We start from the raw sequence: 60,948 nt of genomic DNA on the forward strand, positions 1-60,948 counted from the left end.
GAATATAAGGCTGGAAAATAATTTTCCAAGCAAATGGTCCCAAGAAACAGGCTGGAGTAGCCATTCTAATATTGAGTAAAATCAACTTTCAATCAAAACTTATCAAAAGAGATAAGAAAGAACACTTCATATTCATCAAAAGAAAAACTTACAAAGCCTCAACATATAGAAAAAGATTGAAATAATCCCATGCATCCTATCAGATCAGGCTGATCTTTAATAACAACAAAAACAACAGAAAGCCCACATACACATGGAAGCTGAAAAATACTCTACTCAATGATAACTTGGGCAAGGAAGAAATAAAGAAAGAAATTAAAGACTTTTTAGAATTTAATGACAATGAAGAAACAACATACCCAAACTTATGGGATACAATGAAAGGAGTAATAAAAGGAAAACTCAAAGCTCAAGTGCCTCTAAAAAGGAACTGAAGAGAGCATACACTAACAGTATGACAACAAATCTTAAAGCTCTAGAACAAAAAGAAGCAAATATATGCAAAGAAAGTGGACAGCAGAAAATAATAAAACTCAGGATTGAAATCAACCTAGTAAAAACAAGAACTATACAAAGAATCAACAAAGCCAGGACTGGTTCTTTGAGAAAATCCACAAGATAGATAAACCCTTAGCCAGACTAACTAGAGAACACAGAGACAGAATTTAAATTAGCAAAATCAGAAATGAAAAGGAAGATATAACAACAGATACCAGATACCAAAGTTAAATCAGAATCAGATAAACCATCTAAACAGTCCCATAATCCCTAAAGAAATAGAACCAGTCATCAAAAGTCTCCCAAACAAAATAAGCCCAGAAATAGATGGGTTTAGCACAGAATTCTATCAGACCTTCAAAGAAGACCTAATACCAATACTCTTCAAACTATTCCACAAAATAGAAACTGAAGGAACACTACCTAATTTGTTTTATGAAGCCACAATTATACTTACACCTAAACCACATGAAGGCCCAAAAAACAAAGAGAATTTCAGAACAATTTCTCTCATGAACAGCTATGAAAAAATACTCAATAAAATTCTTGCGGTGCCCCGCTGCAGACAAGGAGGCCATGAGGTTTCTTGCTTTTCTTCTCAGGCATGCTTTGGAAACTGGACATTAAAAACGAAGACAATGTTAAGACTTTTTCTCGAGTGATGGTCCATGTTTTCAAAAATGGCATAACAAACTGGGGAAGGATTGTGACTCTTATTTCTTTTGGTGCATTTGTGACCAAACACTTAAAGAATATAAACCAAGAAAGCTGCATCAAACCATTAGCAGAAAGTATCACAGATGTTCTTGTAAGGACGAAACAGGACTGGCTTGTGAAACAAAGAGGCTGGGATGGGTTTGTGGAATTCTTTCATGTACAGGACCTAGAAGGCAACATCAGAAATGTGCTGCTGGCTTTTGTGGGTGTTGCTGGAGTGGGGGCTGGTCTGACACATATAATAAGGTAGCTTGTGAGTGCAATAGGTAACTCTTAAACCTCCAGCCACCAACTACATGCTTCTGTGAGGACAAATGTGCTTTTGAAGGTGCACTTGACGCTGCCCAGGATTTTAACAGTCCACTTCAACTGTAGCATCACAGCAGAAAGAAAGTGGCTACAGGACTGTGGCTAACGAGAATAAATACATGGGAAAAGTGCTCCCTCTGGAAGAGTCACTGTCTGAATGAAGCAAAGTTCACTCTCAGCAAACTTTGGGAGGCCATGGAGGGGGACTTCTAGAATGAATGAAAAGGGTGAATGGAAAGATTTAATTTCCTTGTCTGGAGACGGAACAGTGGCCAGTCATCAGGCTAGTCATAGAGTTCAATAAATATGCAGAATCCATTACTCTACTCCTCGTGTTGAGAGAGAAGCCTAACAATGTCGGTGACTTGTGTTAAATGGATTTTTAACCTACAAGTAACCAAACTGACTAGAAGCTGCAATGCTGTACTAGAATGTGAAGGAAGGCGCTCTCTGAGCAGGCCCAGGTGTGCATCTCAGCAAAGTCCAAGTGTACAGGACTTCTAGACCTGTCTACTTGGCTTGAATGATTCTTAAGTTTATTAGCTTAATGATGGCTAAAAAGTACTTAAGATTCACTAATTAGTTATAAAACTGAACAGCCTCAATTTTTAAGAAAACTTATGAAATGTATTTGTCTGTAAAAATTGTATATATTTTTACAGAAAGTCTATTTCTTTGAACATAAGAAGGAATTCTTGGATTTAGTTTTTTTCCATACCCTTTTGAAATTTGCATCTAGTTAGAAATGTATTTCTTACAGCTTTTTAAAACTTTGTCATGATCAGTTGTAGTGTATATGCAGGGCTGGTTGTGTGTGTGGACTGGTTGTAGAACAAGTCGGATTTATAACTATGCAGGGTTAATTATCCAATCTGTTTTTGTATTTAAGGATCACAGGTAGATGTAAAACATTTGCTCCTCTGTTCACTTACTAAGTTGTAAAATGGTTTGGGAAGGCAGGATAGAATCAACACAAGTTTAAGCCTGGTCTCAATAAAACAAATATGTATTTCTTTTCTACTAAAAAAAATTCTTGCAAGCCAAATCCAAGAACACATCAAAGTGATCATTCATCTTGATCAAGTAGGCTTCATCCCAGGGATGCAGGAATAGTTCAATATAAGGAAATTCATCAACATAATCCACTATATAAACAAACTCAAAGGGAAAAAAAAACACATGATCATCTCATTAGATTCTGAGAAAGTATTTGACAAAATTCAACACCCCTTCATGATAAAAGTCTTGGAAAGATCAGGAATTCAAGGTACATACATAAAAATAGTAAAAGCAATATACATCAAACCAATAGCCAACATCAAACTAAATGGAGAGAAACTTGAAACAATCCCACTAAAATCAGGGACTAGACAAGGATAGTCCCTACCTAATACTCAAAGTCCTAGTCAGAGCAATTAGACAACAAAAGAAAATCAAAGGGATACAATTAGAAAGGAAAAAGTCAAAATATCACTATTTACAGATTATAATATACTTAAGTGACCATAAAAATTTCACCAGAGAACTCATCAACCTGATAAACTTCAGCAAAGTGGCTGGATATAAAATTAACTCAAACAAATCAGTAGCCTTCCTCTACTCAAAAGATAAACATGCTGAGAAAGAAATGACACCCTTTAAGATAGTTCCAAATAATATAAAATACCTTGGTGTGACTCTAACCAAGCAAGTGAACGGTCTGTATGTCAAGAACTTCAAGTCTCTGAAGAAAGAAATTTGAAGAAAATCTCAGAAGGAAAGATCTCCCATGCTCATGGATTGGCAAGATTAATATAGTAAAAATGGCCATCTTGTTGAAAGCAATCTACAGATTCAATGCAATCCACATCTAAATTCCAACTTAGTTCTTCATAGAGTTAGAAAGAACAATTTGCAAAATTACTTGAGAAAAAAACCAGAATAGCAAAAACTATTCTCACCAATAAAAGAACTTCTAGGGGAATCATCATTTCTGACCTCAAGCTGTATTACAAAGCAATCATGATTAAAAGCTGTATGGTATTGGTACAGAGACAGGCAGGTAGATTAATGGAATAGAACTGAAGACCCAGAAATGAACCCACATATTTATGATCACTTGATCTTTGAGAAAGGAGCCATAACAATAAGGTGGAAAAAAAACCCAAAGCATTTTCAATAAATGGTGCTGGTTCAATTGGAGGTCAGCATGTAGAGGAATGCAAATCGATCCATTCTTATCTCCTTGTGCAAAACTTAAGTTGAACTGGATCAAGGACCTCCACATATAACAAGATACACTAAAAATTATAGAAGAGAAAGTAAGGAAGAGCCTCAAACACATGGACACAAGCTAAAATTTCCTGAACAGAACACCAATGGCTTATGCTCTAAGATCAAGATTAGACAAACGGGACCTCATAAAATTGCAAACCTTCTGTAAGGCAAAGGATTGTCATTAGGACAAAACAGCAACCAACAGAATGGAAAAATATCATTACCAATCCTACACCTGATAGAAGGCTAATATCTAATATATCCCAGAGAACCTAATAACCCTATTTTAAAAATAGGGTACAGAGCTAAGTAACAAATTCTGAACTGAGAAATAATGAATGACTGAGAAGCACCTAATGTTCATCATCCATAGTCATCAGGGAAATGCAAATCAAAACAACCCAGAGATTCTACCTCATACCAGTCAGAATGGCTGAAATCAAAAACTCAGGTGATAGCATATGCTGGCAAGGATGTGGAGAAACAGGAACACCCCTGCATTGTCAGTGGAATTGCAAACTGGTACAACCACTCTGGAAATTAGTCTGGCAGTTCCTGAGAAAATTAGACATAGTGCTACCTGAGGACACAGCTATACTACTTCTGGGCATATACCCAAAAGAAGCTCCAACATATAACAAGGACACATGCTCCACTGAGTTCATAGCAGCCTTAGTTATAATAGCCAGAAGCTAGAAAGAACCCACATGCCCCTCAGCAGAGGAATGGGTACAGAAATTGTGGTACATTTACACAATGGAGTACTACTCGGATGTTAAAAACAATGACTTCATGAAATTCTTAGGCAAATGGATGGAACCAGAAGCTATCATCCTGAGTGAGATAACCGAGTAACAAAAGAACACACATGGTATGCACTCACTGATAAGTGGATATTAGCCCAAAATCTCTGAATACCCAGGATACAATTCACAGACCTCATGAAGCTCAAGAAGAAGGAAGACCAATGTGCAGAGGCTTCAGTCCTTCTTAGAAAAGAGATCAAAAATATTTTTGGGAGAAAATACAAGGACAAAGACTGAAGTAGAGGCTGAAGGAATAGCCATCTAGAGATTGCCCCACCTGGGAATCCATACTATATGCAGCCACCAAACCCAGCCTTGCTGATGCCAAGAAGTACTTGTTGACAGGAGTCTAATATGGATGTCTTCTGAGAGGCTCTTTCAGAGCCTTATTGATGCATAGGCAGATGTTCAAAGCCAACCATTGGACTGAGAGCATGGGGACCCCAATGAAAGAGTTAGGGGAAAGACTGAAGGAGCTGTAGGAGTTTGCAACCCCATAATAGGAAGAACAACAATATCAATCAACCAGACCACCCAGAGCTCCCAGGAACTAAACCAAAGAGTACCTATGGTGTGAATGTTTGCATATGCTTGGCTCTGGAAGTGGCACTATTAGAAGGTGTAACCTTGTTTGAGGAAGTGTGTTACTCTAGGGGTGGGATTGGAGACCCTCCTCCTAGCTGCCTAAGAATGCTCAGTCTGTTCCTGGCTTCCTCCAGATGAAGATGTAGAACTCTCAGTTCCTCCTTCATCAAGCTTGCATAGACATTGCCATGCTCTCACCTTGGTGATAATGGAATGAACTTCTGAACCTGTAAGACAACCCCCATGTTGTCATTTATAAGACTTGGCTTGGTCATGGTATCTGTTCACAGCAATAAAACCCCAACTAAAACACATGGAGGGACCCATGGCTCCAGCTGCATATGTAGCAGAGAATGACATTGCCTGGCATCAATAGGAGGAGAAGCCCTTGGTACTGTGAAGGCTCATTTCCACAGTAGAGGAGAATGCCAGGGCAGTGAGGTGGAAGTGGGTGGGTGGGTGAGCATCTTCATGGAAGCAGAAGAGGGGTATGGGAGAGGGGGAACCTGGAAAGGGGATAACATTTGAAATGTAAATACATAGAATATCCAATAAAAATGCAACAAATAAAGGTTCCAAGGAGGGAACATATATACACACACACACAACTATATGCACTGCACCTATTTTAAGTAAATAGCCAATAGTATGAGTTCATGACTTTTTCATACATCCTTATTATTACTTTACCCTCCTTCTTCTGTACCTACCTCACTCCCAGTCTTAGGATTTTACTGCTGTAAACAGACACCATGACCAAAACAACTCTTACAAGGACAACATTTAATTAGGGCTGGCTTACAGGTTCATAGGTTCAGTCCGTTATCATCAAGGCAGGAACATTGCAAGAACCCGACAGGCATGGTGCAGGAGGAGCTGAGAGTTCTATACCTTTATCTGATTGTCACTTGTAAGACTGGCTCCCACATAGTTAGGAGGATCTCAGTTCCCACCCACAGTGATCTCAGTGAAACACTTTCTCCAACAAGGCCACACCACTTGTTAATAATGCCACCATCTGGGCACTATTAGGAATTAAAACCACCACATTTCACTTTCTGGCCCCCATAGACTTGTTCTAACACATGAGTCTATGGGGGCCATACATTGCCATACATTTAGTTCAACTTCCAAAGGCCTCATAGTCTATAGCAGTCTCAACAATGTTAAGAACCCAAAGTTCAAGGTCCTTCTGAGATTCGACCAATCACTTAACTGTAATGCCCAAAGCAAGACAGGAAACCAGCTGGGCAAATTCAAAACTCTGTATCTCCATGTCTCGTATGAAAGTGGTCTTCAGATCTCCAACTCCTTTCTGCTTTGTTAACTGCAACAATTTTCTCCCTCCACAGCTGTTTCTACTCCTTGTTAGTATCTTTCTCAGATATTCCACTTCTCTGGCATCTCAAACATCTTGGGGTCTCCAAGGCAACTTCAACGATACAGATTCTTGTTCCAATGTCTGGGATCCACACATGAACTTCTGGGCTCCTACAAAGAAAGGGTCACTCCTCCAGCTCTGCTCTCTGTAGCACTCTATGCTCTGGTTTACTCCACTCCATTGCTCATGCTGTTCTTGATGATCATCCTATGGCACTGGCATCTCCAATACTCTGGGGTCTTCTGCTGCAGCTAGGCTTCATCAATATCCTCTCATAGGCTCTCTTTATGGTACCAAGCCTCAACTTCTTTGCATGACCCCTTCAGTCCTTGGCCCTCAACTGCAACTGAGGCTGCAACCTGACCAATGGCCTTTCCTAGCAGTATCAATCCTCAGCTACTCTTCATGAATCCTTCATAACTATAAAACCAACACCACCTGGATGATTCTTACGCATTACCAAGTCCAGCTGCAGCACAATTTACAATCTTGGCTATTTCTGGAACACAGCTTCTTTGTGCTCTCAGAAAACACTTCCCAGATTTCACCTCAGTGATGCAGGTCTCTTCTTAGTCACCACTAATTTCTTATCTACAGCTAACCGGCATCAATTGCCTTAGTCATTCCTTCTATTCTTGACTTGAAGCCAGGGCCACATGACCTTAGTTGCCAAGTTCTGCTCCTTGCTGGAGCTGGAACATGGCCCCCTTGTTCAATTACATTATCACCAGCTTTCTGTTTTTTACCTCCTTCACTGCTAAGGTTGGCTGTCCTATCTTGTTCTAAACTCAGAGATCTGCAAGGTTCTGTCCCCTGAATACTGGGATCAAAGTGTGTACTGCCATGCCAGGGCTTTGTTGCCTGCTTGTCTCCCACAGGCTGTTACAAAATCCTGACTTCACAAGTGTCACTGACAATTTCCTAATAAAGTTTTGGAATACAAAATTATTTACCTGAGACTAAAACAGAAGTTTGCAGTCAAATAAAATCTATAGAGATTGTGAGATTCTTGATTTTCTAGGTTTTGTATCAATGGTTTTGACCATGGCTAGGAAATGTCTAGCTTTTTATCTTGATAAGATTGTCATGGGATTTCTTAAACAGGCATCCTGCACAACACATAAAACTTGTTCTAGAAAGTCTTATCAATAGTGTGAGTTGGCATAATGCTGCTCATATTGTAATGCTAATTTGGGGCCCCCCAAGACTGCTTGACCCAGATACGAGAGAGTCCACACATAGGACACTAAGTGACCATGCCCTCTAGTCATTTCTATTTGGTAAATAAAGATGCCAGCAGCTAATAGTTGAGAAGAAGAGACATAGGTGTGGGTTAGGTTTTGAGGGCTTGAGAAAGAGAAGGATGAGAAAGAGAAGAACTGCAGGAGAAGAAAAAAGAGAAGCCACCATGGGTTAAGTGTCAGGAGAGTGTTGCCCTGAGAACTTCCCAATTGGAGTTAGGAGCAGCCCAGATGAAACATAGTAAATAGTAAATAATAACTTGGGGTTGCTATAAGAAAATAGATTCTAACAGCATGGAGGGTAGGCAACTGACCAGTCTTGTGTTGTTTAAGGCTTATTGCAAATATAAAGTCTGTAAGTGTTTTTTATGCAAGAACTCAATAACCAAAGGCTGGGGTAGAAACCCCAGGCTGGGAATTAAAGTAATTTCTATAACAGTGGGATAATGATTCTTTCTTCTTGCACATACACAGAAGGACATCTCTGCACTCAGAGGAGCAAGAAATGGCTTTGGAGGGAAGAGGACATTTCTGCACTTTAGGTCCTATGGATTCTTGTACTGGTTTTTAGAATTAGCTTTCTTTGTTTTCCTTTCTCCTTTACTTTATTTTGTAGCTAGACTCATCAAAACAGCTGCAACTCGGTATAATTATTTTAATTGTATGACTGCTATAAAGCCATTAAGGCAATTTTAATTTTTACCAGTAAATAGGTTTTATTACTAAGGTATATTGCTGCTTATAGCTATCCAATGTAATGGGTACTTAGAAAAGTATTCCAGTCTAGATTATTATGCCTCCTTTTTCTACTGTATGCCCAGCCAAGTGTAAAAAATTTTGCCCACAGGATAGCAAGAACATGCTAATAGGAGCAATTAAAGATATGAATAATATCGACATCTTTTTATTATCTTCCAGGTGCCATTGGAACTGCCCGGAAAATTAAATGGTAATGATGCAGTTACAGTCATTTGCTAATTGAAGTGTTTCCTGATCTTAAAGGCTTTTGTACTCCATTACTCGGTGTGAAAAATAAAGCAGGCATCTACAGAATATTCCAAATGGTGATAATACCAAGGTCCTGAAAGCATTCAGCACACACACACACACACACACACACACACACACACACCAATTTTTATCCAAATCAGGCGTGGCTTCCAAAACAGTTTCACAAAGTCAAGCTGTCACAGTTGTTTTTAGTTTTTGTTTTTCTGGGTTTTTTTTTTTTTTCCTCTGTTAGTCCTCTTGATGTCTTTGTTTTTATCTTGTGGTTCTGTGTTCTCTCTGCACACTTTCATAGATTCTCCACAAGTGAGATGCTGCCAAAGAGAATTTGACCCACCCACTGCTCAAAAATCTTCGTGTTTTTTTTTTTTTGTTTGTTTGTTTGTTTTGGTTTTTGGTTTTTTTCTTTTTCTTTTTTTCCTTTTTTTTTTTTTTTTTTTTTTTTGCTCTTTAATCACCTCCTGTCTTGATGTTAATCTCTTCCTTGTAGTGATAGTTTTTCCCACGTGCAATTCCTTTGAGGTCTGAAATACATAGGGCGAAATATTGTGTTTGCCTTTCCTTAACTTTCCCTCTTTTTTTTTTTTTTTTTTTTTTTTTTAGAAAAACAAACCTGTCCGGATACTTTTTTTTATTTTGTGTCTCAATTCCACCTTTAAAAAAATGTAAAAACATAGGTCAATGAAAATGAAGAAAAATGAAAGTTTAGACTCTGTTTGACTTCAAAATGGTGAGAGCCTACTATTCTTGGTCAGGGATTGGCAGCCAAAAATCCTATGAGGCAGTATCTGAGCCTTCGGAGAGAACTTGCCACATAGCATCTATAATCAACTTCCACCAATCAGAATAGGGAGGGTGGATAGCCAGGCCAAAAGAAACCGCAGGGTAGGAGATGCCAGACTGGTTTCTGGGGTTTTATTTGTTTGTTTGTTTGTTTGTTTCTGTAACCTCCAGGTCCAGGGGATATGGTAGAAATCAGCTGCTTTCTGAGATTCTATGAATGAAGGGTTTTTTGTTGCCTTGGGCTTGTTTTACAGTCCTAGTTTGAGGTAAGGGATTTCCTTTATTCCAAATTCTTCATATATAAACATAAAAGGAGGTGTTCTTTTCTGTCAGGCTACTTCCTGCTGGCTGGGGGAGGGGGGTTGCTTGGAAGATTGTGGTGTGAGTGATTCTAAGGGAAGTGTTGCTTTTGCTTCATCTTAATGTGGTGAGAACCAAGAGGTGGTGATGATTCATTCTAGAAATCACTTCTACACAAATGTTAAAGACGGGGTAAAAATGAGGATAAGAAAAAGGAAAGGGATGAGTGGGAAAAGGAGCCAGGATAGGAGGGAATCAAGAGCCCATCAAAAGAGGAGGCTGAATTCTTCAGGTCTGGCCTCTGAATCATTGGGTTCCACCTCAAAACAGTTTGAGTTTGTGATCATTGTTCCTGGAGGAAGGCACAAATCCTGGCTTTGGTATTTGTCAGAAGGACTCTGATTTTAGAGTATCATGGGGGCCACAGAATCCAGTTGATCCTACAGCATGTCAAGCTTATCTGAAATTTCCTTAAGGTTTTCTGAAAAGTAGAGAGACAGAGGGATAAATTAATTTTTTAAAAAACCGCTGAGTTGTTTTTGTTTGGAGTCCTAAAAGAAAGCCCAGAATAGTAAAAAAAAAAAAAAAAGAGCGATGAGTCAAATAGCCCATCAGCTAGACAAAAGGCATTTGTATCAAGGAAAAAACTAGTAAGATGTGGAGGGAAAGTTAGAGTTGAAAGTTGGCAGCAGAATTGGGTATGAATAAGGAGGGATGACCGAGTATTTGCCTATAGCAAGGAAGATGGGTCCCAAGAAATACTGAGAATCAGAAGTTAAAAGTAGAAAGGCTGGTGGCAGCTGGTGGGTAATGCCAGCGGGGAGCTGTCTAGTCTGGGGACTAAGGTAGTGATGGTGAGGTTGAGTAAATATGGTTGAATGGTTCCAGTGGAATCAGGAGGTGGAAGTCTATGAAGCTGTGCAGGCCCCATGTCGAGTGGGCTTATACTTGCCTGGTATGATCCCTTGAACAGAGAGGGTGGCAGGAGCAAGCTTTACAAGATCAAGGAATCTTTCTAACGACTACTCCATCACTTCTTCCTCTCAGAGGTCACCCTAACAGCTGTTAGGGGTTTAGAGGCACAGACTACTCTGCTTCCTGGTTGGCAAAAAGGGTTATGCAGAAGAGAAAGCAATTAGGAAACCTCAAAAGAGAGTCAGTCTAAGGGGCCATGATAAACTTAACAGATGTCAAAGATTCAGAACTCTAAGACAGCCATATAACAGTATGCATCTTCGGAACATAGTATGAAAGTTAGGTAGCATCTATAATATACAAAAAAATAAAGTTGTCAGTACTATTATTATCTTCATTGAGAGTTTAGTTTTAAAAAAAAAAAAATTGTTGGGGCAGTATTGTCCTCATTAAAGGACGATGACAACCAAGAAAACTAAAGAACCCTAGCAGGTTTTGCCATAGATGTTAGCAAGACAGAGGATTTGTGTGTGTGCCAGGGTTCTAAAACAAATAAGAGAACTGCAGTGACCTGTCTAATGAACAAATATCTATACGCTTTGTGAAAGAAATCAACTAATTCAATCTATAGTACACATGAAATCCCACTGGATTCTTTTTTCACATAGAATTGTCCATCGATGTTCCAAAAACACCACTGAGGTGTTCCGAATAATTTACCATGACTGTATTGACATTTAAGAAGATGGACTTTGCATTATAACAAACCTCTAGGCTTCTGCCAGAACCTGTGCTGCCTGGTGCTGAACCACATGCTTCTCCCAAACCACATCCAGCCTCTTCATCCAGCCAGATGTGCACATCCTATTCCAGGGACTAGCCAGATAATTCTGCCTGGCCCTCCCCTTCATGCACTCTCCATAACCACTAGATATAGTCTAGGTTAACATCACTGTCCTGCCGTGGTTTGCCCAAATTTGAAAGCATCATGAAACTAAAACCTGAGCTTTCACCAGAACCTGCCTTGCCCATCCCCTGACTTATCTACCACACCAAAACTTTTCTCCCAGCCAGATTCTTCCCATCCTTCGCTGGGGTCTAGATTTGTAACTGTCTAATTCTACACACCATCTCTAGCCCCCAGATCTACTTGCACAAGCTAGGCTTAGAACAAGATGCACAACTGCTCACCAACCCAGTCCTCCTGTCCAACTGAGTTCACTTCATCCATGTCTCTTTCAACCTATGGACCTGTGGTGTTTTAATTAAAAAATGATCCCTATAAGTTCATAAGGAGTGGTACTAATAGGAAATGGACTTATTGGAGGAAGTGTGTCACTGTGGAGGTAGGCTTTGAGGTCATTTATGCTCAAGTTATACCCAGTGTGGTATATAGTCTCAGTCTCCTACCACCTGAAGATCAAGAGGCAGAACTCTCCATGCCTTCTCTAGCAACATGTCTGCCTGGATGCTGTCATGCTTCCCATTGTGAAAATAATAAGTTAAATCTCTGAAACTGTAAGCCAGACCCTATTAAATGTTTTCTTTTCTATGAGTTGCTGTGGTCATGGTGTCTCTTCACAGCAATAAAAAACTAAGACAAGATCCAACTCACCCATACATCCCCTTTTTTGCTCCAATCTGCTCTGTTCAAATCAGACAGAAACAAAAGAAGTCTGCATTGGCTAGATATCATTACAAAAAATGCAAACAGCATAAAAGTTCAAACCAGTATCTCCCTTTGAACCTCTTAGTCCTGAAAAAAAAAATTGGGGACTAGATAAGTATCAGGTTACAGAATTTTTTTTAATTCATAAATTACATCAAAGAATTCAAGGAGACAGAAGACAGAAAGAAACAGCTCAATAACTTTAAGGAGGAAGACCACTAAGGAAAATCCAAGCCTGAGTGATGCCCAAGAAAACATGAAGACAATCCAGGTCCTAAGAACAGAATTCAATAAAGAGAAACAATGAAGAATGTTTAAAATGAAATAAAGACAGAATTTTTAAACCCAGTAATAGGAAAACTAGAAAACTCAAAGAAAAGCCTGACTAGTAGAATTAATTGAGCAGAACATAGACTATCGGGACTTGAAGATAAATAAAGACACAGACCAAGTAAACAAGAAACATGAAAAAATTCAAACATAGCAAAAAAACATACAAAATATGTGGAACACCATGAAAAGGCCAAATTTGCTAACTGTAGGGATAAATAAGGGAGAAGAGTTTCAAGTCAATGACATAGACCCAATCTTCAACATGATCATAGAAGAAAACTTCCCCCAAAGTAAGGAAATTTATACCCAAACAGCCACAAAAAAAATACATAGAGCACCAAATAGACAAGTCCAGAAATGAAAGGCCCTATGGTACATCATAAAGAGCTATGAATAAAGAATTTGAAAAAATGTACTTAAAGCTTCAAGAGTAAAATCACAAATCACATATAAGGATAATCGGAGCAGAAATTATTGAAATAGAAGCAAATAAATCAATACAAAGAACCAACAAATCTCGGAGCTTATGGTTTAAGAGAATGCAAACAAAACTGATGACCATTGGCCCAACTAAACGGAAGAAAAAGAAACCCCAAGTTAACATAATCAGATATGGAAATATAGACATTACAACAGATAGAAAAGAAATTCAGAATGTAAGGGAATATTTTACAAATCAGTATTCTATTAAGATGGAAAACCTAAAAGAAATGACTTTCTAGATTCAGCCAAACCAACAGACTGTCAACAATATAAAGAGATATTGAAATAGTAATAAAAAAGCCTCCCAGCTTAAAAAAAAAAAAAGTCCAAGTCCAGATGGTATCACAGCAGGACTCCCTCAGACTTTCAAAGAAGATATACAGCCAATCCTTCTTAAACTACTCAAAAAACAGCAACAGAAGGGGCACTCCCAAACTCCTCCTATTGCCAGGACAGCAGCCGCATTGCAATTCAGGGTAGTAATGAGAGATTCGGTTCATAAATAAACACCTTCTCCTTTGTTCTGCTGTTGTTCGTATATCACTCATCTGACTACTAAAGACAGCTCTGTAAGCAGAGTGTGAGCAGTGCAATACCGCCTCAGTTCCCTCTTCCACACTTCCACGTCATTGTGGTCTTGTTTTTCCTGAAGGACATTCACCCATTCATTATCTCCCACCTGCCTTTGTCCTCAGTCACATAGCCCCATCTGTGTCAGGGCTTGCACTTGAGAAACAAACTGTAGATGATCAGAACCAATCACCTCCTCTCTTCTGACTGTGTCATGGTGATGTAAACCAGTCTTTATGGAGAATCAGCCCTTTCAGGATTCTTGAGGTGAAGAAGCACCCTGTTAGAAGTAATAAAAGACTAATAATAGCTAATGTTAAATTTATCAGGATTTTAGTAGCTTAACATAGTAAAGTATTAAAGGGATTGTGACGCTGTAAGGTACTTTCAAATTCATCTATAAACTGCTGGCTAGAAACTATTGACAAATGAGAACGTTCTAATAAATGTGTTCCTTCATATAATTGGCTAAGGTCAATAATACTGTTGTATTCCGTCTATACTTCCATCTGAATAGGTTTTTAAGCAAGTCACGTGGGTATTTATATTTATTATGAGATAAATCAGAAATACAAACATAATTGTGATCATATGTCAGTTTTATCAATATTTAATAGCCTGCTCTTGTTACCTAATCCAGTGTCATCAATGAAAGCACCCAAGCTTTTACAAAGGTTTATGCCTACTTTTCTCTTGTGCTCTTTTTATATTTGAAACAGTTTTAACCAGTTCATTGGCAAACTGAACTGTTTATATTTCATGTTTGAGAGCCAACGCTCCCACCATAGTAGCAGTTATAACTCTAAGAAGTGTTAGGATGCCAACAATTAACAATCCTAAAAAAAATACATTTTACGCCTAGTTTCCGGTACTATTAATAATTTCCCCAATAGAACATTTGTATTTCCTGAAAAACATTCTTCTTTTAGTTCTTATAGAAGCCAATATGAGATGGTTGTTTGATATCTTAAATGTAGAGTTGAAGACATTATTAATATATACAATAATATGACAAGAACTATTACAGAATGTGGCACAAACTGTCAGTGTAACAGAAAAAAGTTTGGTGATGGGGATAAGAATTAGAAGTTACACGCAGTTTACATGTAGTTGAAATTCAGGAAAGTTGTTTCTGAGCAGTTAATCTTTTCTTCTCTCTTTTGTTTTATATATTTGATATTTGTACAAAAAAAATGTACTAACTTAATTATGAATTTTCCTTAAGGGTTATAGAGAGTGTCATGAGGGACATTGACTTCCAAAACTTTGCAGAAAGGAGATAAATGTTTTAGATACAGAAGTAGAACAATTGTTTGGATTTTTGTTGAGATCCTCATAACAAAGAGAATCCCTTTAATAAGCATCTGTAAACAGCTTGAACAGACCCATGTGTTTGATCAATAGCAAAAATAAAGCCTGAAAGTTATCAACACAAATATGAAAAAAAATTAAATGACTAAAGAAGATTTTATTTTTTATCCTGTATTTATGACCATTTTAACCTTTTTTTAAATCTTTGGGAGCCAGTATTATTATTGTTACCGAGAATAATAGTCTAATAACTTATGAGAACATGATATTTGTTTCATCCCAATCACAGTTCAAAGTTTCTCCTGCCTCCACTCCTCCCTGTTTAAGTCTCTGCCCCCCCCAGCCACGCCCATCTCCCCTCTACTCCCGCCCCCTTCCACTCCTGTTCCATTTTCCTTCAGTAAAGGGCAGGCCTCTCGGGGATGTCAACCAAACATGGCATATCAAGTTGCAATTAAGACTAGGCACCTTGTATTAAGGCTAGACAAGGTAACCCAGTATGAGAGTCAACCCAGTATGAGGGAAAGAGCCTCAAAAGCTGACAAAAAAAAAAAAAAAAAAATCAAACACACCGTGCTCTCACCATCAGGAATCCCACAGAAAGACCAAGCTACGCAACTGCAACAAATATGTACAGAGCCTAGGTCAGTCCTATGTAAGTTCCCTGATTATCGGTTCAGCCTTTGTGAGTCCCTGTGAGCTCCGGTTAGTCGATTGTGTGGACTCTGTTCTCCTGGTGTCCTTGACCCCTCTGACTTCTGCAATCCTTCCTCCCCAACTTAAGCAAGATTTCCCAAGCTCTGCTTAATGTTTGGCTGTTTCCATCAGTTGCTGGATGAAACTTTTCTGATGACAATTGGGCTAGACACTAATCTATGAGTAGAGCAAAATGTTGACCTTTTTTGTGGTTGGTCTTGTTTGGTTCTATTCTTGGTCTCTAGGCTCTCCATCTTCTGGGCCCTGGCCCTCCAGGCAGTGTTCAGGCTGGGTTCCCTCTCATGACATGGGACTCAAGGTGGACTAGCTATTGGCTGGCCATTTCTACAATATTTGCACCAACTTTACCCCAGCACACCTTATATGCAGAACAAATTTTAGGTTGAAGTTTATGTGGCTGGGTTGGTGTCCCAATGCCTCCACTGGAAATCTTGCCTGGATACAGGAATATGGAGTTATTCTTGATTGAAACAAGTCTTAGCTAGAGTCACCCACAGATTTCTGGGAGTTTCCATTGCACAAGGTTTCTAGTTTGTCCCCAAGAAACTCAATTGATTTAACTGGAGGTTTAACCTCAATGACTCGGACTCTGAAGTTTTTGTATCATCTTTAAGTCCCATATTTTTTGTACCTTAAATAACTTACTGAAGTACTCATAACTGCCATAAATTTATTTTTCCTTTCCATCTGGACATATTCATTCATTTTAACCTTCAAATATGAATCCTTATTTCTTAGAAATCCTTTCGTATTTTTACCCACTTACCTTCCTTTGCTGTTTCCTTTCTTAACACCATGAAACATTAGGTGCTAGATTATTGAGTAGTCACTGAAAAGCCAAGTCCATGTTTTTTTTGTTTTGTTTTGTTTTTTATCAATAGAGCAGACAGGATTAGTAAAAAAATCCAGTTTTAAAGTCAGTAACAATGGTATGGAAACTCCTTTGAAACCTATCTGTGAATTTGCCTGTCTCTGAGGAAGCCTGATGTCACACCAGGATAAGGCAAGGCCTGATTTTTACATTTGAAGCATTTAGAGGTCTAGTCAGAATCTGTATTTTCATAAGTCAGGGAAAAACCAGGATGGCCACAATCTGTTTATTATCAGTATTGTTAGCATTTCTTTTAGGCTTCACCCAACAGTCGCCTGGCAACAGCCAGGTAGACCTGGCTTGCTATAAAAGGAGCTGTTTGCCCCCTCACTCTCTCTGCCCCTCCCCCTTCTCTCCCTGACCCCTTTCTCCTTCTCTCCCCTTCCTCCTCATGCCCTCTCTCCACATATTCCTGGCCAGCCTCTCCCTTCTTCCCCTCTCCCCCTCTTCCCCCTCTCTGTCTTTCTCTGTCTCTACTCCCTTCTCAACTCCCCTTCCCAAGCCCTAACTAAACTCTACTCCACACTATGTATGCTGTTGTGTGGTTGGTACCTCAGGAGGAAGGGATGTCTCAGGATGGGCCTGTTGAGGTACCCCCTCCCACCTCACCATAGCATGATCCATAAAACATATACTTGGCTTTTGAAAAACACAACATTTATTTTTATAGCTTGTTGTAGAAGATTTTTAAAGTCCATAAAGGTCTGTAAGTTTTTGTCTGTTAATGGAAGAAGCCCCCAGGTGTGCTGTAAAATCAGGAACTTGTTATTTTTATTTACTTGCTTTATGACCCTGTGACAGAATCAGTGAGTCTGTTAAGAGGCTCTGTTATTTACCGTGTGATTCTTTGCTTATTTGATTGTTTTATTAACCAACTGATGGCTGGCAAGTAAGTGAACCTCTATTTTGGAAGGTGTTTCTTGTTGTTTTGTTTTAATTTGAGATATTTAGCTAATTAAGCTTCTGATGCTTTTAAATCTGTTGTCAGTAAACAACATCCCCACCCTTTGTAACCAAAGGTATTGTGAAGCTGTAATATTTTTAAGAAGAAAGCCTAATTTTGTTTTTTATTCATGGACAGCCTGGCCAGGAAACCCCAGGAAAGTTGGTAGTGGAGGCCTGCTCACTACTGCAGGAGAGGTAACAGAACTCTTAAACTGTCTGAAGATAGAGTCTGGGACAAGTAGGATCCACAGGGTTTAACGGTGCCCAGTGATGAAAATTTATAAGGCTGTTGTTGTAAGGGAACTGGTTTGGAGTCTCTAGGCACTCCTGGGAAGTCTGTTTGAACTCTGTCTTTAAAATGACCTCATCTTTAGTTTTTCTGGACTTTAAAAACAATATTCCTTTTTATCTTAATTATTGTCATCTGAACCACGGGCTCATATGTGGGAGCTGAGTTCAGATGAAGAACTGAGTTTCCCTAGCAGGTCGCTGGCCTTCTGAGCTCAGCTTAGCTTTGCCTAGCAGAGTCTCAAAAGCAACAGCAATGGTACTCCAAATACAACAGAATTTTACAGGAATTGGTTCCCCTTGCTGCTGTTTTTGTTTTACAATTTTTCTTATGCTTTTCCGGTACTCAACATCTAACATTACTGAGGTTCATAGTTTACATATCAAAACAGACCTGGCCTCCAGGTTCTCCCAGCATCCCCAGTCTTTACCTGACAGACTTTGCCCCCAAACCTGAACTTTCCAGCTCAGAGTCTGGACTGCCCTTCCCCCAGAGGCTCTACCCTATATAATACCTATATAATACAGACATTTTGTTGACTCTTGCTCTCCCTTCCTTTTCCTCTCCCTCCTCCTCCTCTCCCTCCTTCTCTTCTCTCTCTGAGCATGCCCTTTCTCTCTTTCTCTTCCCCCTCCCCACCTCTCTTCCCATGTGACTTCCTTGACCTCAGTCTTTGGGGCCAGTGACTTTGCCTGAGACCAGCCTCCCAATAAACCTGTATTTAATATAATTTAATCTGGTTCATTTCACCAGCAGAGAAAGTACTTTGCAACAAACTTTCTGAAAACTATGAATTATGTTCAGTAATATGTCTAACATTGATCCAAATCATTCTTACCAATTTTAACTCCAGTAAACTTTAAGTGTGATTACATAAAGAGACCTAACATTTTCAAACACCTTCAGAATTCCCACGTTCCCAGGTACTTTATTTGGCTCAGCTCTGTCTCCTCCAAGTTTACACACACTCCCTTGTTAAACCTGAAAATGCTTTGCATTGTGAGTCCATGAATGTCCTTCAAGCTTCATATTGAATGCCTCTTGCCATGGCCAATGCCTTCCTGGGCAACACAAAGACCTAGAAGGGAGGGTAATCATAGCAACATAAGAATCTGGATTAACTTCAGGAATAAACAAACTTGGTTTTTCAGCTGCTCTTTTTCTAACTACTAAAGACAGGTCTGCAAGCCACCTGTGAACAACAATTACGAAGAAAGGTAACAAGGCCTTTGACCTTAGCTGAGAGTACTCTTCTGTGTTTCCCTATCCTAGGGTCTTGTTTTGCTCCAAGGACATTCCTCCTAAATATTACCTCCCATCTACGGTTTTCCTCAGTAAAGTTCTGACATCTCCAGGGTTTGTATTTGTAGACCATCCAAACCCTGAGTATCTGTGAAAGCAGAATCACTCTAATGCCAAAACCAGATAAATGACAAAAAAAGAAAACTACAGGCCAATATTCCTGGTGAAGATGGAGAGAAAAGTGTACCTGCAAACAGAAAAGGGAATTTGGGGTAACCTAAATTTATGTTTCCTGTGCATGGTCACTCAAGATAGCTCCTGGATAAACTATCTCTTATTCCCTTTAATAGCAAAGCCATGTTTTTTGCCTTGCCAAGCATGGTACAACAATGTGTGACTCTGAGGTGGTCCAGCTAGGCTTTGTCACCCCTTTGTCATAAGCACAATCATGTTTCCATAAACATACAGGATAACTTCCAGACCCAGTGGGAAAAGATGGACTCATGGGAAGAGCTGAGAAAGTTGATCTCAAAAGCAGCAAAATAATCTGACCAAAAACACATACCCCCTAGAGTCTTAGTTACAACCAAGGCAACTTAGAAAAGAAAGTCTTTAACTGGGGACTTGAGCAGAGTTTCAGGGGAAATGCTAGTTCCTGTTGGCGGGAGGCACAGCAGCAGGCAGGCAGGCATGGTGCTGAAGGAGCAGCTGAGAGCTTCCATCCAGTCCCCAAGTTGGAAGTAGTATGGAAGTGAGACCTTGCCTGGCATGGGCTTTTGAAACCTCAAAGCCCACTCTCCCAGAGACACATTTCCTCCAACAGTTCCACCAACTAGAGACTAGGCATTGAAATATATGAGCCAATGGAGGCAATTCTCATTCAAACCACCACCCCTTATTAGCAGACAGGCAACTTTCAGGGGGGAAAAAAAGCTCTGGAATTTATGCTGAGATCCATCTTCAATAATTGTTGGTAAATTTCCTAGTTTCTCACTTATTTCTCATTTAACTGATCAAACCTGTTAAACATGGATTCTGATTTTTTTTTTTTTTTTTTTTTTTTTTTGCTTCTGTCTTGTTAACCCATTGAATGTTTGAGTTCCACTGATCTGAAAAACAGACAGATCCTAGAGCAGCCATACTCTGCTTTGGACAGATTAGGAATTGTCAATCTAGTTAAAATATGTACGTTTTGGTTATTTTAGGATAGTTTATTTCAAATGTCAACTTTATTAGGCTAAACTGTGTTCCTGGTTCCTTAATTTTAGTCATATTACCATATCAGATGTTAATGTTATGCCAAATACAGAGGCTAAAAAAACATATCTGAGTCACAATAACTAACAGTTTTGGAATGGTCCAAGAGTTGCTCTTTTAATGGCCTTTACTGGCTATTCCTCTCCAAAGAGGACTGTTATCCTGCTCACTACACAGCCACATCTACATCAGATCCTAGCTATAAGGGAGTTTGTAATATTATAAAATGATATGTGCCCCTCCCATGAACACAACATATGATACAACGCTAACAGAATGAACATGAGAATTCATGAAACAAAGCAGGATCTGCATAAAATGATTGGAAGTTCAGCACCATGGAGCAATTGTAATGTAGCTCGAGAGGTAACTTAGGCTAGTTATCGGCCTCTAGAACAACAAATTGCCCACCTCAAGTGCCAGAACTGACTTTTTAAGACTAATAGACTTTTAAAAATCTTTTGAAATCTGCTAACTTAGTAGAACACTAGCTTCCACCAACTCCAAAGCTAAGAGAGTCATCAGGTAGAGCATCCTGGACATATAAAGAAGCTTCCCCCTTCATGTTATACATACCTCTATGATGCACCCACTAATTTACTTTAAACTTAGCTTCATTTGTGACATGTTCGTTCTGCAAAAGAGTAAAACTTAATAAAACTGCTTCGCATTGGAACATGAAATTTGAAGTAACTAAAATCCATGTTCATGAGACATGATCACTCAAACAGGGTCCCAGAAAAAAACTCTTATTCCAATTTTTTAAAATTGTAAACAAATACAGACATATATCAAAAAGATTACCCACCACGACAACGTTGGCTATATCTATATCCCTGAAATACAGGAAAGGTTCAATACACAGAAGTCAACAAAGGAAGCAAATGATATAAATATATTTAAAGACAAAAATAGATAATCATTTAAATAGATACAGACAAAGCCAACATGCCTTCATGCTAACAGACCGAAAGAATGGAGCACTAGAGGAATAATAATAATATTATTATATAAATAATAATATATGTTATTATACCTTAATATAGTAAAAGCTATATAGAGGAAATCAAGATGGAGCTGGAGAAAGCAGACCTGGATCCTGATGGCTGTAATTGGCAACAAGTAGATGGGAATATTTTAAGGGTTTCTGTAGGTCATTTTATCTCATATAGAAGGGCAGTTTGTCTCTGAATATTTGGATATATGAGCCTGTATGAAAAGTTACCAGGCCTTGGAATGATGTTTGTGCGGGTTGGTAGTGGGCGGGAGGAATGAACCCCATGGGAAGGGAATCTCGTGTAGAGTGTAGCTCACAGACTGAGTGAGAGTCTATGCGCACAGCTCCACACCAGAGCAGTGTCCGAGGAGTAAGACTGCAGGGGCCAATAAAGGGATAAGTAATTTCCTTAGATGCTTCTCATCCATTCGATATTCCTCAATTGAGAATTCTTTGTTTAGCTCTGTACCCCATTTTTTAATAGGATTGTTTGATTCTCTGGAGTCTAACTTCTTGAGTTCTTTGTATATATTGGATATTAGACCTCTATCAGATGTGGGATTGGTAAAAATCTTCTCCCAATCTGTTGGGAAACAACTCACAGACCATATGAAGCTCAAAAAAAGAAAGGCCAACAAGGGGAAGCCTCAGTTCTTCTTAGAAAAAAAAAAAAAAACAAGTGTATAGCACCCACTCAGAGTGGGGTACACCTAGATCTTAAATCATTAATAACTCAAGAGCTAAGAAGATAGCCTTGTGGCAATTTTTGGTGTTTAAAAATCATTGTGTTTAATATATACACGCCAAGAAAACTTTGACTATTTCCATGTTACGTTTTGTTTTACATGTACTTTATGCTTATGGTAACTAGTAAGATTTCAATGCATACTATCCAACCTTTAAAAAATTCAAGTACTGACAAACATATGTTCATATAGTTTTATGCAAAAATGCTTTTTAAAATCTGTACATATATCTTTATTTTTTAAAAAATAAAGTTTAAGGAAAAAATAAAAAATAAATTTAAAAAAAGACTTAAGCAATTCTTTTTTAATAATTCCTGCAACAGGTGGTGCACCAACTAATTCACTAAAAGGTTACGGCTATCAGCCTAAGAGAGAAAAAGTTTTATTTTCTAAGAGGGGTCCAGTGCCTAGTTGAGTCATGTGATGCCTCAAGCTTGGGAACCTTATACAAAAGAAACACAAAGGCAGTCTCTGCTGGCAGGCTGTGGGTGTCCTGCAATGAAAAGGCAGACGACCATAAACATAGAGAAAGAAAGATTAGAAACCATTTGATTGTTTGACAAAATTGTTTTCAAAAACTAAAAGGCTTATTTGTTTGTTTTAAGATGGTAGAAAGAATTAATGTACAAGTCAAGTTTGTTTAAGAGAGTATAGAACTCACCCAAATCACGTGGGAATTTTCACCCGAGGTTCAGAACTAAGAAGTCTGTACAGCAGACAGAGTGAATGCAAGCATATATTAGGGAAGTTATTAATAAATGAAGATCTGATGCAGACTGAGAACTGGACAGGTTGAAATACTCTGGAGTAAGGTCCTGGTTTTAGAGTATTGTTTAGAGAATGCATTAATTGGTGTTTTGTTTGTTTTAAACATGGTATATAGAATTAATGATCAAGTCAAGTTTGCTTGTTTGTTTTTAATTAGAAGAGGAGATTACAGAGTTTACCCGAATCATGTGAGAATTTTCACCCGCAGTTCAGAATTAAGATAGAAGTCCGTACAGCAGACAAAGTGAATACAGACATATATTAGGGAAGTTGTTAATAAATGAAGATCTGATGCTGCAGACTGAGAGAAGGACAGATTGAAATACTTTGGACTAAGGTCCTGGTTTTACAAATGGCTTTCTTATTGATTTGTAAGTGAGAGTAAGTTGGTTTGATTTGTGAATTGCCCTGATAAGGCTACTTGGCTCATCAGATGCACACTAATGAAGTTTTATGAGTATCTTAATTATTTATATTGTTTCAAAATGGGTATGATGTTGAGTTTTGTGTTTATATTATTTTTCTGGGAAAGAATACAAGACACAAGATATTCTAGTTGACAACTAAGGAACTTGCTATTTTGGGAGAAAGGTTTTGTCTTTGTGTTTTTAAAAACTGTGATTTGGCTCTATGTGGTCTCCAGAGTTATATGAATTAAATTTAATATAGGTAGACCACCTGAAAATCTAATTTGAAGAGGATCAAACAAAATATTTTTCGATACTAAAATGTTTTCTGTTGAGTTTTATATATATTACAGAATGTACAACTATGGTGAAGCTTGTCATCAGAATGTTAAGCTGGCCTAATTCCAGACATCAGAGACTCCAACAATTGTCAGTGTGGCTTTCCCTCTGAGGCCTGGCCAACTCATTCCTCACTCCCCTTCTAACTTCTCAGTGCCCATATATTCAACTTGAAGAAGCTATGAAGAGTCGTCGCCCAGTTCCCCGGACTTTCGAGAATGAAAGTGGTTATTGTAAGTTTGTTTTATGAAGGATCTAGAAATTGTCATAATCTTACAGGGAGGAATTAGCCAGATTGAATTATACAGCCATAATCTTCTTTTGGTAACTAAGTTAAAGTCATATCTTCACTGGTAGAATCTTTCTAATTGATACAAAGTTAAAGTTATAATCTTTTACAGTGCTATAAAATTTATTTGATAAATATTTAAGGTTTGTATACTGTTTTTAGTTTATTAAATAATACTTGTTAAGGTCTAGATAATAAACTCATGGTTCTGAATCAATAAAAATATGTTTTTTGAGATATTTCAATTTTAAAATGGCCAAGAGTATTCAAACAGTTCAGAAATGCTTTTTATACTTAGATGGTTTTCAAAAACATCAGAAATCAATAAATTATGACATTTAATGTTATTTATCTTTTGTTGAGACATATCTGATCCTTGCAGTTCCCCTTTGGTGGAATTAATAAAGAAATTGAGCATCTCTACCTCAAGGTGAGGTATACTTTGTGGCTAGTCAGCCACTGGGCAGAAACTGCCTATTTCATCCACAGACTAATACTGTACAGAAAGGAACACTTTATGCAGAATAGTCAACTGATAATCTTTGCTGAACCAAAATTATTAGCCCTTCAAGATTTCTGCATTCCAAGGTCTGTCAGTGATCCTGGGCCAGAAGGCCAAAGACTTACTCTCACATGTTGCTAACAGGGGTCTGCTAGTGGAGATTTGTCTCTACAACCACTCTCAGCTCTAGAAACCGTGTTAGGCTTCCTATGTTTTTTTGATATTTGGTCATTCTCAGATTTCTGATGGAGTTGAAGACTAATTTAGTATTATAATATAACCAAGATGATTAACTTTAAGAAAAAAATAGTGATTTAGAATATTTTCAAGTGGTAGTAGTTGTACACAGCTTATATTTAAAGGTAAAGTTTGTTTTTGTTTTTTAAGTAAACAAAAAAGGTGATATGTAGATTTATGTTAAGTTGACACATAATTGGACAGTGGATAGGTAGGCAGGGAAAAGGTAGGAAAACGTAACAGGAACAGAGATTGAGGGAGGAAATCAAGATGGAGCTGGAGAAAGCAGACCTGGATCCTGATGGCCGTAATTGGCAACAAGTAGATGGAAATATTTTAAGGGTTTCTGTAGGTCATTTTATCTCATATAGAAGAGCAGTTTGTATTTTTGTTTATTGGATTAATCTTATTGTCTAGAAGGTTTGTGGATTGAGAATTGAATATATAAACCTGTATTAAAAAGTTTAAAAAAAGTTATATATGATAAAGTCACAACCAATATCATCCTAAATAAAGAAAAAAATTGAAGCCGTACCATGTGAGTCAGAAATAAGACAGAAAAGTCTACTAGCCCCGCTTCTTTTCATTATTGTGCTTAAACCATGACCTAGATCAATAAGGCAAGATAAGGAAATCAAAGGGATACAAATACAGAAGAAGTCAAATGATCCCTATTTATAGATGCCACGATCCTACACATTAGAGACCCCAAAATTCTACCAGAAAACTTTTAGACACAATAAACAAATTCAACAGTGAGTCAAGATACAGAATCAACTTGCACAAATCAATGACTTTCCACACACCAACAACAAACATACAACAAAGGATGTTATGGATACACTCCTATTCAGAATACCCTCAAAAATATCTAATAATATACCTAATCAAGGAAGGGAAAGACCACCACAGGAAAATGTTTAAAACTCAAGGGGGGGGGACCAAAGAATGAAAAGAAAGCCCGTGTTCTTGGAGTGGTAGAATTAACATTGTATGAAAATAATCATTTACAAAAAGCTATTACAGATTCTATGTAATAGCAATCAAAAGTCCCCACCGATTATTCAGAGAAATAATTATTCAGAAAAAGAACTATCCCATAATTCATACTAAACCCCAAAAGACCAAAGATAACCAAAATAATTCTGAACAGGAAGAATGATACTGGAGGAATTACCATTCCAGATCTTAGGGCGATTGCAGAGCCAATGTAATAAAAACAGTATGGTCTGGCACAAGAACAGAGAGTAGACTGGGAAACAAAATTGAAGACACAGACAAGATTACATGTAAGTTTAGTCTCTTAATATTTAAAAAAAGATGCCAGAAAGACACTGGAGAGAAAAAAAAGTAGTACAAATAGTACTAAGACAACTTTATGCCCACATGCAGAAGAATCCAATTAGATCCATGTCTGTCATCTCGCCTGAAAACCAATTTCATGTGACCAAAGATAGCAAACACAAAATCTGAAACAAACTCTAGAAAAAAACACAGGCAGTGCCGTACATGAAGAAGCTGTAGGAAAGGACTTTCTGAATAGGACTCCCTTTGCCCAGGAACCACGGGAAGCAAGGACAAGTGGGGCTTCATAAAACTAAATGTTTCTGCAAAACTAAACAAAAACAAAACAAAAAATAAGTAAAATAAATATTCAACTGGGTGAAGAGAAAGAGCATAGAATGAGAAATAATCTTTGCCAACTAAACATCTAACAGAAGATTAACATCCGTTAAGCCCCATGCGGGACTTAAAAAAAAACAAATATTCAGAAAGGAACAGCCAACCAACCCATTCTAAAGATGGGCATAGATCCTAGACAGGGAGTTCTCAAAAGACAGAAAAAATGGTTAAGAAACATCCCAAAGTTTTTCATTGTTCCTAGAAATTAGGAAAATGCACATCAAACAACTTTGAGATTTCATCTTATTCCAGTCAGAATAGTGAGGATCAATAAAACAACAGACAGAAAATGATGGAGGTAACATGGAGAAAGGGGGCGCTCACTTACTGTTGGTAGGATTGCAAACTGCCCAAGCCACTGTGGAGAATGCTTAAAAGCTAAAAATAAATGTACCATATTGGGGCTGGAGAGATGGCTCAGCAGTTAAGAGCACTGACTGCTCTTCCAGAGGTCCTGAGTTCAAATCCCAGCAACCACCTGGTAGCTCACAACCATCTGTTATGAGATCTGATGCCCTCTTCTGGTGTGTCTGAAGACAGCTACAGTGTACTTATAAATAAATAAATAAATAAATAAATAAATAAATAATCTATCTTTTTTTTAAAAAGGTACCATATTACCCAGGTCTATCTAACTCATTGATACAGGGCCTGATCTCTCACCCTCACAAACCAGAGTATACTCAGCCATGTTATTGCAATTGCCAGGAAATAGAAGTATCCTAAATATCCTCCAACTGAGGAATGGATGACTATTTGTCTATGGAGGGAAATTAAAGCATGGACTTTACAGATTAAATGGATACAAATTAAATGGATTGAACTAGAAAAGATTATGTTGGTAGAGGTAACCCAGACCCAAAACACAAAATTCTTACGTGCTAATGGAGGATCCTATTAGAAGTAGGATCCTCCTTCAGAAGTAAATGTAGTCTTCACCCCACATCCAGTACATTTCTCCTTACAACAGTTTTTACTGCAGAAAACCACAACCAAGCAAACTGCAGACTTGAGGGTCTTAGTCCCAAAGGACGCATCTACATCTAAGGGTCTGAGATCATTATGGAAAAGGAAGAGGGAAGATTATGAAAGCCAGAGAAACAGAAAGTTTTCTGTGAGGTTGTGTTGCCTAGTAATATCAGATGCAATACTAATGAAATCTGACTACAATGACTGCCTAACATTCTGACATGGATGGGAGAAATCCCTATGAGTCCTCAACTCCATACAAAGAACTACACGCAACTAAGAAATGATGAAAAAAGATGAAACAGTCTTCCCCAGGGAAGCACACGGTTGGCTATCCATACGATATGCTCTAAAATAATACTACAAGGAACACTATACAGGCTGAGCAGGGTGTATGTATTATACATAATACATAAGATCATACCATACAGAAAACTTAATTGAAATAGTAAATTATTTTGTCATATGAATAGAATTTTTAAAACTATATACCAATTAGCATTCTAATTGGTTTTTATAGTGAGTAATATGTGATAGAAATTGTATTTCTCTTGAAATAGTCTGAGAATATTATTATAAAGTTAGTTTAGGGGCTGGAGAAATGGCTCAGTGGTTAAGAGCACTGACTGCTCTTCCAAAGGTCCTGAGTTCAATATCCAGCAACCACATGGTGGCTCACAATCTGATGCCCTCTTCTGGTGTGTCTGAAGACAGCAACAGTGTGTGCACTCATAAAAAAAATAAAGAAATAAATCTTTGAAAATATATAAATAAAGTTAGTTTAGAATCATAGTCAATTAAAGACATTTACTTATTTGTAAACGTAAATGTAAAAAGCACTTTTGCCTGGATAGCCTTTCAGGAAAAAAAGATTAAAGTTGGATCACTGTAGAAAAACTAGAAAGGAGAATATTGTTATTTTTCTCATTGTCTGAATCTAGCAGACAAAAAAAAAAAAAAAAAAAACAAAAGAAAGGCATTTCTCTTCTGCCATTTTCACTTCACATACCTATCTAGTCTCTTCTATCTCCCAGCAATTTTTTCATACTTATCAAATCCAAAGTATCTCCTTCTCTGATCTATGACAATCAGACTCATATTCGAGAACCCCCAGGGTTAGAGTCCTTTCCTCCCTAGGCATTGAGTCTGTGGTTACTTTTCCTTTCAGAGACCACACATAAAAGCTATCCTGATGTCATTATGAATTTCATTTCTATAATATTAAAATAGCACACCCAAATTCCCCACATTTTCCCCCAGAATATAGCCTGGTGGGTCACCCTGAACTCTCCATCCATACCTTTCCCTAAACCCAGGCTCCACATCCAGTGTCTGGCCTAGTCTTAACTATCCCAGTCCGAGCCTCTGTGAACCTCTAGGCTTCCACCATACACGACCCACCAATACATGCAATTACAGAGGTTCCTTCTGTTTCTCTTCTAACCATTCTACCAAGAACTTCCCATTACTTCTCCCAGATCTTACAAAGTTGGACAACCACAGAGGCACACACATACACATGAACTACTACTACAGCATCAACACACTGCTGTCCTTGTATGCAGAATAAACATATGTCAGGACAGCGGAGCACACAGACATATTAGTAAACATGAAATATGGAAGTGTAGACACCGACAGGGCTAAGGAATGGGACCGGGGCCGCGAGAGAAACCGGAATCGCAACCCGGGCTGTGAAAGGCGGCGAGACCAAGACAGGTCCCTGAGCAGAGACTGCCCGGAGCAAAGACCGAGACAGGGACAGTGGGAGAGCCCAAGACAGGGACAGAGACCGAGGCCAGGACCGGAAGGACCGCAGCAAGAGCAGAGAGAGCCCTCGGGACCTGAAGCCTGAGGCCAGGACCTCTGAGGGGGCCCTGGTGTAGCACAGGCTTAGAGTCCATTGCACTAGGGGCTGGTGACAGGACCGCTGGTGTGGACAAAGACCTGTGTCAGCTATTGTCGTATATAGGCTCAGCCTGGCAAAGGCCCCTTCAAAAGTCAAGTGCATAAAATGAGTTGAGCAAAGAGTTTTTGAAATAGCTATGAACTTACATGCAGGATATAATATTCCGGACTTCAGGAATGACTGTAATTTTGTGTATAGTGGTTTGTTATGAAATTTCCCAATTTTACAATTCTGATTTTTAAAAACGTTTCCATTTAAAATTAGAGAAATGGGGAGACGTGTACAGAAGCATATTGCTTTTTTCAGATTATAAAGTTTTTTCCAATAACTTACCTGGTGTAAGTTTTAAGGGATTTTCAGTGGACCTTAGAGCTAGCTTTCCCCGTATAGCCATTTCTGCTTCGTCTATACAGGGGCTCTCAGTGCTGTCCTGGTCGGAAAGCGCTGTTGCGAGGAGAGGGGGAGCTGGTGGGGGCGGTGCACAATTGCAGCTATGGGAGAACAGCCTTCTGAGGCCTGGCTCCCAGCAATGCATCACCTTAGAAGTTTATTCAGAACATAATTAGAAATAATCTGTCCTAGTGGAAATGGTTCCGTTTTAAATAACAATTTCTTTTTAAATGAGCATCCGTGTAGGACTTACTAGTAGAACTCTGCCCACGGATGTAGAAGTACATCCTCAAACACAGATATACCAAAACAGCAGCACGCATGAACATACGAGGGTGGCATGCACTGAGAAAGTACAGTGCATGTACTTTCAGAAAGTACTGAGCCTGGACGTACAGTTGCAGCCTCGCACAGGAATACACTAGGACGGCCCACACACATGCGCATTAGCACTGGGAGAAGGGAAGGACTACCACGGCAATGCGACTGGATTGACTAGAACACATGGATATGCTAGAACCACAGCACACAGGACCGTACTAGCAGCACTTGCGGATAGACTAAAAAAGCAGTGTACACACACACACAGGAATGTTATATGTTTTGAATCATTTTATTATACTCTGAGTTTTAAATTATTTCTGAGATTATAATTTAAATTACATTTCTCCTTTCCCTTCCAAACCCTTTTACAGGCTCTTTCCTTCAAATTCATGGCCTATAGGTGATCTGGTGCAGAACAACCAGCCCCCAGAACAGGCATTATTATGATTGAGCAGGTATATTTCAGAATATTTGTGTCTTGGGATTAGTCGTGCTCTGATGAAACATTATGACCAAAAACAAGTTGAGAAGAAAAGAGGTGGTTTGGTTTGGTTGGTTTGGTTTGGTTTGGTTTGGTTTGGTTTGGTTTGGTTCGGTTCGGTTTGGTTCGGTTCGGTTCGGTTTGGTGAGGCTTTTGGTTTTTACATATTCACTTTACACTCCAATCACTGCCCCTGCCCCTTGCCTATCACCCACTCCCGCCGTTCTTCCCCCATCCTTTTCCCCTTCTCCTCTGAGCTGGTGGGAGCCCCCCCAGGTATCTCTTCTCCACCCTGGCACTTCGAGTCTCCGCTAGGCTAGGTGCTTCATCTCCAACCGGGGCCAGACAAGGCAGCCCAGCTAGTAGAACATATACCCCACACACGGGCAACAGCTTTTGGGGTAGCCCTATTCCAGTTGTTCAGGACCCACATGAAGGTCAAGCTTCACATCTGCTACCTATGAACAGGGAGGCCTGGGTCTAGCCCATGTGTGCTCTTTGGTTGGAGGTTCAGACTCTAGAGCTCCAAGGGTCCAAATTAGGTTACTCTGTTGTTCCTGTGGAGTTCCTATCCCCTTCGGGCCCCACAATTCTTCCTCTTATTCTTCCATAAAAGTCCCAAAGCTCCATCCAGTTTGGCTGTGGGTGTCTGTATCTGTCTGAGTCAGCTACTGGGTGGAGCCTCTCAGGAAGGACGATATGCTCATAGGAAGGACAGAGAACATTAAAAGTGTTAGGGATGGGTGCTTGTCCTTGGGATGTGTCTCAAGTTGGGCCAGTTATTGGTTGGCCATTCCCTGAGTGTCTGCTCCCTCTTCCATGCCTACATTACTTGTAAACAGAATAAATTCTAGTTTGAAAGATTTGTGGGTGGGTTGGTGTCTCTATTGCTCCACTGGAGTTCTTGCCTGCCTACAGGAGGTGGGCTCTTCAGGTTCCACATCCCCACTGCTGTGAATCTTAGTTAAGGTCATCCCCATTGATTCTTGGGAACCTCCCCTATCTCTGGTCTGTTTCATTCTGTATATGTCCCACATCCCCACCCCTGCCAGCTGTAGACTTCCATTCATTTTCATGGACTTCTAGCCATCTCTCCTGTCCTTCAGTATACCTGATCCTGAATCCCCTATTCTCCCCTCCTCCATGTGCCTCCCTCCATCAGCTTCTTATGACTATTTTATATCCCCTTCTAAGTGAGATGCAAGTTCCCTTGCTTCTTACTTCTTGCTTAGCTTGTTTGTGGAATGTAGCATGGACCTGTATTTTATGGCTAATATCCACTTATAAGTGAGTAGAGTGCATGCCCTTCTGGGACTGGGTCACCCCACTCAGAATATTTTCAAGTTCCAGTCTGCAAAATTCATGATGTCTTGGTTTTCAATAGCTGAATAGTATTATATTGTGTAGATGTACCACGTTTTCCTTATCCTTTTCAGTTGAGGAACATCTAGGTTGCTTCTAGTTTCTGGCTATTATAAATAAAGATGTTATGAACATAATTGGGCAAGTGTGTTTATGAGATGTTGGAGCATTAGAGATGTTGCTCTTTGTAAATTTTGGATATTAGCCCTCTGTCATATGTAGGGTTGGTGACAATCCTTCCTCAGTCTGTGGGTTGTGCATTTGTTCTAAACAGTGGCCTTTACCTTACACTTCATGAGATCCCATTTATCAATTATTGATCTTAGAGCCTAAGCCATTGCTGTTCTGTTCAGGAAATTTTTTCCTGTACCAATGTGTTCAAGGGTATTTCCTACTTTCTCTGTGAGATTTAACATATCCAGTTTTACGATGAGGTCCCTAATCTACTAGGATTTGAGTAATGATTATGATATGATATGTTATAATATGATAATTATAGATTTGTTTTCATTCATGTGGACCTCCAGTTAGTCAAGCATCGTTTGTTAAAGATGCTTTTTTTTTTTTTTTTTTGGCATGGTTTTGTCTTCTTTGTCAAAAATTCCACAAAATTTACCTAGTAAATATTTGATTCCATTTAGACTGTTCTAAACATTTTCTGGAACCAAAATTTTCTGGTTTCTTCTTTGAAACCACCTTGACTTATAAAATGAGATTCTGAGGAAGGTGACTATAAACATCTAAAAACTTAGCGGTTAAAAGGTCAATTAAAAATGTTAACTCCATTTTTACACAGAGAAAAACACATGTTAAGAGATTAACCATAAAATGCAAAATGTGATCAACAGCATTTATTGTCCCTTTTGAGGAATTGAAGAGTCGACGACATCACTTCAGAGACACAGACTGGTAGTAACTTACACACTACTTCATGCTTTCCATGTCCATGATAAGTTCCCACTCTTATCAGTCATGGTACAAACACTCTGCAACATTTAACATGTAACATCAGTTTTAGTTTGCATGCACTGGGCAACACCTGCAGGCACTGCACTTCAGTGTTTGTAAACTTGAGCACACCCATGAAGAAATGAAATGCTAAAAGCTGCATGAGTGATTAGTGAACTATGCATCACTTTAGTACAAAGTCTAATCCACCATGAGAGCACATTAACGTTACTTTATTAAACTCATTAACAAGTTTCATTTGTTGAAATGACTCCTCTTTTGTAAAACATAAGGGCATTTCCTATGAGACTTGTATTTTAACTCAGTACTTATTCAAGCAAGTTTAAATAAAAAGTAACAAGAACGTCTCATTTTTATCTTCAGGGTAGCTTATTTGGAGAATAAAACTTTACATAAGCGCACGCGCGCACACACGCACACAAAAGGAAAGAAAAGAAAGATTGCAGTGATTATGGTATACAAGAGGCACAAATCCCAGGAAGAACTTTAATTTTGCTCCCTCTAGGATAAGTTCTTTTAGAAATGAAGGATAATGAGGCTCCTTAAGGTATGTGAAGAAACAGTAATGGCTGCCATGATTGTTAGGTATCTTTAAAAGTAGCTCTAAAAATCATCTGATGATCCAAATGTCACAAGCATATGACAAATTTCAGGTTTCTGACACTGCAACGCTGGATGTGATGCAGACAAGAAAGCTATTTTCTGGTGTTTTGATGTCTTATTCTTGATGTTCAAGCAGAAAGTATCTACCTTCATTTGATGCAATAAGCTGGTCTATGGAAACTTGCAGAGATGAAGGAAATCCCAAGTTACATGTACACAAATACACACAAATGGCACCATATAATATATACAGCAAATAAAACAGTTAAATACAATTTAAAACTCTCCAGCCACTGCTTACACAGTGCCAAGTCTAATCATAAGGTCTTTTTTTCAATGATGACACAATCTATTTGCTTAAAGGTAAAATCCCAATACTACCCATTTCTTTACGAATTAAGACACTGACCTGAATCCAAGTTAAACAAACATATAACAAATATTAAGGTCAGTAAAATAGATTCAAGTCATTGCAATTTCATTTTATACTTGATACATTTTTTATTCTACCCAGGATCAATTTTACTTCAGCATGAGTGTTATACTAAAATGTAACTTTACATTTTAAATTTAAAGTATTACCTTTATTGAGTTTTCAATTTTGGAAAGATTTAATCTAGTATTTTATATGTATATATATATCTATGTATCTATGCCTTAAGAAAAATAAGGAGTCAGAATAATCAGCATGAGCTTTTCCATAGTCTTAATTCCCAGCCTATTTCTTTCCTTGCAGTATTTTACTTTTATTACTTGAAATGCCATAGCAAATTATCGAGACCATATCTTTTGGATCACCCAATCACAGAAGCTAAATCTCAAATGCTATTCTGAAGAAGTGTGGAGTAAATAATTTTGGTAATCTGTAAGATGGTTGCATGCAGTGTATACTGTATTATAACAGCACCAAACCCTTTATAAAAACCAAACACTCCTTCTTCCTGCTTGATAGTATTTATACAGTCTCTCATTCCCTCATACTGTGTATTAATTGGAAGTACTTCATAACCAAGGTCTGTGTTGTCAATTATTGTGCGTGTTCCTTGAATATGAAGACGATGCAGAACTGTTTCCAGTGGGTAAAGTATAACGTCAGAGCAAAGGCTGGCAGCAAAGTTAGCAATAAGTTCTGGAAAATAAGCATCCAACATATTCTGCATGGGGCTAGTGCTCTCAGCTAGGTGGCTATTGTAAGTCTTTCTCTTCAGAATTAGAAGGACAATCTTCTGAATGATGGAGCTGATGACGTAATGAAGAACTCCATGCAGCACTGTTGGGAAGATCAATGAAAACAGTGGGAGAAGGCGTTTGCTGTGAGGCACTCCCAAGCCTATCACTCGTCCAATTCCTTCTTTAACACATTCCAGGATGCCAGTATTATCTCGGATTATCTCACTCTGAAACAAAAGTGATGAAAAAGGTATAATTTTATTTAAAAAAAAAGATGCATTTGTTTCATGTATATGGTTGTTGTCCTCCATGTATGTCTTTGCACCATGTGTGTTCCCTGCCTTCAGGATCCAGAAGGGGTCAGCAGATCCCCTGGAACTCAAGTGCTGAGAACTGAACCCTGGTCCTCAGAAAGAGTCATTGGTCTATTTACCACTAAGCACTCTCCCCAGACCCATCGACTTAATAATTTTTAAAATAATTTGCCATAGAAAATAAATACTATTAGGTCCCTCTAAGATAAATGCATTCACTAAAGAAAAAAAAAAATCCATGATTTGCCAACTTCAGCTATGAGATTGGATTAGCATTACATTCTTTTTCAAAACAAATACAATAAAGAGCAATGAGCAAGACATAGTCTACCTCCAACCACCTACAAGTCCCTTTGGCTTGTCACCCAAATATGTAACACTTTTTACCTATTCCCCCTCCAACAGAACCCTACCATGCCATAACCAACCTTTCCATCCAGGTGAATCAAGCTCCACACTTCAGGTTTGGACCAGGAAGCACATCTTGTTTACCATCCCAGTCCCTTCAACAAGAGTCCCTAACTCCTTTCTACCCAAGCCATTTCCGACCTCTAGGACAAACCTGCCCTGACATCCCTGCTTTTACCTCAACCTACTCAGTCCTGATCAGACTTAGAACTAACCAAAGAAAAGAAATCTACATGACCATATCTCATGGCAAAAATTCCAAAATATGAAAGATCAAGCCAGTATCTTCTCTCTAAAACCTACCTGTCATATATAAATATTTGCTAAAGCAAATTACCTAGGTAAACTCAAGGATTCAGAATTTAAAAGAATAATCATAAAATTCATCAAAGACTTCAGAATTTAAAGAAGACACAAAGAAACAACTCAATGAAACTGAGGAGAAAGAGATTAAAGAAAATAAACACCTTAGTGATACGCAAGAAATACAAACATAAGGCTGACAGAAATGACTAAGTCAATCCAGGATGTGAGAATAGAATTCAAAAAGGAGATAGCATCTCTGAAGAAGACTGTAGCTAAAAAAACTCACAGGAAAGTCTTAATAGTAGAACAAACCAAAAAGAACATAGAATATCAAAGCAGAATATTTTTTAAAATGTTAAACACAGAGAAGGAACATACCAGAAATGTGGAACACCATGAAACAAACTAAACCTACAAATTATAGGCAAAGATGAGAAAAAAATCCCAAATTACAGGTGTAGATCTGATCTTCAACAAAATCACAGAAGAAAACTTCCTCTAAAGAAAGACACCCACATACAGACATAAGAAGCATACAAAATACCAAAGAGACAGGAGGAGAAAAGAAAATTAGTTAAAAGACAGAATACATGAAAAAGAAAGTATATTGAAAGCTGCATAAAAAAAAAATGCAAGTCACATATAAGGAAAAATACATCTGAATAACAACTCAGTAGAAACCCTGACAGCCAGAAGACTCAGGAGAAACCCATTCCATATTCCCAGTCTTAAAAGATTATAATTGACAACCTATACTAATATACCCAGCAAAACTATCTGTCATAATTGAAGGAAACTTTCCATGATATAAATATACTAACCATGTATATCCAACAAACCAAACCTAAAAAAAATACAAAAATCAATATGTGGTGATTTGAATGTGCCCCATAGGTACATATGTTTGAATGTTTTGCCCCCAGTTGGTGGAACTTTGGAGGAAAGATTAGGATGTGTGGCCTTGTTAAAGGAGCTGTGTTACTGAGTGTAGGCTTTAAGGTTTAAAAATGTCAGGCTCATTCTTTTTCTCCCTTTGTCTGCTACCTACAAATGAAGATGTAAAGCTCTCAGCTACTAGTCCAGTGCCCAGACCTGTTTTCTTCCTGTTATATCTATCATGGACTAGTCCTCTCAAGCTATAAGAGAGCCCCTAATTAAATGCTTTCTTCTATAAGTTGCCTTGGTCATAGTGTCTCCTCACAGCAATAAAATAGTAACTAAGACACTATATTCCAAGATGAGTAGAAAAATCAGCATAGCAGGGAGTGTGGAAAGAAATACAACGTCATAATTATCAAAATACATAATACTGAGAACACAAACAACACCAAAAATCAACATTACAGTGACCACAATTAACATACCCATTAAAATTAGTACTAACTTTAAATGTCATGGCCTGAATTCTCCAAACAAAAGACACAGGCTAACTGAATAGAGCAAGAAACAAAAATCCCTGTATCTCTTGTATACAGGAAACACATCTTAGCTTTAAAATAAGCACCATCTTAGAATAAAGAATGAACGAAAATACTCCAATCGAATGGGACCAGAAAACTACGTTCTAATCAAGGAAATAGTTAATAAAGAGTGCATTACTATCCTAAACATACATGCACCAAACTCTGGGGAACCCAATTGATTAAAAATATATACAACTGTATTTAAAAACAAATTAACATCACTCCATTAATAGTAGGTGATTTCAATGTTCTCCAATAAACAGGTCATCTGAATGAAAAACAGAGAAACATCAGAATCAATTGACATCACTCATCAAATGGACTTAGGTGATGTCTAAAGAATATTCCACCCAAACACCAAACAATACAATCTACTCAGCAGCACAAGGAAGGTTTTCTAAAACAGACCACATCCTGACATACAAAACAAATCCTTACAAACTCAAAAACCACCCCTTGTATCCATTCTGCCCATAATACAACTTAAAATTTGATATCAAATAAAAGTTTAGTAATTACACATTCGTGGAAATTAAACAATTCATTAATGATGAGTTAAAGATGAAATCAAGAAAGAAATGAAAAATTTCTAAGAACGAAATGAAAACACAACGTAACAAAACTTCTGAGTCACACTAAAAACTTCCTAAATAGGACTTCATTTGCCCCAGAATTGACAGGATGGACTTGATAAAATGTTCTCAACAGATAAAGAAACAATTAGGAGAAGCCCATAGAATGGAAGAAAATTTTTGTAAGCTACACATTTGGCAAAAGATGTGTAGCTGCAAAGCACTCTACCTGAAACCTGAACAGAGATCTCAAAAGAAAAAGAAGAGGGGAAGGAGTGGCTAAAAAATATCTCAAAAACTGCTCATTGCTCGTTCTCACCTTACTGGCTGTGTAACAACTGTTACTATAGTTAACTCCTCCTAAAGCATCGTTTCAGCCTATAATAATGGAAGTTAGTATAAAATGTCATGTATACAGTTGTTCTGTAGCAGCTTCCTCTGAGACTGAAACATTCTGTGATGGTTTGTATATGCTCAGCCCAGGGAGTGGCACTATTAGGAGGTGTGGCCTTGTATAAGGGAGTGTGTCATTGTGGAAGTGGGTATTACAAACATCCTCTTAGCTGCCTGGGAGTCAGTCTTCTCATAATGATGAAGTTCTCCTTCAGATGAAGATGTAGAACTCTCAGCTCCTTCTGTACCATGCCTACCTGGATGCTGCCACGTTCCTGCCTTGATGATAATGGACTAAACTTCTGAACCTGTAAGCCAGCACCAATTAAATGTTGTCCTCATAAGAGTTGCCTTGGTCATGGTATCTGTTCACAGCAGTAAAACCCTAACTGAGACACATTCTATCCTGCAGGAAGCACCTAAAATAAGAAGGTAAATGATCCAAAGTATCTTCAGGAGTTCCTGAAACTGGCCAGATTCACTAGTCACTGTGATTAAACTGTTTTTATAGTTAGGAGAGAGTTTTGCCAAGCCACACAGGAAATTCTACCCACAATTCATAACTAGTACAAGGAAAAAAATAGAAGTCTGTAACACCAGACAGAGTGCATAACAGATGTATATTAGAGAGTTATTAATAAACAGAAGTCTGAAGCTCCTGGAAGAGAGCCTAACAGATAAATGGTATATTTTGGTCTCCAGTAGGCTCATATTCTTTCTAGCATAGGCTCCATAGGAATTTTAGGTTGATTTCCTGGCATGACAGATTAGTGAGGCCTAAAAATAGACTCATACAATGTTTTAATTTACTTCATTTGTTTTGGATTTTTTCTAATTTTCAAAATGAGTGTGATGTTAAGTTTTGTGGTTATATTATTCTTCTGGGGAAAAAAAATACAAGACACAGGCTTTTCTGGTTGCCAACTAAAGGACACGCTATTTTTGGAGAAATGTTTTATCTTTGTGCTTTTAAAAGGGGTGACTAGGCTCTGGACACCCTCCAGAGTTATATGAATGAGATTTGATAGAGGGAGACCTCCTGAAGAACTAGATTCAAGAGAATGAAACAAAATAAAATAAACAAAATTTCATCCTAACCAATCTGTACACACTACACAGACTGATACAATCCATACAGATATCTTGATGATATTAAAGTTTTGTTTTGAGATTTATATATTACAGAATGTACAGTTTATTATCAGAATGATAAACTGGCCTGCTTAGACTTAGGTCAAGGACTTTCAACCCAGATCCAGTCCAAGACAGACATCAGAGACTACAACAATCGTTGGTGTGGCCTTAAGGCCTGGCAGGCTTCCTCATTTTCCCTACCCCCACCCCCTCAAGATATTTCAACACCCATGTACAGCTTGAAGAAGTTATTGAACAGTCATCACCCTGGTTCCCTGAACTTTGGCAGGCTGAAGGTGGCTATTCTAAGGTTGTCTTTCCAGGGAATTTAGAAATGGTCATAATTTAACAGGGAGAAATTAGCTCAAATTGACTGTACAGTCATAATCTCATTTGGTAGAAATCATTATATTTGTTACTAAGCTAAAGTTATTATAATCTTTTACATTGGTTCAGAATTTATTTGATACAAGTTTAAGATTTTCATTGGTATGAACTTCTTATTGATTTAAAATTGAGATTAATTTATTACTTTCATAAAGAAATTGTGTCTATACAACATATTTAAGAACACAAGACATAGATCCAGTCCTTTTAACTGCTATTATAAACTGACCTGAGATAATTAAACATAATAGTTAAGGGCCAGATAACAAACTCATAGCTTTGAGTTTACTATTAGAGTGTTTTCAAGAAAATTGATTAAGAGTAGTTAATGGACTACAGTCCATATTACTTCATATAGATAAATGGTTTTCAAAAACATCAGAAATCCACAAAATGTAATGTTTAATGTTATTTATCATTTGTTGAGACATATCTGCTCCTAACAGCTCCCCTTTGGTAGATTCAAAGTAGAAATTGAGCGTCTCTACTTCCAGTAAGGTAATACATTGTAGCTAGGCAATCACTGGGCAAAAATTGCCTATTTCATCTATAGACCTCTACTATTTCTTCTTGGAGAAGAAGAAATTATTTAATTAAACTACTATTATTCTTGTGAGAACACAATTTACAAGTTGGGACAGCTTAGCTCTGCCAAGACAGAATAAACTAGTTCTTAGTAATTCCTGTTTACAAAGGTCTGTCAGATGATTCTGGGCCAGAAGCTGAAGACTGATGTTCTCACATGTTGCTAACAGGGGGACTGTGCAGGTAGGCAATTGTCTCCACAACCTGTCTCAGTTCTGGAAGCCATGTTAGGCTTTCTATATTTGCAGATAGTATTGGTTATTTCCAGATTTCTAATGGGGTTAAAGATTAATTATAGTCTCATAGCTACCTAGACTGTTTAACTTTGAGAATGCATATTTAATTAGATGCTTTTCAAATAGTATACAAGCTAGCCAGGATATAGCATAGATTTTAACCCTTTCTTAAGCTGGAATAAATAAAAAATAATGTTCTATTTAATTGACAAAAAATATTGGATTGGGTGTTAGGTGTATTTTATACTTTATAAATTACAAGATGGTAATAGTTGTGCTCAGTTTATATTTGTGAGAAAAGTTCTTTTTTTAATTAGACAAAAAGGGTGAATTGTGGATGAAATTAAAGAAGGACAGGCACAAGATAAAACAAAACCTGTGATTAGATGAGAAAAAAAGGACAGGTGGGAACAGAGTTTTAGAAAGGGGAGAGAAGCCAGAGGGGGAGAGAGGCAAAATAGAAAACCATCTTCATATGGTTCTGCATAGCCACAGGTAATCATGAATACCTTATAAGGGATGTATTAGTATAGGACAATTTGCTTTGTCTAGGTGGGCAGACTATATCATATCACTCTGAGTTTATGACGTGGGCATTTTGTGGAGTGTAAAATTTACTGAGATAATTACTGAGGTAAATTCGAATATTAAATTTTAAGTTTCTAGAGTTTTCATTTTGTCAAGGTGGTATGAGTCATAACGGTGACCACAGGGGACGATTACTGGGTATGTAAACAGAGCAACAGCAGGGAACCACAAGAGGGTAGCCGCTACTGGACCAGGGGGCACTTGCAGGGAATGTGAGCAGACTTCCAGCTGACAGAGAGACAGCCGGAGAGAGACTAGCCAAGACGGTGGCTGCTGCAGTAACTGGCTGCCACTGAGATGAATAAACCCCAATAATGACATATGGTTCGACAATGCTAGCAAAAGCGAGGGTTTTTCTCCATTTTAATATTTACCACAAGCTCCCTTCCTGCTAGAGTAAACAATAAAAGCAGAGATCACTCTCCAAGGAATGGAGCTGAGATGCAAAGAAGACTCTCAAACAAGATAAGTTGCAAAGATTCTAAGACAAGTTGCAAAGAAGACTGTGGGACCAACCCAGCTAGCAGGAAGCAGAAAACAGCTGAGTTGCCTGGAAAAGGTTTAGACCAAGTCACTTGCAAAGGACAGTCTCCAACTGACTGTGCTAACTGCAAGCTTTATACTGTGCTCCAAGTTCCCAACTTTGTGAGCTGTCACCCATGCCGAGGTAAGCTTTGGTGAAGCAAGTGTCTTTGTGTCATTTCTGCTCCTGTAAGTAACCCCTCACCTGTACTTCTATAATAAACCTCAATAAAACTCACTGACTGACCAAGTTGATCTTTGATGGCATCTGTTCACATGGGAAATAAATGCTTAAAGCAAAATATCAAATTAATATAATTTATGCTTTAAAATAATACTGCCAACAATGACAAGCAGAAGCTGAGAACTGTACTTATAAAGTTACAGTAAATCTCCAGTGAAGAGACAATGCTGGCCTGGCCTGAGAGATGGCTATGGAAATCACCAATTCAATTATGCTTTTAACATAAGAGTTAATGGGAATTACTGCTGGATTGCATTTGCGTGTTATTAAAAAAAAATAAAGGACAAAAACAGCCAAGAAACTGGAGACGTATGTAGCTCAGTTGTAAAATGTTTATCTAGAATGTATAAGGTTCTCAGATCTCCAGTACTACAGAAATCCAGGTATGGTAGCTTATCCCTGTAATCTCAGCAGTTGAGAGCTTGGAAACTGGAGATTCAGAAGTACAAGGTTATCCTTGACTACCTGGCAAGTTTGAGGCTAGCCTGGAATACACAAGACTTGTCTCAAAGAAAGGATCAGCAAACAGGCCAGAGGTACTGGAAAGATAAAGGAAAAGGTGCTGCTTTACTAAGTTGAGGAATCACATATCACATGTTTACACTGTGATTCATAACAGTTGCAAAATTAGTTATGAATTAGCAACAAAATAATTTTATCCCTGAGGGTTAGTTAGCACAACATGAGGAACTGTATGAAAGCATCACAGCCTTAGGAAGGAGAGAAGCACTCTAAAGGCTAAATGCTTTAATGTACTACAAAGTGCATCATAATCCTACTCCAACCTAAGGAACGGTTTCTCCCTCACTTAGTGAAAGCCAATCCTTTCAACTCGCCAAAACCATGCCACACAATCCCTCTCAGCTTGTATTTGTTTTCCCTCTGCTCAGACGATTCTTCATGTGTTCCGCAGACTTAGACCTTTACTCAACATCACCTTTTCAATGAGGCTTCACCTGAGCTTTCAAAAGTATTAACTGTCCCTCTTTACCCACACTACATCATCCTGGCTTTGCTCTTTACAATCCCTTCCTTACAGATTTTAGATATGTCATATTAATGTCTATCCTCCCCCAAAATCTTTTAAGTGCTACATAAATAGAGGATTTTTATCAGTATTTTTTGCTACTGTATTACATGAGTCTAAGACCCTCTCTGATACAGGTTTCTTAATAAACATTTGATAAGTTAGGAAAACAAATTAAAGAAGATAAATGACAAGGCAAAGTCAATAAAAATTTTGTTTCAATACTATCCCAAAAGTCTGAAATTGGTCATGGGGAATCAATATGGACCCTTATTTTAGGAAAGGGACAGAACTACTGTAACTTGGAAACACTAACTTTTCAAGTGCACATAGACTGGACTCAAGGATACTGGATAAAGGATTAACCACTGGGAAGTAGTTCCTATTCAAGGGCTTCAAACAGTGGTTCTTCTGGTGATCTCCCTGAGGGGGGAAGCCGGAGAAAAGAAGGCAAGCTGTCTGTAGACAAAGGACATGAAAAGACGAGCAGTGCACTGCGAGTGAGACACAGAGGACAGAGCAAGGACAGAGTCAAAACAGATACAGAAAATCCATTACATGAGTACAGAGATTTAGTTACTAAACACTATTCCTATTCCACACAAGATAAAATTACAACTTCAACATGATTTTTAAGAAACTTCCTAAAGTTACAAAACCTCTTTCCTGATATAGCATGTTGCTTAGGTATTTTGCCTTAAATTTTCATCTTTCAGATAGTCTTTTCTTATCTTTAAACTGAGACTGCCTGACAGACTTCGAACTCTGTGACCTGCATAATAACATCCAAATGTGAAAGGACAAATACGTTTCAGTCATAAGATATTAATTTCAGTTAACCAAAATTAGTTCTAACAACAGGAAAATTAGAGATTAATGATGTGGTGGGGACAGAAAATAAAGAGAAAACAAAACAAAAACCAGAAAGACAAGGCTGTTGCTGCAAGCAATTTACAGAGCAGGCACTAACAGGGCTGGAAACAGAAGACAACTGAATAAGCACTTCCATCTTATGCTTTACCTACAAAAAGACAATGAGGCTACAAAATGTAGTTCATGTGCTTGAAGTGCCACCGTGTGGTTAGAAGCAGTAAAATCAAGCAGCAGAACTCAAATGCTTAACAGGAAACCGCTGTTTGCATTCATTACTTGTATTCAGTCAACACTGAACGTTCCTTCAGAGGGATAGTTTTTAATATGCTGTGCAGTACATTATCTACAGGTACTACAACTTCCTGTTAGGATGATTGCTTCTTATGCTCAAACAATTATTAATATAGCCATTAAGAAAAGTCATACACATATTAAATAAATCTTAGGATATTGAAAGACCAAAACAAGTCACAGTTTGGGTTCTGAGACACCTGAATGAAGGGTATAGTTGTATATGGAAGGGAGAAAAATAACTGGACCATAAGTGTGACCCAAATTTGCAGTGGCAATATTAAGACCTGTGCAGTTGTACTAAATAAGTGTATCAGTGAAATGATTTAAAATCAGACATATAGTATACTAAATATTCCAAAAGTACTTACAAAAAAGTTACAATAAAGAACAACTCACCTGTACCGTTTCAATCAGACTTGCTGAATAAAAAGGCATGGCCACCATGTATGTTAGGCTGCAGAAATTAAACCAAACTGTATCAGTACAATATAAAGCAAGATCATTAAAATGAAATTTTAAGATGTTTTAATGTATTCACTTAAATTCACAGTCAAACCTAAAGTGATCTTTTTAAATTTTCAACTATATTTTAGAACTAGTGATATTAACTCAGAACACTGAAAAACGGAGTACTTTATTGAACAGAGATGGAAATTAAAAAGTCACAATAATACAAAAACAGTCTGCCAAAAAAAAAAAAAAAAAAAAAAAGCCTAGAGTGTACCTTTAGCAGAATGTAGGTTCATTATGATTAACTGTTTCAATATCTACTTGCATATAACTAGTACTCCCTGAAATATGTTTCTGAGCCTTCTGGATGAACAACTGTATCACAGTCTAGAGGTTAGTGACAGCCAGAAAAGAATGCTTTATGTTATTATCCTATTATCATTTTGACTTCTATATTTCCCATCAGCAGAACTAAGCCAGCCTACAGCTATAAGCAAAGTTCACTTTTACTATGAAAAACAATACTGTACAGCGTTCCAAAGCTGTTTCTTTATCAGTATGGTTACATTACAACTTTGCAAGCCTGCAAAGTATAGTTACTTAAAATCCTTTCATGAGTGAGTCTAACCTAACCAGCACCCTTAGGGGCCAGGCAGGTCATGATAAGTACTCACCTCCAAGGAACATCAGTAAGTAATTATGTGTTGGATTGTCTCAAGGGAGCCAACAAGCTAGAAAAAATCTCTAATTTACAGAAAATTCTAACTTTTTAGATAAACAGAATAAACTTTTAATCTGTAAAAGTAGTTACTGATGTAAAATCACTAGGTGCCTTTATACCACACTGTAATATGACTATCATTTTGAGCTTACTCTTCACCTTTAACATCCCTTTTATCAGAAATTCTCAAGATCAGATGTGCTTCAGGTTTGGGGATATTTGCACATTAGTAACTAGGTATCTTGGAGACCGGACTCAAGTCCAGATACAAAATTAATTTATGTATTATACTTTTACATATCAAGACTGTGTTTTTGCATAGTATTTTCTGTGTGGTTATATTCTGATACTTCATCCTTTATTAAATAAGATCAGGTTAAAGAAATTCAAGACATGTGACATGTCATGTTGGTGTTCAAACTCTTTAGAATTCAATATAGTTTGGATTTCAGATATTTGGCTTCTTCATATTCAACCCATGGTAGTAATTTTTTAAATCTAGGTTAAGAACTGAGGAAATCACAGCTGGTGAAGCACTTGCCATGCAAGCATGAAGACCCAGGTATGATCCACAGCACCCAGACAGGCATAGTGGCATGCATTTGTAGTATCAGTGCTGGGTACGTGGAGACAGGGAGATCCCTGGGGTGTGCTGGCTGCCCTATCTAGTCAGTAACCCCAAACAATACTTAAACTTATGGCCCAATACCAAGTGATCATCTCATATACATGTAAGTAACATTATATGGAATGATAAGGTTGTATTAAAGTGATCAGAAGCACACGCATACACCAAGTTTAAGGAAAAAGAGTGATGGCGATGAGTCTGAATGAGAGAAAAGCGGGGGTTGCATGGGAAGTGTTGGAGAAAAGGGAAGTGGGAAATGATCTAATTATATGTAATTATATTATAATCTTGAAAACAGGACCATGAGCTGGGCAGTGGAGACACACACCTTCACTCCCAGCACCTGGAAGGCAGAGGCAGGTCAAGTTCAAAGCCAGCCTGGAATACAGATGAGTTCCAGGACAGCCAGAACTACACAAGGAGACACACGGGGAGGGAGAGGGGCTCTGTGACAGGGAGCTGAAGGGGGCAGTATTTGGTGGAAATAAATAAAATAATAATAATTAAAAAATAATGGTGGTGGCTCCTGAGGACACTCTGGCCTCCACACGCACACAAGTGCACACAAACACACACATATTCACCCCGCCCCTGAAAAAAGAACAAAAGAAAATGTCTAAAACAAAAGAAAAGTTGAGCCAAGACTCATATCTTTCAAATACCCAAAAATTATTTTAAGCTGCATGTATATTTCAGGATTGTTTATTATTATTGTTGTTGTTATATGTGTATTTCAAGGCTTATCCCTAAGCCTTTTACTTGTTCTTCAAAACTCTATTCCTACTACTCTAGCTTTCTTCACTACATTAGGCATAAGAATTTTTTTTTCCAGTTCTAACACTAAAAAGGCTAATAAAACTTTCTGGTATTGATGTCATTTTTAAAACTTACCATTTTCCTCCTCTCTGAGAAGAAGGGGAAAGGCAATGGGACCTTTTAAATAAATAAAAATAATAATAAAAAAAACTTACCATTTCAGGAGAAGGTGTTCACCTATTTGTTTAGGGTTCCATTTGTGTGAAACCTCCCTAAAAATGTATAAATAGATGTAAATGAAACAAAAACTACATTATTTAAAATATTGTTTTAATCTGTAGAGTGGGTTTTCCTTCTAGACAAACTTCTGGCACTGTTTCAAAAGAGAGTCAGTGAGTGTCTGCTGACAGAGCTGCAGGGAAAGCTGTGACTGACAGGATGGCTACTGTGTCAGTGTGACAGATGAGAAGACCCAGGAGACAAGCCTCCAGGCACAGGTGAGGAAGTTTCAAGCCTGGGTGAATTCATGGGCTACGATCCTAGACTGAATGGATGAGAGAAAACTAGCTGAGCACCAGCGTGGCCCTCTGCTTACTAATACGGTACAGGGCAGTAATCTTTTATCAGAAACACTCAGAGCAAGATGTGTTTCACATATAAATGCCCCGTTTCTCCCTAAGAGTGGGGTCATTGCCCTGATCATGTGGCCCTGAGGCTTTGGAACCAGTCTGTCTATTCCAATTTCCCTTCCTCTCTCCACATAGCTAACTTGATACACATTCAGTGTTGTTTGCCTATGGTTCTAAAATTTAATAGTAGCCAAAAACTGAACCACAATATTATCATTGCAGGTGCTGAATTTTTACCACACTACTAAACTGAATGCCTTGCACTTTGCCAACTTTTTTAGAGCTCTGTGTTTGAGGTGGGAAGCCTCAAAAAAAGAAGAAAAAAACAGAGCTGGCACATCTGCACTTTCAAACACACCCTGTGATATAAAAAGCAACAACAGATTAAAGTTAACCAAGCATAGATGTTCAATTTTTAAAATATGAGTCAAGAAAACTTAGCTGGCTGCTAATCTTTAGCAAAGCTGTATTAAAGGAAATCTGAGAGTACACAGTCCTTTGAAAGCAACAGACTGTGTACTCTCACATTTCTTTTCCTTACAAAGATTAAATCTCAACACTGAGTACATACATGTGCAATACCAGTGGTTAGACCTTCAACTAACTCCCTTTCTTAACAATCAAATTAATGTATCCTTTAGATAAATAGCCCAGAACTATTCAAAGCCTTTAACTATACATAAGTTTATGCAGAAAAATACACTACAGAAAATTGGTCATGCCAAAGAGTAGCCAACAAATTAGTCGCTCAGTGCCACCTACTAGCATCCCTTTCATCTCTTGTCTGTGGGTGCCTTGTTGCCAACCGCAGTAACTGAAAGACACCTACAATGCCAGTCTTCTGGGGCTCTCTACAAGTGCAGTGCTGTCTTCACTGCAACAAACAATGGCTGAATTGGACCCACAAAAAAGAAACTCAGTTTCCCTAAATTTATTTACCCTTTCTCTCCCAGCATATCTACAACTAAAGTCGACAACCTCTGGTTCTCTGTCATAACCTTCCCTCTAGTTTTGTTGAGGGTATCACTAACTCTACCTTTCACAACTGCTGTCACCGTCCCCACACCTCACATATGGTACAGACATGTAGACACACAAGTTGTCCAGGATCTATCCTTGTCACATTGCATAACTTGTGACCTACAATTCTCCGTTAGTTGAATTTCATTGAGTCTCATATTCTGAATGATACTTTATGCCCTGATACTCAAAGCTAGGTCTATACTTAAGTAGCTTCTGTGGCATCCTGATCCACAGTTCTAGCCCCTTTCTAGAAATGGGCCCTGTGGTGGCATGAATGAGAACAGCCACCACAGGCTGACAGATTTGAGGATTAGGAGGTGTGGCCTTTTTGAAGGGGTTTTGAGGTATCAAAAGCCCACACCATTTCCAATGAGCATCTTGCTCTCCCTCTCTGCTGCACACTTGTGGACAGCACTTGTGCACAGATGTAAGCTCTCAGCTATAGCTGCAGCACCATGCCCGCCTGACTCTGGCAATGTTACAGCCATATAAGCTATGACAGTCTATGACCCTCTGAAACTGGAAGCCCCAAGTGAAATGCTTTCTTTAATAAGTTACCTTGGTCATGTTGTCTCTTCACAGTAACATAAAAGTAACTAAGATATCCCCTATAAGTCTGGCAAAAATCTCAAACTCCATTTACAGAAAGTTAAATTCCTTAACCACTTCTCTAATTTATCCTTAATGAATTCTCCACCTTGGTTAGCATTTCTATCTGGAAAAACAAAACAAAACATGTCAGCCACTGCTGGCAACTCTCTTCCTGATACTCCCAGTTCCAATCTAACAGCAACTATCAGCAATCATACCTAGCATGCCTTCTAATTCTGCACTTTCTGTTCTGTTCCATAACTCAGAATTAATACATTAGCTCTCTACACGCCAGTCTGAACCAATACTTTTTACCCTGCCTCTTAGGAATACTTATCAAAACACAGGTAAGATGTTTGGTTCCAGGCCCAAAGAGAATAAACCATTCCAAAGTCACAATATAGAAGGAGGGAGATTTGAGTTGCATATGTCCCAGATGCTTTATATGCAAAAAAATTATCCAAGAATAAAACGTCACAAAAGAAGAAAGAGCTCACACAAGCTGCTGCCTTTTGTTGCGGAGACTGTTGAAGCTGTGAGACCAGGTGCTGCTGCCTTTTCTTGAAAGAAAAGCCTTTGCTGCCCAGTCAACTCTTACTCCTAACTCTTACCTCAACCTTCCGTCATTCTTTATATCCTTACCAATAACTCCAGGTAAGTATAAGTAAGTATCCCTGAGAATCTTAAGGGAGCTATTTAATTATAGCATAAACCACACAATGTTTGATAAGCAAATGAGCTACTCAAAGAGGAAGTTGTTCACACACTGCTGTCTCTCACTTAGCTGGCATGCTGGCACACAGCAACAGGAATGAAAGGCACATGTCAACAGACACAGAGCACAGTGTCACACACTCACTCACAAGGTGGAATAAAGAAGCTTCATGTCCTCCCTTCTCTGGGCTATTTCAGATAAGCTTTCAGATTCAATATATTAACTTACATATTTGATTTTTAAAAAAAAAAAAAATATATATATATATAACTAATATGGAAAAAAAGGCTACACATGTACCTTGGTAAAGGTGTAAATTCACTAATTATGCCTTCTGCTCCAAGTGTGACTCCCTGAACAATAAATGTGCTTCCCATTCCTTTCCATAGGGCTCTTGGTCCCTAAAATCAAAACAAAAACAATAAAAATAGTTCTGTTAATGCCTAAATATAAAACACAGAAGTTCTTAATGAAAATACAGAAGGTTTGCTGGTATTTCCTAATAAGGCATTACTTTTATATAAATCTTACAGAACAGTAACTAACTGGGTTTATTGGTCTCTTGAGGCACTCTCACACCCAGAATGGCCTATGTAGCTAAGACTCGCCTTAAATTCTTGATCCTCCTTCCTCAACCTCCCAAGTCCCAGGATCCCAAGGCCTGTACCAGTACAGTAGCCTGGACTGTTAATGTCTCATGGTAGACTAGTTTAAACTAAGATGAACTAAGATAGTCCATTTAATTCAGTACTCCAAAATGATTGGCTAGCTAATAATAGTAATAATTAAAACCTCAGGTACCTCTATATTCAACTCCCTACAAGTCCCACTGTTAACATGATCTACAGATATCCCAAATTTCCTATTTCCCCAGCTTCACCCCATCATAGTCATTAGCCCATTTCTTTTCCTTCTTTGTGGGAGTTCCTATTTTCCTCAACAGCTCCTTCACGATAACTGTGCCTACATCATGCATTTCTTATTCTTCCTATGTAATCAACTAAATTTCTACAAGTTCCCAGCCACTCCTAAATCTGCTAGTTTTCTCACCCTCACCTTAGGTATAAGTCTAACACTGCAACAGTTCACTGCTTCTGCTACAGTAACACCAAGGTGTTGTTACTATCATCATTTATCCCTGTTATTAGTGAATGAATAAAATAGCAACACTGGAAAATTAAAAAAAGCAATATGGTATCATGAGAATATGTATCTCTTTTTCATCCTAGTGCCCCAACAGCTTTTATCTCCCGTCCTCCAGAGATAGCTCAGCACATAACAAAATATCTGTCTGCATGGAAAGACAGACAATATTTCATTTGCTCATTTTTAACAATGTACCCTAAACCATAAAAAAACAACCTGGCGAGCACTCCATGTCAGTATACACAGATATAATCCTTATCTGGAAAGGCCACCTAGTGTTTTGCCACCTAATGTATCATTGTTACTTTACTAGTACCATGGCTAGATAGGGTAATTTCTAAGCTCATTTATTTTTTCAAGTCATATTCTCTTTCCTTCTCTCTCCTCCTCCTCCCCCTCCTCTCTCTCTCTCTCTCTCTCTACACACACACACACACACACAGACACACACACACAGACACGTGCACGCACGCACGCACGCACGCTGTGTGTTGGCTTTTGAGAGACACAGAGTTTTTCTGTGTAGTCCTGGCTATCCTGGAAATCACTCTATAGACGAGGCTGGCATTGAACTCAGATATCAACCTGCCTCTGCCTCCCCTCCAGAGTATTGGGATTAAAGGAGAGCGCCACTATTGCCCAGCTAATTTGGTACATTGTTATATGAAATTCCACAATATAATATTTTTGCATATACATTTTTATATACAATCACAAACATTTATATAGAAAAGTTCTTAGAAGTCAAACATACAAATTTTAAATTTTAATTAAGTAGTGGCTTATGCCTTTAATTCCAGCACTAGGGAGGCAGAGACAAGTGGATCTCTGAGTTAGGAGGCAGCCTGGTCTACAGAGCACGTTCCAAGACTACCAGAGTATACAAAGAAACCCTCAACAAAAAAATTTAAATTCTGATGCACACAATCTTGTCTGTTCACCATGTACCTGTCACACGAACACAGTGACATACTCTAATAATTCCTCACGCTGTGCTGACCCACAACCAGAACATTTTCATTGCTGCTTCAAAACTCTAATTTTGCCTTTTTTCCGTATCTGATATGCAGGATATCTGCTATGTGACCCTACGAAGGGCTGTTGGACACCTCCTCAGGGCTCGTGCCTCGCAGGTTGAGAATCAGTGCTGGAGCACATCTTCAGTGGTTCTCTTGTAGCTCTTAGGATAAAGTGCACAGACCACAGAAGCCTCTGTGATGCTGCTCACTACTCTGGCTCTTTCTCATCCTCTTACCCTCAACCTCCACTACAAGGTTCTATTACACTGCATCATATCTAGTCCCCAAATCATAACCACTTTTACTTTTGCCTTTGAACATCAACATACAAAACCATTACTTCAGCATTAAGAAGCAGACTTTCTGACAACTCAGTATGAAAATCAGTATCTCCTTTTAAGCACTTTCCCACATCATACTCTGGGTTCAAGCTCAGCTGTGATAGTGAATCTTTACTGTAAACAGTCTAGAAAGACCCACCCTGAAGACTGGCAGCATCATGTCTTTAGAACCAAGAGCTTCTCAACTATGGACTCAGTGTGATCAGTTACCTTGAGCTCAGACTTCCATCCCTTCACCATAGTGATGATAGCATTTCAAATCAAAAGAACCCCTTCCTTCCTTCCTTAGATGTTATCAGGTATTTTGTTACAGCACTGAGAAAATGAATAAGCATGCGAGCGTGGTGTGTACCGTATAGTCTCATTATGAACCACACACTGGACCACAAACTTCTGCTGACACTTTTGTCTCTATGACTAAATTGTAATATCTTGATTGCTTTTACCTTACCTGCTGCTAAACTCTTAGAACTTAGCACAGTTCTTTGCAAGTTTGTTGAATTAAGTGAAGTTCTGAAAGACTCAAGGAGAATTCTTTAATGCTTAACAGTTTAAATATATAGCATTCATAGAACAGATTCTCACCTGAGTTTTGTTGAAGCTATACATAATGTTGATAATTGAAAATGGAGTGAGATGGTAATGCCGAGCATGGTAATTGACCTGCCAAGATATATAATAGTTATGTTTTATCCAGAAATAAGGCCACAAAAATTCAAGTTCAACATAAATAACAGTTAAGTTCTAAAATAGTAAGCATTTCAAATAGGTATTAGGTGCTGTGCATATGGTGATATAGCTGTAATATGTAGACAAGCAGAGCAAGTACTGGAGACTGTGAGGAGAGAGCTCATTCAGTGCAGATGCTGTGGGAAGTGATGCACAGGTCCTCGTGTAAACTTAAACCAGAACTACTGCGCCACACACACACACACACACACACACACACACACATACACACACACATACAAACACAAACACACACACATACACACACATACAAACACACACACACACACACACACACACACACACACACACACACACACATACACACACACATACAAACACAAACACACACACATACACACACATACAAACACACACACACACACACACACACACACACACACTTATTATGTAGCCACAAAAAAAAACAACAACCCACTGGAAGGTACTAAGAAATCTGAGTTAGCAAAATAAGCCAGACCCAGACAAATACTATATTTTTTCTCATCTACAGAATATAGGGTTTTTTGTAAATTAAAGAAATAATAAAATCAAGGACATGAAAGCAGAAAGTGTACTATTTGAGAATAAGAAAGAGACCAGTAGAAGGTGGGAGGAAGGACAAAGGAAGGTGACTGGGACATGATAGACATGTATGAAAATGTCATGTTTTGTATGTTTTGTATTATTAATACATGTTAAGAAAATTTTGAAAAGGTTGTATGGGAATGTATATCTTATTAAGAATATACAGTGATTACAGACTCCTTGTGAGCTATGTGGCTCTTTCAATGGGGATAAACTTTGTTATGTGATGACATTACAGTGTTTTACAACCTGGGCACGTAAGTCAGTGAATCAACATTCTTCAAATAACCAATATAGAGTGATAGATAATCATGTGTAAATGCATTATAAATTAATGGGGACCCTTTTAATTTAAGAGTTTTTTTTTTTAAATTAGGTTGCTTCAGATTTCACACTGCACAAAACCCTTAAAAAAAATCACTTAGTAAGTTTCAATGTTAACTTTAGGAGGCACAGAATCTGAAAAGAATAAAAAAAAAACTCCTATTTTCAAGGACATCAAGTACAGGGATATTATTGTTTCTTTTAAAACAACATTGTATATCGGACTGACTGGAAGAACAGATGTGGGAAGCTGGTTCCTGTTGCTCCAGATAGTAAAGACATTTTAAAAAAACATAAATGTTGTAAAGATTATTTGTTAATATCTGATGAATGCATTATTACTTTAACAAACTAGATCATTAACATCAGTTTTCATTTCTGAAATCATGACTCCTGACAGAATGACCCAGATAAGCAAAGAATCTTCAGAGTCCTGCTAAAAAAATTAAGATTTTTGAAGAGGTTTTTAAGATTACAAAGTTTGAAAACTGATGTTTTATACATTTCAGAGTATTTCGCATAGGATAATGGGTACACAATTTCATGTTATTTTACCAGAATTCTCAGCTTCTAATTAGAATTCAGTTTGTCTCAGAAATCCAAGAAATTACATTTACCTGGCATTGGCGGCGTAAAACAATGCAAGGATGGGCCAGTACATTTTCTGTAAAGAGACTGTACAGAAACAATTTATACGTATGTGCATATATATTATATACATATATATGGTATGTCCATATACAGATTGTACCTATAACATACATATATCTGAAGTTATTCTTATATTTTCACAATTAAGAGAATTTAATTCCTATATGCCTGCAAATAATACCAATAAATTTAATATAAATAAAATCTAGGTCCACAAATTTGTAAATATGTAATATTATCTATAGTACAAGATGAAAATGCTATCTGTGTTTTTGACATGAGAAATGATACAACATTTAACTTCCCTTTCCCAACACAATTCTTCAAAGACATGGAAAAAGCAATTCTCAAATTCATCTGGAAAGGCAAAAAGAAAGAGAACAGTAAAAACAATTCTCAACAATAAAAGAACAGTTGAGCCTCAAGTTCTACTACAGAGCAATAGTGATAAAAACTTCATGGTATTGGTACAGGTTGGTCAATGGAATAGAATTAAAGACCCAGACTGACTTGAAGACCACACACTGACACTTCATCTTTGACAAAGAAGCCAAAAATATAATAGGAAAAAGAATGCATCTTCAATAAATGGTGCTGGTCTAACTGACTGTCTGTGTGTAGAAAAATGAAAATAGATCCATATTTGTCACCTTGCACAAAGCTTACGTTCAAGTAGACCTGAACATAAAACCAGACATTCTGAATCTAATAGAAGAGAAAGTGGGAAAGCCTTGAACTCATTAGCACAGGGGGACATTTCCTAAAATTTCCAATGGCTAACACTCTAAGATCAAGAATAGATAAATGGGAACTCATGAAACTGGAAAGCTTCTGTAAGACAAAAGACATAGTAAGACAAACTGGCAACTTATAGACTAGGAAAAAAACTTCACCAACCCCACATGTGATGAAGGGTTAATAACCAAAATATATAAAGAACTCAAGAAGCTAACCACCAAAATACCGGACAACCCAATCAAAATATGGAGTATGGAACTAAACCAAGAATTTACAACAGAAGAATCTCTCAATGGCTGAGAAGCACCTAAAGAAATGCTCAAAGTCCTTAGTGATCAGAGAAATGCAAATCAAAATGACCCTGAGATTCCACCTTACACCAAAATTCTCATATGAAAAGTCATTTGCTTCTTTAAAAAAAGATCCTCATTTTAGAAATTCTTATTTTGGTGTACTTGGAATTTTTAATTCATAGGACTTTTTAATGACCATGTTAAATACTACTCTGTGCATCCAATATTTCTTTTGATGTGTTCCCTGCAAAATAATTACAGCTACAGGTTTAAGCTCTAAAAGTGGCATATGCATTCATATATGCATTAACATTATATAAGATGGTAGAAAGCTTTAAGTATAAAAAATTAGGCTAAAAAGATCAGCAGAATGGAAAATATAGATTATTATATACTGGCACTAATATCACTGAGGTTTTAATATGCAAATAAGGTTATATTGGTTAAGATATTTAAAATGATGAAGGCCATTCTAGTATAAAGGATGAACAATGCACAAGTCTAATATTTATGAAAATTTTATTCATAATACCATAAATAAGAATGATGAATGTTCTTACCTATAATGACCACTTTAAACAGTAACAAAAACAAAAAAGGGGGTTGACCACCACATGGTAACTAAAAACAAAAATCCTGCCTCCACACTGCAAAACTACCTGGGTACCACTGCAATGTTTAGGGAAAACGTTCATCATGTTATCACTCTGAGAAAGAAGATTACGTTCTATTCTATCTGATAGACTAATGAAAGTTATTATCATATTCATTACAAAATTATTTTGTGTTTATGCAATAGAATGACTGGTTTCTACCTCTATTAAAAAATCAAGTTATAAGTTCTAAATAATAAATTCCTATAAGGTAAGTATATAATCTGTTACTAAAACCTAAAGGAAGAAATGCTAATCATTTATTATTATAACTAAAGGAAAACCTCAAAATAAATTTTAAAAAATCTTAAGATTACCTTGCAAGTCCAATACCAAATCCAGCAAATCTATTCAACTGTTCTAAAATAAAAGGAATAAGATTACTCATAACCAATATTATATTTACTGTGATAACCAAGATTTTAAAGTAGCATGCTGTTCATTTAAACCTCAAATTCTGCTATGGAATAGGGAGTCAGTTTAAATAGTGAATGACTCTGATTGAGGATAAGGCAAGTCCCAAGGTATGTTCCAAGGAACAACTGTTCTTTCATTTCAATAAACTGTTGTCACAGGGTTTGCTATCCCGGATATAAAAAAAAAAAAAAAAATCTTTGAAAGTTTAATTATTATCAAAGACAACTACCTTTAAAAGTTCTTAAACTGTATATGGATCATATCAAATTAGTATGCAGACAGAACCTAAGCACTGACAATTTTAATTTCTGATTATAATCATTCTAAAAGTTTCTATGGATGGTCATACCGGTTCACTAAGGAACTGACTGCCTATGCTGTACAATTAGTCATCTATTACTGAAGGACTACAGTTGCATGTAAAATACCTCAAAACAATTACCTTGAGAGTAGTTATACATTATCAATATAGGTTAAGTACAGCTTCTCCCTATGATCTTACATTTTAAATAGTTAAGAACAGCTGTTTGATACAGTGTGCTGGGACCCGAGGTACATTTTGTGCACCCTTCTACAGCACTGATGGTAAGCTAACAGTTAAAAACTCCTATGTACATGTCAAAATAGAAGTCTTTCTCCTGAATAAAGATCCAAAATCCTAATGGTAATCTAGCCAGTGGAGTAGACACTAAATATCAATATTCTCAAAAGACCATTCTCTCTCCCATCCTTTCAAATTAAGCAATGGTCCTTTATTATGTGAATACTCTAAGAATAGGCCATGTAAATATGTTCCTGGGGAAAGCTACCTGCTTCACCTTGAAAGAAATGCAAGCTTAGAAAGCTTCATGTTGAAGCACTTTGTGTTTTTATACATACAAATACTAAAGTATGACATTTTAGAAGGCTTAATGCTGTTAATTATGTGAGGCTTTTCTTGTTGGCAAACTTATAGTCACTCACTTGCTAACAGCTTCAAAATAAACTGGTTTATAACTATCAAGATGTAATTTAAGAAAAGGTTTTAAACTTCACTGCCTAAGACGGTAACTTTATAGCATTTTACCGGTGTTTTAAATCATTTCATTTATAACTTCATTCAAAAAAGAATTCTCTAATATTATTCTAGTTAAGTGACAAGGAATGACACACTGACCCTCCTTTAGCTCTTCCTGTACTTACTAATAATTAGGATCTTCCAGTTCAACCACACATTTCTGAACTTCCATAAAAACTGAGGAATGAGTACCACGATTACGTATTGAATGTTTAATACTTAATGATACAATTTGTTATTCCCAGAAAATAGTCAGGTATCTGCATTTTAAGTAAACATATGTAGTTCATGCAGTGTTGCAACTGAAGTTCTATGACATTCCATAAAAAGTAATTGCTTACAAAGTCAAGTTAATATGAGTGTTTTTAACTCTTAAGTGGAAGTTTTAGGTCAGAATAAGGGAAAACTTCACAGAGGTGTGGATTTGGGACTAAAATCAAAACTATTGTAAAAAGGGTACTGAAGGAAAAGATTAATTGTCCTACTGTGAATGTTTACATTATTCTCTTATTCATTTTATTTAGCTCTCATAGAAATAATCAGTCACACGACAAGTCTTAAAGAGATAAAAAACGAGGAATGGGAGGGGGTGGATAAATGTATGACAGGTAGAGCGGAGCTTCAACCCCAATTGCTTAAACTAAAAAGTGTCTTTCCAAAACACTGCTATGAGTCAATTAACTAAATCAAGAAATCCACCTGCCAAAGTAATTCTGACAACAGTAAATAATCTAATTCTTTCCTGCTTCAGACCATCGGTGGTAACATTCCTGGGCCCCTAAACTCTCCTACCCATGCACCCTAAGCTATGCATAAGTCACCTAGTGCGGTGATCCCTGAGCCCAAAACGCGGGCGGAGGAGGCTCCCTTCGGGGCAAAGGACGAAAGGAGGGCAGAGGGTGTAGTGGCGTGTGCAAGGACCAAGGCGGGCCTTGCGCGCGCTTCCGGAGTCCGCTGGCCCACCCGCCCGGCCTGGCCCCGCACCCCTCACCGCTGCTCGGTCCCGGCCGCGAGCCGTCGCCGCCGCCGGGAAAGGGCTCCTCCACCGGGCCCTCGAGCGTCGGGGGCGCGGACGGCACGCCGTACGAAGGGCTCTTCTCGCCCCAGTGCAGGTTGCGGCTACCCGGGATGTCCGGGGGCGTTGTCACCCAGTGGCCCAGTTCCGTCCCCGAACCGAAGGGGCGCGCATGGAAGGGGCCGCCGAAAGCCGGATCGTCCCGCACGCCTCCCCGGTAGCCCAAGCCGTCGAAGCCCTCAGGGCGCCGCGGATGCATCTCGGACCGGCGGACGAGGACCAGCGAGGCCGGCCCACGGAGCCCAGGCCTCCACCGCGTCCCCACCGCATCCGCTGCGCGTCTGGAGACTGACAACCGGAAGTCACTGCTAGAACCCGGAAGTCCTAGGAGCACGTGACCCCGCCTATAGGCGCTTCTTCCTAGGTTGGTTGCTAGGGAGACGCGGCTTAGGATGGAAGGGGAAGGATGCTTGCTGGGCCCGGTCCCAGGAGATGCAAGGTGTGTCCTCTGCTTATAGGGATGCTCCGAGTGGTGCAGCAGTCATGATGACCTCGGCCTGTTGCAACATGCTGACTCGCCTCACCCAGGTGCTCACCCTTCCCAAGGGAACCCTTCAATCTAGCTTTGTCTCTGGCTGCGGCCCACCACAGCAGGCATTAGCAAAGTTCAAATCAGACACACCTTCAGGTGTGAATACATACTTCCCTCAACGATACCAGAATTAAATGTTAACTTTTCTACGGCAACTATAAACAGTTTTCTTTTTTCTGATGTATCAACTTGAGTAACTGAGATCAAATGTTGTCCTTGAACACCACCACCACCCCATTATAACTTCTATTTATTCCCCCCACTACCTGTTTTTATTAGTTTCTTGAGGTCTTGAGACTGGGTGGCTCTCGTTAGATCTGACTGAGTTTTGCATGGCTTCTTCCTGAGCCTTCTTTCCAACTGAATGCTAGAATCTAAGGACGCTCAGAAGAGAACTCTGACGTATTCGCTTCAAATACAAAGCTATGAACCTTCGTTTAAAGGGATAATCAACATTTTGGGCAACTTGACATTTCTTGAATTCGGTTGTGTTGTGCCTTGGCAAAATGTGGAGAATCTCTTGATCTAGTTTCCCTTGTGTGATAATACCAAAGCAGCACTAAACGGAACAATAAAAGAATTTCTTTTCCCGAACTTGGCTTTCAGGCCCAGCAGTTTCTGTATGTTTGATGTTGTGTTTTACGGAGCATGAGGAGAGGAAGAGAGAGGGAGTTTTAATACAGAAATGTTGCACTTGTCAACTTCACGTCCTTGAAAGTGGGGAGAGAAGGAATTATACTTCAGGAGCTAGATGAGGGGGAAACAAAACCATAGAAATCATTACTCTCAAAGTACAGTCGTAGTGAACTATATTCTTCCATGTTTTAAAAAATTGGAAGAGAATATTTGGTTATTTTTATGCAGTGACCTGAAAGACTTGCTAATCCAAGGGCAGATCTATAAGCTATTTAATAAATTTGGAAAGATATAATTAATTTAAATGTAAATGTTACACTTTAAAATTGAAAAACAGTTGAAACCAACATGAAAAGATAAATGACAAGCTGGAAATGATATTTTAGAATAATTTAGACAATGAAGCATTACTCTATAAAGAACTTTTGCCAGTGAATGACACTAAATCAGTATAAATGTGATCAAAGAATAAGAGAGACTTTAAAAGGGAAACATGAAAAATCACGTAAAATATGTCTTCCAGTAATGAAAATATTTTATATGAACTGTCACCTTTCATTTGTTAAAGTGGAACCTTGGCCAGGCATGGTGGCTTAGCACTTAGGAGGCTGGAGAGGAGGGTTGCCAAGAATTCCCAGCCACCCCAGATTACAGGGTAAAGTCCACTCTTAGACTAAAACAAAATATTAAATGTCAGTCTTTACTGCAAAAATACACGTTGTTCCAGACAAGAAAAGGAATGTCCCACATAAGAAGTGATTATAAAAATATAGAATTTTTTAGGGAAAGCAGTATAGTAATTTTTTTGCTTTTAAGCTCTTAAATTTTATGAACTAAACAAAACATCAGTGCCCTATAGACATGTAGAGCTTATATAATATTCATGTGGTTAGAACATAGTTGCCAACAATGAGAAATGATACAGGGCTATTGTTAACAAGTCATTGTTAACTTACTAATCATTAAGTGAGTTAATACAGATCATTAATTAAAACAAACATATTGATCATCTGTCTTAGGACAGATACTTAGAACAGATGCATGTGATGTAGTGTGCATGTTCATGTGTGTAGACATATTTGCACATGCATATAGAGGTCCAAAGTTGGCATTGGCTGCCTTACTCGGTTGATACCACTTTATTTCTTGAAATATGGCCTCTTCCTAAAACTGGAGCTTGCCAATTGCAGATACTCTAGCTAGCCATCTTGCCCCGGGGATGTCAAGCCTCTGCCTGCTGAGGTTGCTGAGAGCCTTCG

The 60,948-nt window shown here is 38.1% G+C and overlaps 1 protein-coding gene across 1 annotated transcript; it reads right to left on the reverse strand.

The window, feature by feature from the left end:
- Positions 1-32,725: 32,725 nt before the first annotated feature.
- Positions 32,726-59,525, reverse strand: SLC25A46 (solute carrier family 25 member 46). The gene is made up of 8 exons (XM_080920403.1): positions 58,438-59,525; positions 56,290-56,332; positions 54,255-54,312; positions 52,582-52,659; positions 49,791-49,891; positions 46,748-46,804; positions 44,374-44,431; positions 32,726-34,858 (listed from the first exon to the last, which is right to left on the reverse strand). Exons 1-8 carry the CDS (start codon positions 58,718-58,720, stop codon positions 34,280-34,282), a joined length of 1,257 nt encoding a protein of 418 aa, XP_080776529.1. The 5' UTR covers positions 58,721-59,525; the 3' UTR covers positions 32,726-34,279.
- Positions 59,526-60,948: the final 1,423 nt, after the last annotated feature.

This window comes from Micromys minutus (genome assembly GCF_963924665.1).
Source record: "Micromys minutus genome assembly, chromosome: 8".
Taxonomy (NCBI): Eukaryota; Metazoa; Chordata; class Mammalia; order Rodentia; family Muridae; genus Micromys; species Micromys minutus.

What these genes read in the sequence shown, in the direction of transcription:
- SLC25A46 (XM_080920403.1), bottom strand. Translation starts at nt 58,720, where the DNA reads ATGCATCCGCGGCGCCCTGAGGGCTTCGACGGCTTGGGCTACCGGGGA. An exon ending in TTTTACGCCGCCAATGCCAG is followed by an intron (nt 52,660 to 54,254) that starts GTAAATGTAATT and finishes ATATCTTGGCAG; the next exon opens with GTCAATTACCATGCTCGGCA. An exon ending in GAATTTACACCTTTACCAAG is followed by an intron (nt 46,805 to 49,790) that starts GTACATGTGTAG and finishes ATACATTTTTAG; the next exon opens with GGAGGTTTCACACAAATGGA.